This window comes from Diospyros lotus, chromosome 7 (genome assembly GCF_014633365.1).
Source record: "Diospyros lotus cultivar Yz01 chromosome 7, ASM1463336v1, whole genome shotgun sequence".
Taxonomy (NCBI): Eukaryota; Viridiplantae; Streptophyta; class Magnoliopsida; order Ericales; family Ebenaceae; genus Diospyros; species Diospyros lotus.
Window position 1 is genome coordinate 17,370,325 of NC_068344.1, and position 72,089 is coordinate 17,442,413.

Genomic DNA, 72,089 nt, shown 5'->3' on the forward strand with positions numbered 1-72,089 from the left:
GAGTTAGGGGGAAAGTCCTATGAGCAGTTGTGTATTAGTTGTGGAACTAAATTTACTTTCGGAATGTGTTAGTTGTGCAAGAAGGATGAGTGCTTGTAAGAGATGTCCGCCGACCTGTAGTCAAGGACGAGGTCGAGTTAAGTCTACACGTGAGACCCTAGAGGAGGCCAAGGGAGATTGGTGCCAAGAGACGATAGAGGTTTAAGGGACTCTTGTGGGGATGATAAGGACTATAGAGATGCTCATAGCTAATCGAGTGAGATGCTCGTAGCTAATCGAGTGAGACAGGACCAAATGCGCCAGGAGGTTGAGATGGATCCATCTATTAGCGATGAGGGAGACTTCGAGTCCCATGGTTCAGGTAAAGAGCAGTGGCTTTACAGGCAGTTGCTTAAGAACTTTATGGCACTCAAACCACTTAACACTACAAAAAAATGGATTTTTTGCGACAATTTTTCAACCTTTGAAAAATATGGTATTTTGCGTTGATTTTTCAACCGCCGCAAAATATGATTTTTAAGGCGGTTTATCCAATATTTTGTGACGATTTTGAAAAATTGTCGCAAAATTAATTAATTAAAATTATAAAATTAAATTTAACAGCAATTTTTTGAAAATCGTTGCAAAATTCAGTAATAAAAAAATAAAAAATTAAATTTAGCGACATTTTTGTCAAAATCATCTCCAAATTCATTAATAAAAAAATTCAAAAAAAATTAAATTTACTAACGGTTTTGTCAAAACCGCAGCAAAATTCAATAATAAAAAAATCAAAAATTAAATTTCGTGGTAGTTTTGTCAAAATTGCCGCCAAATTCATTAATAAAAAAATCAAAATAAAAATAAATTTAGATGCGATTTTAAACAACCTCAAAATTCCATAATAAAAAATTAAATTTCGTGGCAGTTTTGTCAAAACTGCCACCAAATTAAATAATAAAAAAATTCAAAAAAAATAAATTTAGTAGTGATTTTGTCGAAATCGTCGCAAAATTCAATAATAAAAAAATCAAAAATTAAATTTCATGGCGATATTAAAAAATTACTGCAAAATTCAGTAATAAAAAAATAAAAAATTAAATTTCAAAAAAATTAATAATTTAAAAATTAAATTAAATTAAAATTTACAAAATAATCTAATTTTTTATTTTTAATTAATTAATTTATTTATATCAATTAATTTATTTAATTTAATATGCTAACTCTTTTTTAGGTGTTTTAAGAGTTCAATTAATTAATTTAATTTAATTCAATTCAATTAAAAATAAAATTATTATTTTATTTTATTTAAATTGAGGCCAAGTGTAATTTCAAAAACTTGAGTTTGTGGGTCCAAAGTGAATTCTAAAAAATAATGGTTCAATTACTTTATAATTAATATGCGCGAGTGTGTTATAAGGTGGCTTTGCAGATCAGGTGGTTTCACGCACGTACGCTTGTACGAGAGGTCATGGGATTGAAACTTAGGGAATGAATTTACTGGAATAAATTCTAACAGGCGCGGTGGGGCGGGCGGGCGCGCGCATGGCGAGGGTTCGCGGCAGTGGCCGCACGCAGGCAGGCAGGGACGGGGCCTTGCATGCACACGCGTTTGGCCTGCGTATGGGAAACAACGGTGGTTTTAAAACCGTCGCAAAAAATTAACAAAATCGCCGTTAAATTATTTTTTAATAATTAAATTCAATTAATTTTAGTGGCAGTTTTAAAACCGTCGCTAAAAATATCACTTAGCAACGGTTATACCAGTGGTTGCTAAAAATCGTCGTTAAATGCTGCGCAGCGGCTGTATTAGCAAAATTGCCGCTAAATGCCAAAAAAACCACCGCTAAAGATCAATTTTTTTGTAGTGGAAGTTTTATGGGGGTATTGATGTTGTGGTCGCAAAGACCTGGATGTTATCTATATAGAAACATCTTCAGGCATTGGACTGTTCTGACAAGCAAATGGTGCAGTTAGCTACTTTCCTTCTAAGAGGCGATGCTGAGCGATGGTAGGAGATGGTTTAGCATTGGTTTGGGAATCGAAAACCTTTGTGGGAAGAGTTTTAGGAAGCTTTCCACGAGTACTTCTGTCCTGACTAGGCACGGGAACTGAAGACATATGACTTCATTTAGTTGGTGCAAGGTGGCGGTACAGTGGCTCAATACAAGGCCGAGTTTACTTCCTTGGCTCGATTTGCTCTTGACTTGATATCCACAGAGGCCAAAAAAACTGCTAAGTTCCAGAGAGGTCTCCGAGTAGAGATTCATCATGCCTTAGCTAGAGCGAGGATCTTAGACTTCCCTACTATTGTACAACGAGCTTATGCTATTGAGAGGGATCTGAATAAGCCTAAGAGTAGCTAGGAACAACAGAAAGGAGTAGGGTCGTCTTAAGGGCCTAGAGGGAGTAAGAAGAGGAAATGGGAGACACGATCAGCTAGAGGTATGGTGGGTCCTTCATCATGTAATATTTGTGGGAAAAGGTATGAAGGAGTTTGCTGCCCTGGGAGCTGTGTATGTTATTTGTGTGGTCAGCTAGGACACCAACACAAGGATTACCCACAGCGACAGGGGAAAATGATTGCAGCCAAAGACGCAAATGTGACTTGTTTTCGGTGTGGCCAGAGAGGACACCGAGCGGACAGTTGCCCACGACTATTCCAGTCTTGGTTTGGAGAGCAAAGATTTGGTGGGCAAGGACCTAGACCTATCCAGAGACCATCTGTGCCGAGAGGAGTAGTTCCATCAATAGCATTGCCACCAGCACAACCCCCTACAACTTTTGATAGACCTCATGTGCTGGGTCGAGTGTTTACTCTCACAGCAGTTGATGCTGAGAAGGGTAATGAGACGATGCAAGGTATCCTTTCTTTATATGACATGGATGTACGTGTGTTGTTTGATACAAGATCTACACATTCATTTATTGTTCCTCATGTTGTGTGTCATGTTCTCATTCCTAAGGCTTCCTTACAGTATATTTGGCAGTGGTTACTCCGGGGGACATGGTTATGTTGGGTAGTGAATTCCTTAGAGACTGCGACATTACGATAGGTGACAGGGTGTTCCCTGATAAGTTGACAGTGTTGGATATTAGAGATTTTGATCTCATCCTGGGTATAGATTGGTTGTTTCGGCATTATGCTAAGATTAACTGTCGATAGAAGATTATCTATTTTGAGTTGCCTCAGCAACCTACCCTTATGTGTAGAGGAATTAAGTTAGTCAATTCCATTCCTATGATTTTAGTAATGAAAGCAGAGAAATTAGTACAACATGGGTGTGGAGCATACCTAGTAGTTATGACGACGAGTGGGGGATATAAGACAAGGTTGATAGAGATATCGGTGGTACGTGATTTTCCTTATGTATTCCCTAATGATTTGCCAAGTTTACCACCCCGACGGGAGATTGACTTCTCGATAGATTTGGTACCTGAGACTCAACCTATTTCTAAAACTCCATATAGAATGGCCTCGAACGAGTTGAAGGAATTGAAGACGCAATTGCAAGAGCTCATTGATAAGGGTTTTATTCGGCCTAGTGTTTCACCATGGGGTGCGTCAGTGTCATTTGTGTGGAAGAATGATGGGTCACTAGATTATGTAACGATTATTAAGGATATCTCAGCGACAAGGATATCTTAGCGACTACCTTCCGCACTCGATATGGACATTTTGAATTTGTGGTGATGTCGTTTGGGTTGACTAATGCCCCAGCTATCTTCATGGATCTCATGCATTGGGTGTTTCGTGAGTACCTAGATTCTTTTGTGATTGTATTCATTGATGATATTCTAGTGTACTCTCTTAATTCTGAGGAACATGAGAATCATCTTAGAATGGTATTGCAAAGGTTATGGGAGAAGCAACTGTATGCGAAGCTTAGTAAATGTGACTTTTGGCGATCACAAGTTGGGTTTTGGGGACATATCATCTTCGGGGAAGGTATTGCAGTGGATCCGAAAAAGATGAGGGTTGTACTGGAGTGGCCGAGACCTACGACCATGATCGAGACTCGAAGTTTCTAAGAATTGAAGCGACGATTGACTACCACGCCTGTCTTGTCTATTCTTAGGTGTTGTTTTACTTTTGTATATCAGTTTTGATGATGAAAAACATCTATTGGTTTAATCCCTATATCATGAGTCAAGGTTATGGTTTTCAACATATATCAATTTCGATATCAAGTATTATTTTGTTCAAATGAAAACCAGGTTAATTTCATTCTTATACATATGGAGATTTGCAAAAACAAGTATTAAGATTTAAAATAATTTTCTAAAGTGTTTTTCAAAATTAGCCTTGAAATAGTTTATCAAAATAAAGCTAAAATTGTTCTAAGGAAAAAGACCAACTATAACATATTTTTGAAAATATTTTCATTTTGAAAAACTATCTCTCGGTATTTCAATAGCTAATATCCATTGGTATTAAAATGATTTTTAATGACTTTTTCAAGAAATAGAAAATATGTATTTTAAAGGTGGTAAAATCGCAAAATCTTGAGTTTGTACTAAAACCAAAATTCTACTTTCTTATTGTTATGGATTTTGATTTTTTGGACATTTTAATTGAAACCAAATAGGGGGTACTTTCTTATTTACATTTATGTATTAAAGTAAATTGAAGGTAAAATATAAATAAAAGAAAATGTGGAGATTTACTTGCTATGGATTGTACTTTCAAGCAAATTCTTCTGAAAATCTGTCATGTTTCTGTGTATGTTTCGAAATCCCTTTTGAAAAGGTTTTCAATGTTTTCTAAGTGTGTATGCTATTTCCAAACATCTATGTAATGCATTTGTTTTTAAATCAAGTTTTGAATTATGTTTTGAAACCTGTGACATTTCTGTCAGCAGAACATTAAAAAATTGAGATGCATTTATTATATATATTTATTTTTATCAAAAAGCTTCTCAATCACTTGTTTAATGTTTTCTCCATGATTTGAAAATGCAAATTCAAATTTGAAAGTGGAGACTATTGTTTAATCGTAGTGCCCATAAGATTCTTTAGAATTTGTCTCCCACTATATGTTGTCTCGAAATGCAAGTCCAGCTGAAAAGACTGAATGTTTCAAAACTTGAGGAGTATGTTTCGAAACCAATAAGCTATGTTTTGAAACCTTGTTTTAAATCTTGTCTCTAACGACTATAAACAGTCAGATTTATATTTCTTGATATAAATAGCAAGTATTTGAAGACAAGACATGACATAACAAGATAACACACATTAGAGACGCATACACAAAGCACAAGTGGTGATCAAAGAAGATCCACACACATCTTACTCTTGTGCATTGAAAGTGAGAAGGAGAAGAAAGATGAAATAAGAAGTCATATCTACTCTAGCTCTTCTCGTCTTAAGCCGGTACAAAGGTTTGTACATCCACCGATAAGGTATTTGTTGTTCAGTGGGCTGTAAAAATAAAACTCTATTTATCTTGTTGATTGTTGTAAGGTTTGAGTTGAGTCTAAAACTTATTGTGTCAAATGTTTGAGTTGAGCCTAAATCTCATTGTGCTAAAGATTTGACTTGAGCCTAAAACTTATTTGGTGTAAGGTTTGAGTTGAGCCCGTAAAAACTCATTATACAAGGTTTGAGGGTGAACCGTGGAAGCCCTTGTGATGCTTTCACTAGTAAAAGTGATTGAGATTGAAAATCATTTAAGTGGGAGGACTTGAAGGTAGTGGACTAGGCGGGGTGTCAAACCACTATATATCTTGTGTGCGGTTAATCTTTCATTTTTGCTTATCCATTATTGCTTAAGCTTTCAAAAGAATTGTTAACAAAGAGTAAAACATATTTCCCTTGAGCATAAGCTATACACATTCATATAGACATAAGTACCTAAATTGATCTCAAGCACCTTTGGTATACTCTTACTTATGTAAATTATCTTTGCCAAAAAGATTATTATTTTGAAATACAAGCTAACAGATTTCAAATCAAGCAATATAGAAAAGTATATTTTGAAACATACATTCTATATTTCGAAATAAGATATAACAGTAAGATATATTTTGAAACATATATAGTAGGTTTCAAAACCTGCTAGAACAAAAAGGTTTATTTCGAAACATATACCCTATATTTTGAAACATAGTGTTCTGCCATAAATCAGTGTTTAAATTAGTGGTAAAAATTTATACGAATCCCAATTCACCTCTCTTTTGGGATATATTTGCCATCATTAAAACCAACACTAGGAGCGGGGTAGGATTTACTATTTATAGTGAAGATCCAATTTGATCGACCCAATCATGACCATTAACGAGATCTCGGCCATGGCATCATCGGCCATGACCATGTCCAATCCGTCGACGGTGGCATCGCTGCCATGGTGAGCAACAGCCAATGCGATGCCCAAATCCGAAAGCCATGGCAAAAAACTGATGACGATGGCGGAGCACTAATGGGAAGATCAATCGTTGACCAACATGCGACATCTGTAAAAGCGACCCACGACCGGCATCCATGTAAGGCTACCAGAAAATCGAAATAGAGATACGCCCGTTGTTGATCGAAATTCAAATTTGTTTATGGTTGGAATATATTTATAATTGAAATTTATTTTTCTGATTTATCTTTTGGTCGGGATATATATTTATATAAATTAATCTTTTTTTATATGCACCTATAGATAGTTGGTAGAATTATAAATAAGTATCCAATACTTTGAAATTATTACAGTAATATTGTTATCGTAATAACAATATTATCATATTGATATTTTATTCTTTCTATTCCTAGTTTTTCTCGATTTAAATTTTTCACGTTAAACATGTTAGAACGAGAGGTGCTATGGCACACACCAAGAGGGGGGTGAATTAGTTATTTTAAAATTTTATTTGAACTTGAAAAATCTTTTGATACAAATTGAGGTTTTAAGACTTAATAACGTGAAGCATATAAAATGACAGATGTAAGTTTAGAAAGAAAAAAAATGTGAACCAAGTGAGGAAAAATGAAATGCTTGGAAAGATAAATAAATCAAGAAGCACAAGCACAAGAAACACAAGGATTTATAGTGGTTCGGCTTAACCCAAGCCTAATCCACTACCTTAACTCCTCACAAAGGATTTTGCAAACAATCCACTAAAACCCCCTACCTAAACCAAGTAGGTCCTCTAGTCCAAGACTAGGAATTACAACCTCTTGCTTATACAAGCAAGCCCTTTAGCACCTAGCTAGGAAATACAAAACCTGCCACTCAAAATGGGCCCTCTAGCTACACAAGCTAGGAAGCATAGAAAATATAGAATGTGAGAGAATCTAAAAGATGAATCTCTTAGTTACAATGTCTCTCAAGATTAAACAAGGCTTAAATGACTGTATTAACAATAATAGAACGAAGCCTTGGAGAGAAAAGTATAACAATGAAAGCACAGAACACTGTAAATACAAACGAATATAGAATGTAAGCTCAAATCAATTCATTCCCGTCCATTGGCCTGCTCTTGATCATCCACGACTTGTATTTATAAGCTTCCCACAAGATTAAAGAGAAAAGAAGCCGTTTGTGACCGTTGGAGAATGAGAAACTAGCCGTTGGAGATTGAAAAACTAGCCGTTGTAAGTTTCTGTAAAACACATAGTCGACAGATCAAATGGGTTAGCCGACTATTTCTTCAAATAAAACTAAGCATAGTCGACAGATCAAATGGGTTAGTCGATAATTTCTTCAAATAAAACTAAGCATAGTCGACAGATGAGAAAGCATAGTCGACTATTTTTCAACCAAAACTTCTCATAGTCGACAGATCCTTTTACATAGTCAACAAATCAAAAATTACAAAGAAAATTTTGAATATCATGTACAAACATAGTCGACAGAATAAATAGCATAGTCGACTATCCTTTCACAATAGTCGACATAATGAAATATAGTCGACAGAACAGTAGGCATAGTCCACTATCCTTAAGCACATAGTCGACTATTTATGGGCATAGTCGACAGATTGAATCACACAGTCGACAGATGAAGAAGATTTTCAACAGAATGAAGCTTGACAACATTACAACATATTTACATGTCCTCATTTTGTTTAATTTATATTTTACCTTCCATTTACTTTAATACATAAATGTAAATAAGAAAGTACCCCCCATTTGAATTCAATAAAAATATCAAAAAAATTAAAATCCATAAGAATAAAAAAGTAGAATTTGGATTTTAGTAGGAACTTAGGATTTTGCGATTTTACCACCTCCAAGATATACACTTTCTACTTCTTGAAAAAAAATTCGCTAAAAATCATTTTATCACTAATGAGAATGTTAACTATTGAATTACCGGGAGTTAGTTTTCTAAAACTAAAATATTTTCATATATGTCTCCTTATAAGGTGCTCTAACCTGACTTAGAAAAATATGACTTTGAATTCTCGATACTTGAAATTCATTTGGTTTTTATTCTCACAAAATAATACTTGATATTGAAATTGATTTATGTTGAAAACCATAACCTTGATTCATAACTTAGGGATTAAATAAAATATTATTTTTCATCATCAAAACTAAGTATATAAAAGTAAAACAACATTCTTCCCCTTTTTGAGGATGACAAAACTTAAAATCAATTTCAACAAATCTCTCCCCCTTTTTGTCATAAATCAAAAAGGTAAGGCTTTTGAAAAAGTAGACTCTTCCTTAAACCAAAAGATAATCTGTCTCCCCATTTTTAACTCTCCCCCAACGATAGTTTGAAAAACTTCATTTTGAAATAAAAACATTTCAAATGATTTCACAAGTCTTAAAATAAATAATCTCCCCCTTGAACCAAAATCTTTTCAATAGAAATGAATTGGAGATAAACATAACTAAGTAAATATAGTTTTTAAAAAAATAAGAGATAGCTCCCCCTTAAGATGACATCATTAATATCAACATTTGAGCACATGCCATATACATAAACCTTTCTCATGAGATGCCAAAACAAATTTCATACATCTTTCATACTCATGATCACATTAGAACCGATCTATATCATTCCATATAATCACTCACATTTAAACAGTCAAAGCGCAAGATCAATTGCATAGCCATACATCATATTATAGGCATATACATCAAATGATCACTATATGAGTGAAATATATCATTTCAAGCAAATAGAAAGACTCTCTTTTGAAAAACTCCCCCTTAAACTTATACGGGAGGTTTTTAAGATATAGAGACATTTTTCATATAAAAATAGAATAGCAATTTGTCTCAATTCAAATGATTTTCGCAAGAGTAAAATATGACAATGATCATAATTTTGAGGAATGAACCACATGCACTCATATATATATGTTCAAAGAATAAGTGGTCATCCAAAAACATAAATCTTAAACAAGTTATGGCAGATTTAATGCAAGACATGTTAAGGATAGGCTTTAAGAACATACATTTGTCTTTTGATAATCTTAGCCATACTTGTAATCACATAGGATCATTACATATAGATAACTTCCAAAAGCAAGATGATCCTTTAGCAAATAAAGCATGATTTCATATTCAAGTATACATTTGTCACACAAAGATAATCAAGCTATTTCATACAAGAAAAATAGCATTATAAATGATTCAAGACATGAATACTATATGCCATCAAGAATATATCATTCATCAATTTTTTGAGATCTAAGAAATTGACGACGAAGACCTTTGATTTTACCAATGATAGATTTGAGAGACATGAAGGATCTAAACTTCTTTAGATAAAATCACTTGAACTCAAGAATTGATAGGGATTTATCTAGAGTTTGATTTCCAATAGACATGGACATGATACCAATTGATGTTTACTTTTCGAGCAAGATTCCCTGAATTTTTGCTAGGGCTAAAGCATTTGTATTAGCACATTTGATTTGGAATATTGTGGGGATTTATGCCATAGTCTTTTGTTTCATCCATAGGATTCAAGCAACTATATAATCACTTTTAGTGAAAGAGAATGGAATGAAAATTCACTTCCTTCTAAACAAAGACACTAGGAAATTTCTTATAACTTGTCATGGATCACTAGTGATTCAAGGCATAATCATTAAAGTACCCAAAAACATGACATTCAATCATATATTTAATGCCTTTATAAGAGATCAAGCCATAGGTACCATATCCTAAACTTAGGATTATAACATAAGATCATTTTATATAGAGATCTACAATAAGCAAGATGATCCTTTAATTTTTAAAGACAAAGCATGTATTAGAATAATTTCTTACTCAAGCAATACATGAGAGTAAATACTAATTAGCCTAATAAGCATACATGCATGTCATATTATAGCCAAAATGCAAAAACAAGCTTGGCTTTTGACAATTTAGATCACAAGATTTTTGTATATTTTCAAGGGATATAAGATTTTGCATATCACACGATTTAAAGATGAATCATTAAGAAATTTGGAAGGATGGATTGAAACTCTATGAACATTTCCCAGTTAATATACTTTGGAACCAATGATTGAGATAAGAAGCATGCCATATGGAAGACATCTTTTGTTTGAAGTGAATGCTCTAATCATTTTTAAAAAAATGGAATTGTAAACAATATCTCCTTTTATAGATAGAAAACAATTAAAGGTGTTAGGGGCATTTCAATATAAAGATCTAATGGCATCTTCATAAATGATTCTATGGAGTGTAAGAAAGTATTTCCAAACAATATTTTCTAGATTAATTGTATATGGAAAATCTATAGAGTCTAAGAAAATCATATGTAAGAACTCTTCCTAATAAATGTTTTAATCACACAATATATCAAGATGCAATCATCCCTAGTTCACTTATCTTAGGATTGGATTGTAATCTAGCATATAAGTATACACTAAACATGATATTCATCCTACTAGCTATCAAATATAGCAATGGTCCAATCATATTTCTATATAGCTTATTTTCCCCCATTTGGCATATCCCATATTTGTTTAGGCTTGATATACTATTCTTTTGAGATGCAACTTTTCAAAAATATTAAATTTCTTAAGAATGTGTAATTTTTTGTTTAGACATAAAGATCCCTTCATCTTCTTTATACTATACTTATCTCAAGTTCCCTTTGCATTAGATTGGCAACTTTGATTCCATAGGGATTTATTTGAGGAAAAAAAAGTTATCTACATAGATTATTTGTAGATTCATAAAATGTCCTTGCTATGAGGCTTAGAGTAATGTTATATCTATTTGACCTCTTTTAGATTCTTCCTCTAGAATAAATTTGTTAGGACTTTCATGTCATGACTTAGGGGCTTGTTTTCAACAATATAGTGCCTTGGAGAGTTTGAGCACATAATTCTCATATTGAGGATTCTTAAGATTGGAAATTTGTTCCGCATACACTTCCTCATTTATAACCACTTAAAGACACTCTTGACATTCTCTTGATGAGCTTTAAAGGATTTGTGGCATGCTAATGCCAACAACATTCTTATGGATTCTAGACTTGTTACGGGAGCCTAGGTTAATTTCATCATGATCTTTTCCTTTTTCTTGACTATACCCTTAAGCTACTAATCTAGCTCTATTCCTCTTTTATCCATTTTGATTCTAAACAATCATTTGGTTCATATGGTTGGGTGATCTTTAGGTCTTGGAACCAATTACATACGCCACTTCTTTCAAATTTATTTAGCCCTTCTTGCATAGCCATAAACCAATTTTCATCCATTAGAGCTTCCTTAATATTTTTGGGTTCTATTTGAGAAATGACAAGCTACATATTTTCTCTCTTGAAAATGATGATTTTCTCTTTTAACGAGCTACATTTTCTTCCTTAAGCGTTTAAACATAATATCATTTGATAGATTTGATTCTTTTGATCTAATGAGAAATTTTTTAGATTTTTATCCTAATTCTTTATCATCACCTTCCTTGGGTTTTGGAACTTCAACCCTCACATAGTTAACTATAACTAGAATAGATTCTTCTACTGCAAGAGTTCTTTTGATATATACCCTATATGTTTTATTTTGAGTAGAATATTCTGAGAAAATTCTTTCCTAACTCTTAGCATCAATTTTTTTTCTTAAAGAGCTTTTACCACTGTTAAGAATAAAGCAAGTACTACCAAAAAAAATGAAAATATGGAACATTTGGTTTATAACTCATAGGAGTTTTCTTTAAGATAGGCTTTATAGAAATCATATTCAACATATAGCATGAGGTGTTAATGGCTTAGACTAAAAAGAAATTTTGTCACATAGCACAATTCTTAGCCATTTATTGTACAGATCGATTTTTTTTCTTTTCAACTACCTCATTTTGTTCTAGCACTAGAAAATTATGACCAATATCATTTTTCTTCACAATAGTGCTTGAATTGTTCATTTCAAAATATCCCCATGTTCACTTTCTAATTTTTGAAATACACATTCTTTTATCTTTTGAAAATATTTCAAATGGGCTAAATGTTTTCACTCTTAGAGGCAAGAAATATTATCAAGTGAACCTAGAGTAATCATTCATAATAACTTGCACATTTTATTTTTCACCTAAGTTTAGTGTTTCATAGGACCAAAAATATCTAAATAAAGTGAAGTTAGAGACCTAGAGATTGTGACTCTATTGTTAGGCTTAAATAATATATTTATTTATTTGCCTTTCATTCATGCACCACAATTGTGGTCTTTTCAATATTTAAGCTTAGGCAATCTTTCAACAAAATCACATTTGGATATATTATAGAAGCATATTCATATTTGCATGACTTAGTTCATTATGCCATAGATAAATAGATGGGAGATGAATGATACTAGGTATTTCTCTTATGCTAGATGAGAATAAGTCTATGCACAATTTCTATCCTATTTTCTATGATCTTCATTTCATTTGCTTTGTGACAAGATACTTCACATGAATTAGCATTAAAGTATATTTGATATCTTTTATCACACGATTAACATATGCTAATTAGGTTGAGCTTAAGACCATTTATCAAGACAATATTTTCTAGCACAAAATTTAGGGAAACAAATTTTATTCTCCCCCTTAGTCACTGCCTATATCAAAACACTATAAATATCCCTTAATTTTGAGAAACCAATATATTTGACATTATGAATAGAAATTTTCAACAAAATCATAATGGCACACTTATAATTCAAAATCATCAAAATTATTAAACATAGAGAATTTAGGGATAGAAATGTACCACCAAGATTTTAATTAATAAAATCTTTCTTACACCTGGTTGGTAAAATAAGGAGTGATCTTCTTGTTCACTTCCTCTTTCCTTCATGCTTGATTCATCCATAAAGATTTTTCTTTGTGATATATTTGGATGACAAGCAACCTGCAAAAGTAACTATCCACAAGCCTTTGGTGCCCAAACCACCTTGGGATCACCATTGTTAGCATAAAGCTCCTCCTTAGGAACCCAAATTTGTTTCAACCTATGTGCATTTTTTCTTTCAAAGCCTTTGTTTCTAAAATGATACCAATAGGTAGGATGTGAAGCAAAGGACTTTTGTTTCCTCTTTATGAAAACAGTTTTCTTTTTATCCTTATCCACATTCCGATTAACATGAGAGTTTTTTGGTATCAAAACTTGCTTGGATTCTTGAGGATTAGAACGAGAAATACTAGAATGCATAGTTTCCTTAGGAATCCATTTCATTTTAGGTCCATAATATGATTTCCTTTTTAAAGGGCAATTGTATGCAATGTGACCTAATTTAAAACAGTAAAAACATTTAATTTCGTGATAGGTGTGTAAATGTGAGCTTTTGACTTTTGCTCTTGGACTATGAAAAATTTCAACACTTTTTTTATGATCATAAGAGTTTGAAATCTCCTCTTTTAAACTAGATTTCTCATTTAATGCACTATTTGAGGATTTCAATTCAAATTCTTCCAAAGCATTTTCCTTTGAAAATTCTTTATTGGAAGCAAGAAAATATTCATTATTTGATCTCAATACTTCCAATTCATTTGACAGTAGATTTAATTTCTTTTGAACAGTTTTATTTTTCAAACATAGCTTTTCAAAATTGACATATAAATCATTTAAAGCATTCAACAACTCTTTATTTGTAAAAGAATCATGGTCATTATTTTTAGCATTCAAAGAACTAGACTCATGATCAATATCAATAACAAGAGTAGAAGTAGAGGTTACCTCCTCTTCTTCATTTACCATGAAACACATGTTTGAGCTTTCTTCACTAGAGGTACGGGAACTTCCTTTCTCCTCTATTTGTTGATGATTCAATAAATTTTCAACCTATGAATTTTCATCAACTTGCTCACAACATTTGTTAGAAAGATATAATGAATCAAGAGTGTTTAAAATGTCTTTAGCATTGGAGCATTTAGAAACTTTAACATAAATATCATCACTTAGAGCATGCTATAAAATATGCATAGCTTTAATATTTAAAGAAAGATTCATTTTATCACGATCATCCCATTCCATCTTTGGTTTTAAAACAAAACCCTTTTCAACTATATACCACATATTACAATTGATGGATGTCATGAATACACAAATTCTTTTCTCCAAAAATCATAGAATGAGCCATCAAAATAAGGTGCCACATTAATAGGATAACCTTCCTTTAAAGCCATGGATCCCTCCTTAGGTTGTTAGACCTTGAATTAAGGAGTTAGGCTCTGATACCAATTGTTAGAACGGGAGGTGCTATGGCACATACCAAGAGGGGGGTGAATTGGTTATTTTAAAAACTTAATTGAACTTGAAAAGCTTTTTAACACAAATTGAGGTTTTATGAAATAAAAACGTGAAATATATAAAAGTGACAGATGAAAGTTTACAAAAAATAAATATGTGAACCAAGAGAGGAAAAATGAAATGCTTGGAAAGATAAATAGATCAAAGAGCACAAGCACAAGAAACACAAGGATTTATAGTGGTTCGGCTTAACCCAAGCCTAATCCACTACCTTAGCTCCTCACTAAGGATTTTGCAAACAATCCACTAAAACCCCTTACTTAAACCAAGTAGGTCCTCTAGTCCAAGACTAGGAATTACAATATCTTTCTTATACAAGCAAGCCCTTTAGCACCTAGCTAGGAAATACAAAACCTCCCACTCAAAATGGGCCCTCTAGCTACACAAGCTAGGAAGCATAAGAAATATAGAATGTGAGAGAATCTAAAAGATGAATCTCTTAGTTACAATATCTCTCAAGATTAAACAAGGCTTAAATGACTGTATTAACAATAATAGAACGAAGCCTTGGAGAGAAAAGTATAACAATGAAAGCACAGAACACTGTAAATACAAACGAATATAGAATGTACGCTAAAATCAATTCGTTCCCATCCATTGGCCTGCTCTTGATCATCCATGACTTGTATTTATAAGCTTCCCACAAGATTAAAGAGAAATGAAGCCGTTTGTGACCATTGGAGAATGAGAAACTAGCCGTTGGAGATTGAAAAACTAGCCGTTGTAAGTTTCTGTGAAACACATAGTCGATAGATCAAATGGGTTAGTCGACTATTTCTTCAAATAAAACTAAGCATAGTCAACAGATGAGAAAACATAGTCGACTATTTTTCAACCAAAACTTCTCATAGTCGACAGATCCTTTTTACATAGTCGACAGATCAAAAATTACAAAGAAAATTTTGAATATCATGTACAAACATAGTCGACAGAATAAATAGTATAGTCGACTATCTTTTCACAATAGTCGACAAAATGAAATATAGTCGACAGAACAATAGGCATAGTCGACTATCCTTAAGCACATAGTCGACTATTTATGGGCATAGTCGACAGATTGAATCACACAGTCGATAGATGAAGAAGATTTTCAACAGAATGAAGCTTGACAACATTACAACATATTTACATGTCCTCATTTTGTTTAATTTATATTTTACCTTCCATTTACTTTAATACATAAATATAAATAAGAAAGTACCCTTCATTTGAATTCAATAAAAATATCAAAAAAATCAAAATCCATAAAAATAAAAAAGTTGAATTTGGATTTTATTAGAAACTTAGGATTTTGCGATTTTACCACCTCCAAGATATACACTTTCTATTTCTTGAAAAATTCGTTAAAAATAATTTTATCACTAATGAATGTTAACTATTGAATTACCGGGAGTTAGTTTTCTAAAACTAAAACATTTTCATATATGTCTCCTTATAAGGTGTTCTAACCTGACTTAGAAAAATATGACTTTGAATTCTCGATACTTGAAATTCATTTGATTTTCATTCTCATAAAATAATACTTGATATTGAAATTGATTTATGTTAAAAAATACAACCTTGATTCACAACTTAGGGATTAAATAAAATATTATTTTTTATCATCAAAACTAAGTATATAAAAATAAAACAACAAAACATTTATGTTCGATTGTGTTTTTGATAATTTGATCTCAATTTGTTTTTGATCCTAAATAGTTACATATTTTTCAATTTCTAGAAAGAGTTACTCGTTTATATATATATATATATATATATGAGATCAATCACACAAGATATATCAATTATAGATCATGTCCCCAAACAATTGGCTTCTAAATATTTCTAGATTGTAGCTAGTGATAAGCATTTGATTCGCGAAATGCTTAGATCAATCACACAAGATATATCAATTATAGATCATGTCCCCAAACAATTGGCTTCTAAATATTTCTAGATTGTAGCTAGTGATAAGCATTTGATTCGCGAAACCAAATTATTATATATATATATGTATGAGTTTTAATCTCTTAAGTAATATTATAAACTAAACAGATGTAATAAATTAAATATAATGATTAAGTGACATCCACTTATTTAATTTTTTCAATTCAACAATTTGATAGGTGGGCCCATATCATTATATTGGAATTGTTTGTTATAAACTAAACGCAGATCAAAACTATATGTATATATATATATATATTGGCTTTAATTAAGACACATGTCCCCATAAAGTACGTACATTGGCCACCACAACACATTCTTGACAAATAAGAGGGAAGGAATACAAAACTGAAAGGAAAGCTCCTTGCTGGGGCTCTCATACAAACGCTGTATATTATTGATGAAGCTGCCTAATCATCATCATGCAAACAATGGAAGCAGAAACCGAAGCATATCACACAGTACTCCTCTAGTTTCATCACATTTTAGAGCAAAGCAACAATTAATTAAGAAAACACTAACACCATTAATTTAAGACAAATATTTATATATAGCATTTGTGGAGAAGAAAATATATTGGCACTGGATAGATTGATAGATAGATAGATAGGATTAGGATTAGGATTAGGTGGTGGAGTCCAAGGCCATGATGGTGCTGAGATTCATGGGGTTCATGTACTCGCCGGAGCCGGTCAATAGCCTCTGCACTATGAATCTGTTGGCTCTTTCTGAAGGATGGAAGGGATCCCAGAAGGCGAAGATGTCTCTGTTGGGGCACAGGTTGGATGCCAGCGTGCAAAGTCCCAACCCATTGTAGGGTCCTTGCCCGCAACATGCTATCTTTGATGTCACAAACCCTACTCAACCACACAATCCAATATTAATTCATTAGTATATATTTCTGTCAAGCTCAATATTAAATATTAAACTCAATTGTTTGACATCAGTTTATTAATGGGTTTTTCTAGTGCATTGTGTAATATGATTATGGATTATGGCATGGTGTCAAAATCATGTGCAATAACTTACTGTATAAAAGGAAAGTTCTATTTATTAGTCGTCCGTTAAAATTGTGTAATTAATTGGATGAGTTGAATAATTAAGAATAGATGAAACAACTTGTACTTGGTGCTTGATCAGGCTTAACATATATAAATGTGCTCTCCATAATTAAAAAATATGATATTTATTTTTTAAAATATAAAATATCAATAATTGATATCTAAATTATTAAAATAATATTATATTTATATATTAAATCTAATCTAACATGTCTTACTAACGTGGTTTTTTTATGTAATGTAATATCTTACCTAACATAAATAATGAATCTATTTATTCTCAATTATCATAAGAATCTAGACTATTAATTTTTAATATTTAAATATCTAATTTTGATATTTTACACTTTAAGAAGCAAATATCATATATTTTAATTGTCGAGTGATCATGATATGTACTAAGCCACTTGATTATTAATGATATATAATATGTTGGTGGTGGTGTGGATTGATTTGATTGGTGACCGAGTATTGCTTCATTAATTATGAAATTAGATTATCCTTCCATTATTGGGAGGTACTTATTAATTATTCTTTCATACCCCATGGCCAAGGCCACATAAAAACCCATTAATTAATTATATAGATAGATGGTTAAAATTCAATATAATTAATTGTAGCTAACAAATAAAATGAAGTTTAGATAAAATTATTATATGAAATTAACGACAGGTAGCAATTTAAAAAACCAAAAAGAGAACATTAATTTGAAAAGCGAGGGCGATGAGCTACGTAAGAACGTACCATATGCTCGAGGATTTGAGATGAAATCCATGTGCATTCGAAAGGCATTAGCAGCTATGAAAACGTCGCTTCCTATTTGTTGGTTGAGGGCATTCAGCATCTGGGCAAGTTGTGGGTTGAACAAGTTCGCAGCTCGCTGCAATTCCACCACACATTGGCCGTCGGGGCTGCGCTGCGCCAATTCCGCCGGCACGCAACCCATCGGCCCGGTGCTCGTCACTAGAACTCGTCGAGCCCCCAGTTCATACAGCCTCTGCAATCGCCGTAGCATACATGTATGTGGGCATTTATGTACTAGAAAATATGCGTCACTACCATCTGTATATAACTCAGCTAAAACTATTGCCTACATATATATATAACCTAGAGTTCATTTGTTGAGGAGGCCATTGAAGTTTCTCTATAAAATTGCCACTGCCGTTGCCATAAACAAATGAGTGGGGGGGAGTAGAGGCAGATCGATGATAATTAATTAATCAACTTTAAGTTAGTTAGGATTACCGATAGAACTTTCCGGTACTCGGAGATGAGATAGCGCACGTAGTCCGGGAGCGAATACTGCCGAGATCGGGCGGAGAAGGGAACCAAGTAGTAGTTGTTGACAAAATCATTGCCGCCGAGGGTTATGAGAACAAATGCTTGATTAACGAGTCTCTGGGTCTGCTCAGTCCCAATCATACGACTCACCCTCGTCTGGTACTGCTCGAAGTACTCCAATTGCTTAAATATTCGGATTATGTTCAGCTGCATGTGCATCAAACCGACACCTACTTAATTAGCTTCCTAAATCAGATCCTAATCATGCATGCTTTCGCAATTAAAAGTGGCATTAATGATGATGGGCCACTGGTATTTTAGCAATTAAATGCTAAACAGAGAGAGTGGTACGTACAAACTGTATTCCGGTGTCATTGAGGATTCCAACACCAGCGGAGGCGAAGTTGGCACCCACAAGCAGCTTCTCATGCTTCAGCATTGGACTAAGGTATGGCATTGGCGATTCTGTGCCCATATGCTCACCTGATCAAATTATTACATTTATATTATTAATCACTCTTATATTTTATTGATTTATATTATCTTATGAGCAAATATCAAGTTTTTGGTGTTATGAGATTCTGTTAAAGTATTTTTTAAAATATTTTTTTTTATATATTTTACTTAAGAAAACAAAATTAACTATGTTAACCAATATATATGAACTTATATGATCTGTAAATAATATGTTATTAACTTGTAAAACAATTTTACCATCATAAAAAACCTCATTTTGTTCAAAGCTTCGTTTAAAAATTTAAAATTTAAATAGCTAGCTGTTGTCAAAAGGCTATCTAATAAACTTTTATTTAAATTCTTTTTTAATAAGTACGTACCACCCCTCTAGTATATATCTAATTATACAGTTATCCTAATAACAGAATTAAAAAGAAAAAATTGTGCCAACAATAATATGTACCCTACAAAGATGTTCTTGTTATGTTGAGTGTTATCTATAAAGTTGGAAGCAAAAAGTCATTTTTCTAATTTTATTCTTCGTGGGAAAATAAAAAATAAAAGGTCTAGAGGCAGAAAAATAAAACCGCCCAAATATTTGTAGGACAGTGCTAAGTTGATGGACCTAGTGACGTCTATTAAGTTGTTGGACTGGGTCAAATTATTGGTTTTCATCAGGAGTGATGAACTTAGTGGGTCGGTCAGTCAATGTAGTTAACACTACTAGCTAGGTTAGCTGATGTATCATTATTGTTCATGTTCATATTTAAGAGCAAAGTTGCATGCATGCATGAGCAACACAAAAACTTAACTAATAATGTCGGGGATGGTAAGGCCATTAGAAAACCGGCCGGTGGGACGATGACCAGGGAAGTCGATGCCGTAAGGAGGAGAGTCGGCCCGAGCAGTAGTGGCCAAGTAGTCGTTGTTGCCATTGTCGACGAGGGAATCACCGAAGATGAAGAAAGCCCGAGACTGGGCTTTGGGAGCAGCAGCAGCAGCTACTGCCAATACAAGACACAAAACCAACCAAGGGTTGAAAGAAAAGGACGTATCCATGACTTGGAATGTGGAGTAACTTAATTTTACCCTAAAAGAGGGGGTTTGAGTTGGAGCAAACAAGTGGGAGTGGAGGCAGTAGCTAGTGAGAGGATATATTGACGTGCATGGCCTTTTTATAAGGGTTTGGGTTGTCAGTAAGTAGGGACCAGTTTAGAAAATTATGTAAGGGAGGCTAAATTTTTTTTAAGATGTAAAATTGTATATTATAGATTTTGGGGTGGGTTTTAGTTTTTTTTTAGACTAATTTATTATTAAAAATTATTTTTTAATATTAAAAAATTAATTTTAATTGCGAGCTGCTGGGCTCACGTGTAGATCCGCCGCTGTGAGTTAGACACAATATTTAATTGACTGTCCTACCGCCATTGTAGGGTAGGGTTGTTGGAAGGACTTAAATTCTGAACTATCTTCTACACCTGCAATCATGGAGGAATTCTTTCTTGTCCCTGTAACTGTGAAGAGTGAGCTGATCGAGCTCAGAAGCATCGATCCAGCTTGCTTTCAAGTCTCATCTAGCCAATCAAGTCCAATCTGTGGCCATCCAAGCTAGCTAGCTACAACTGTTTGTCTGGCTTATATCTTTTGATGCTTTTAATTCGATCTAGGGAGTATTTGAATATATAGAAGAATGATGTCCAATCCGTGGCCCTTTAAAATTAGTATGATTTGTCTAAAAAGGCTCTTAGCATATGAGCATTATTTATTTATTTATTTATTTTTCTCTTTCAGCCATAATATTAGAGGTTGCTCTCTAGCTATTGAAAAGTAAATTAAGTATTAGGTTTGTTAAAATACCGAATACCCTGGTCCCTGGAAGTGGTAGTCATATATATGGGTCAGAAAACATTAATATATAGAATTATATAATAGTAATTTTTTTTTAATAAATTGGAGGGAGGCATGGTAATGTGACGCTGTTTTTCTTATTTGCCGTAAAGAAAGGGAAAAAAAAAAAAAACATATGATAGGGTTTCAGTTCATATATATATATATATATAATAAAATTATTTTCATCTTAAACTGCACTTAATTTTTGTAAATGCTCATTAATAGTGTATAATAACAAAGAGTTATCAGGGGTATTTTAAACATTTTATGGCTTGAACTACAAAAAATAAGTGCACTTCAAAATAGTGTTATTAATAGATTACCTAATGCGATGATTTAATAGAAACTCGACATGAAATTAGCGTGTCTGGATTAATAATAGGTCAACCCAAAACCAACATGATAACAAGATAGGTTTAAATGGGTCGATACAAAACCTAAAATCAAAATTTACTCATTATGACCCTTTAATTAAAATATCTATTAATTTCTAAAATACCCTTAACAACTTTTTCAATTTCATTCTTTCACTTTCTACCTCATCACAGACTAGACGAAGTGACCAACGAACAGAGAAACATCTCCATTGTCTTGTAGTCTCAACAACTCAACCTTAACTCTCAAACTTTAAATCACTTAATCAAACTCAAATTAGACCAGGTAACCAACAAGTAGTAGAATAGTGATCATATATCTCCATCAACTCGTAGTCTCAACAACTCAATTTCAACTCTTAAACACTAAATCACTAAAACTTGATTCAATGATTCGTCGCTTCCTAAAGGGCCAAAGGCGCCACACACCTCAATTTGAAGATCGAGTACATGTTTAAGGTGGTGTTGATTGGCGACTCCACTATTAAGAGGCCGCAACTTTCTTAGTTCACTTGGATTTGGAACGAATTCAACCTCTACTCCAAGCCTCGAAATTATAGATTCTTGTGAGTTATTGTATTTTATTTTTAGTTTTAATATTTAAATTTAAATAGGTACTTAAACCTGTTAATGAATTAACCTGATCTATATATGTTAATCGCAATAAATATTTAATAGATTAACTTGTTTACCTATTTCATTAACATGTCTAGGTTAGGTCGAGGGGTTCTTGACTCGATAAGTTGACATATTAGTTTCGGATTATTGAATCTTAACAACTCTTGATCCATTTGTTAATAACCTTACCTAAACCTGGCATATTTACTTGTTTTGACACCCTTAGTTTAAATTGAAAATAGTCAATCTCATATATATATATATATACCCATACACACACACTAGAGATTTAATTTAAACAAAAAAAAAAATCACAATAATATAACATTACAATCTCATTTTGAGATATATAGATTATTTGAATAGCCGTTTGTTTCAAATTAAGTAATAAATTCAAAAGCTATATATTTCCAGCTCCCATGCATGCATGCATGCAGGAGGGACCTCTATATATCCTTAATTTCTTGCTTGTTTTTCCAACCCAACAGAGAAGAGAATAATTGTCATAGCTAGCTATCTAGGTTAATTATGAGTGAGTGCATGCATGTATATATTGGCATGGGTGAATAATATATAATAATAATAATAATTTATGAACCCCGGCCGGCCATGCCATAAAAACAAAAACAAAAATCCCAAACATTCATGATATATATATATATAAGTGAGTGTGTGAGTGAAGCGGGGGGGCATGTTTAAGGTTGTGTGTCAGATTAATAATTGAATAATAATAATAACAATATATGCAACCTCAATCTCACTCAACCTCGGAGACTCAGAGGAGAGAGGGGGGGGGGGGGGGGGGTTTGATATATGGTTGTTAATGGAACCATTTGGGGGGAGTGGGGACAGCTTCATTTGTGAGAGAGAGAGAGAGAGAGAACAAGTCTCCGTTTGCCTGCTAGCTAGCTGCATTAATTAATAATTAATATATTTATTGAGAGACTCATGACTATACTAGACTAGACTTATGCATGTGCTGTCTGTCTGTCTTGTCTTTGTAATTAGCAAGTCAATCTGCTGATGCCCGCCCGCCCAATCTCCTTCATCAGCGCCTCGTACGTGCATATGCTAATTAATTAAGTTCCATTGGCAGGCAATTAACATAACCAAACCACCTTACCTTATAAATTTCCTCAATATCCTTCTTCATTCATCGTCCCACCGGCCTGCAGCTTCTTCGAGTTCAAGCCCCAATATCCCAATTTAATAATATATTGTATTTGTTGTTCATAACATATCAGGATTTTAATTAATTGATGTGCCATATATATATATATGTCTTAATTTCATCACCTCCTCATTCATTTGTTTGTTATGTCTTACAACAACACTTGACAATTCAAATTCAAATTATCAATATTTAGCACCACCAGCCCGCCCACTTCATCAAAACATATGTATATATGTTCCCTAACCCCACAACAGTACAGTACTCTTCTGCAGTAGTGGAAAACATTTTTCTCAGTTAATCAACCTACCTACCTACCTATTTAATGTTTAAACAATTAATAAAAAAGTTTTTTTTTTAAGTAAAAGTTATTTCTTGAGCCCATCGATATATAATTACTCTTTAAGTGAAACTTGACTCGATTCATATATGTGTATATATATATATATCTGTTGGTTGATATGTAAGAATATTTTTTAGAAAATAATCGAACAAATTAAGGCTAATTAAAATCTCTATATATGTGCCCCCCCCCCCCCCCAAAAAAAAAAGGAACATTTTTTGAAATCCATCTCATTCAATTTGTTGTGTGCCTAAACACTTTTTATTAGTTGACTTTATGTTGATAGATCGATGCATTTATTATTAACAGTAATAAAGCAATAATAATAATAATAATAATATTGTTGGAGAGAAGGAAAGAGTAGTACGTACCTACCATTGAGAATTTGGTTTGAGGGGAGGAACAGATCGATGGGATAGAACAGGAACAAATAGGGATAGAGGCATGTGAACAAAATAAATGGAATGGGGTTGGATTTCAGCTACCCCCCCTCCAATCTGACCCCATTCCCAATTAACTCCAACACTATTTTTATTTTATTATTACAACAATATTATTATTATTATTATCTTTTTAACCAATTTATGATCCAACTACTTTAATGGCTTTAAAAGTTTTCATGATTTCTGATATATATATAAATTTATATATCATTTATCTGAAAATTATATCTTCCTTCTTGCTCATACATATTACTCCTAATTATTAATTCTATCACCCAAATGATCCATGTAAGTAACCAATCCATTATCCATTTTCTAATCACAAAATTAATTAAAATTAATTTCATATGATCCAATCACACAATTCATTATTAATTGCTGTCCTACTGTACTGGCTGATATATATTTATATATATTTGATTTATTAATTACATGGAGGTGGAAAGAGTACTACTACTGGGGAATAGTTATCTCATAAAAGGGCCGCCAACTACCATTGCAGCTGTAATGGATGGCAAATTAAAATAACCTCCTTGAACCCAATTTTTCAAGCTCATTAATTAATTCATAAATTCTAGAAAACCAAAATGGCAAAAATTACATTTTTGACCTCCTTCTGTGGCCTATTTTGGTAAGTTTGTATTCATTACAACTGGTCAATTGTTAATTAATTCATTAATCAGCGCCTTTCCCTGCCACATCCATTATTTTTAAAAAAATATTATTGGTACACCTTTTGTGTACACTTTAGACTACACAAAGGTGTATCAATGACAAAAAAGTCCTTTATGAGGTGCATAGAGGCGCGTGAGACACATGGAGACGAGAAATATTTTGATCATAATATCCTTTTGTATAGCTCAAGATGTACAAAAATAATATACATCTAGCATGATTCTTATTTCTATCATCTCCAACTGTTGTATTCTTTGCCTTAAGTGTAATTTCTAGTGTTCTTTTTAAATATGCTACTTATTAAGAAGACAATTAATTGACTCATCAAAGTATATATTATTAAATTGCAATAAATTAATACCAATAAAAAAAGATTGTAGTTTATAGGACCTAGCTACGTTATTTTGAACTTCAAAATTATATATACTGTTATAACACGTACAGTCCGCTGATGCCAACCTATTTTTTTGAGAAGTTAGTTTTAAAATATAATAATAGAGGAGAATTTGCTCAATAATAATGTGTAATACAATCGATGATAGTAGCTTAAGTAAGAAGAATTTAATGACACGTTTAAGTTTGAAAAATATTTTGCGTTTTTAACTCTAATTCTTATTTTTTTGTGTTCAAAAGTAGAAAACATTTTTTTGATATTTTTAATTCATAATATAAAATTAAGGAATATATTATGAGGTCAAAAAGAATTTAAGAAAATGGGGAAATAAAGTCTAAGATTGGGCCAAAGGTAACTTTAGTTAAGAATAGGCCTAAATATTATTTGGTTTAAGTGAATATACGAAGAATGGGCCAATTGGGGGGTTTTAGAATAGTAGGAGATTACATGCCCAATCCAATCCAATCCAATTTAAAATTAAAATGTAAGTACAAATGGAGGTAAGTGGGCTTTGTGGGCTAGGGCCTTGATGTAAAGCACCCAATAAACAAAACATAGTGACCATAGATTCCAATGGGGTTGGGGTTGGGGTTGGGGTTGGGTTTGGGTTTGGGGTTGACCTTCCCTTCCCTTCCCTTCCCTTCCATCCGAGGGACTGACTATGTGTGTATTATCATTGCATGTAGATGTAGTGGAGGGGGTCCTAGTTTCCGGCATGCTTTGCTTACTTTTTTAACTATAACCATCATTCATTCATCCATCCATCCACCCTTCTTCACCTTTTTGACTTGCTTTTTTTAACTCTCTCATTGCATGCCCTACAGCTCCGCCAATCACGCTCGCCAAAACCCCACATTAAAATGTAATTATAATATATGACATGAATTATTATCTTTTTCTTTCATACATTACAAAGTAAGCAACCCATCTTAACTACTAATGAATTAAATTAAAAGCAGCAGTGGCCATTAGTAAAAGAGGACAGTGCTTGCATGGTCCATCGTCTCACCGCAATCCATGCCTTTAATTATACTATAGTCCTTCAATCTAGCAAAAAGCCTAGCTAAAAACCAAAAATCATGCATATATGTACATATATAGAAGTTGGCCCCCTTCTTCCTGATTAATTGTAAAGTATATGTCACAGATCTTAAGCTTCCCCATCCCAATCCCATTGTTCTCATGGCTAAGCCTAGCTGCTGCTGCTGCTTCTTCTTCTTCTTCTTCTTCTTCTTCCTCCTCGTCGTCGCTGCAAACTCCATGCAGTTTATGGACCGGGACAATTATAATACAGTAGTAATGCCATGGCTGGAAGAAGATGATGAAGTTAACATGGTCCAAAGCCGTCGGCATGGGTCGATCAATACCTGTGATTTATCTTCTGGGAAATGGGTTTTGGACGAATCGTACCCGCTCTATGATGTCAATTGCCCCTATCTTAGCACTGCAGTCACTTGCCAGAAGAATGGGAGGCCAGATTCTGAATACGAGAAGTGGAAGTGGCAGCCTCACTCTTGTTCCATTCCAAGGTACCTAACGTAACGTATCTCCTCAATTAACACGCTTCATTTGGGTTATGATTGCATTTTCTGATTCTAAACCCTAATTGATAACTTCAACAGAGAGAGGGAGCCCATCTGCTAAACTAGTTTCAGAAATTGTTTTCGAAAAAATTAATTGATCTCGATCGATGCACAAACATTACATTAGGAGACCCAACAAGAAGAATCTTTCTTTTTCCACGAAAATTAAAAAAAAAAAAAAAAAGTAATTTCTTCAGAAAGAGTAAAGACAAAGAATGCAATTAATGCATATATATGTAATGGTGAAACTGAAATGAATAGGTTTGATGCGTTGGAGTTTCTGGGGAAGATGAGAAGAAAAAGAATAATGCTGGTTGGGGATTCCATAATGAGGAATCAATGGGAGTCCCTGGTTTGCCTTGTCCAGTCAGTCGTTCCCACCGCCCGGAAGACGGTGACCTATCACGGCCCTACCATGGCCTTCCATGCCTTGGTACGTATGTGCCTCTGTGTGTGTGTATTCTCTGGAATTCAGTCCAAACGCCTGATTGTCTAAATTGATATAGTCCCTAAGCTAACATATATATATATATATATATATAACCAACTAAGCATGCAAATGCGAATTAATTATATGACATGCAGGATTATGAGACAACAATTGAGTTTTGTTGGGCTCCATTCCTGGTGGAGTTGAAGAAAGCTCCTGGAAACAGAAGAGTTCTACATCTGGATTCGATTGAAGAGAATGCCAAGTACTGGAAAGGATCTGATGTTCTTGTGTTCGACTCGGCTCATTGGTGGACTCACTCTGACAAATGGAGCTCGTAAGTAAAATTTCTAGTTGATCTTTTCATCTATTTATCCTGTAATAGTAATTACATGCCTAAACGGAGTCGACTGTATGAATTTTAACTCGTCAGTCAATCACGTTAGTTTGTCATCATCAGTGCATTAATTAATAGGTTTGTATATTAATTTCATCAGGTGGGACTACCTTATGGAGGGAAACAAGATCTATACAAATATGAACCCCATGGTTGCCTATGAAAAAGGACTCGTAACTTGGGCCAAATGGGTGGATTTGAATGTAGACCCTCGAACAACTCGGGTCATTTTCCGGAGTATGTCACCTCAGCATAACAGGTATATATATATACATACATATTCATATGTATAATGGAACACATCTTTTAATTACTACCCGTCTCATGATATGAAGAATAAAACTTTTGTCTTTTCATTTCCTCGAATCATGCCACCATGATAATGACGATGATAATGTGGGGGTGCTTGATGCAGGGAAAATGGGTGGAAATGCTACAACCAGAGGGAACCAGTAGGGTTTGAGAAGCGTCCTCATCATGAGGTTCCTCCGCAAATGCTAGTGTTGCAGGGGGTGTTGAGAAGGATGAGATTTCCAGTTTACTTGCAGGATATTACATCAATGTCTGCTCTTAGGAAAGATGGCCATCCTTCAGTGTATAGTAAAGCCATGGCCCAACAAGAGAAGCAACACCTCAGAAACTATGCCACCTCTGACTGCAGCCACTGGTGCCTCCCTGGGGTGCCTGATATTTGGAATGAAATGCTCAGTGCTTGGCTCTGATTAATTAATATGCATAATATTGTTTCTAACTAGTTCATATCATCAAGGAATTATTGTACATTCTATGTGTATTACGAACTGTGTTTTTTGCTTGCTTGCTTTGTTATATGCATTTTAAGAGTTTTCATCCTTTAGTTATTAGGTTCTTTAAGTATCAGACTGTGTGGTATTGAGTTTATCGTATTTATGGACTTAATTCATGCCTTGGAAATGCTATTAATATTGAAGTGTTTTAGATGTAGTTATGACAGATGATGGTATGTATTGAGAGGGTATATATATATATATATATATATATACTAGGTAGTTGTATTAATGGGGGGTAGGGAGTAAAGAGAAAAGCAAGCTCTAAATGTTAAAAGAGTTCACTTCACTTCCATTTCCAATATTAATTTGTAAGCCATTCAAGGGCAGCTTTTAAGGGGATTCTAATCTCTGTTTATTTGCTCTGTTTAATGAATGTTACTTAAAAAGAGAAAAGAAAAGAAAATGCATTGAATGCTTGAAGGATCAATCCAACAAATGATGCATGGTGTGTGTTTGTGACAAAATATATACTTTTCGAATGAAAATGTTTTGGATGGATTATCCTTTTCGAATTAAACCAAAAAAAAAATGGATTAGTTGAGGTGGTTGAAGTGTTTGGTTTTACTTTTCTCTTCTTTGTCTTCAACTTTTAGGTAGCTGTTGGTCAATCCTTGAGCTGCTTCCATTGGCAATGGCTTTGATTAATTTCACAAAAGGCAATCAAACTACATCCTTCAAAGTTAAAAACTAGGTGTCTTAACTGATTGATGTAAAAGAGTTAAACCACCTACTCCTCCACTCTGAGTGTAGTATTAGTACAGTAGTTCTTTTGTTTGGATCTTGAAAACAATCTACAAAAATGAAATGGAATCAGCTGTAAATCAATATTTCAAGAATTATTGTCATTTTCGAAAGCTTGATCTGACATCTCTCTCTCTCTCTCTCTCTCAAGGTTAAGATGGCTTGGTGGTATGGTAAGGCACTACAGAGTCTAAAGTGGTCTCCACCTTTGTCATTCATCAAAGTTGAGACCCCTCATCTTAGTACATGCCCTATATATGTAATGAATATTCATTCCTCTCCTCAGTCCACTCTCTCATGAAGCCCCAGTGGAGGCAATGATCTTCCTCCTCATATTTCTGATCTCCTTGGAACTCAATCCAAAAGCCTTCTCCAAAAGCCCTTGTTCGATCTCATCCGCAGCTCCAAACACAGCGTTGGGGATTTTAAGCAGACCTGGATTTTGGCTGTTGAAGCTTCCCAGAATAGTAGCAGGTTCATCTCCAACATTCATCTGGAAATGGACTAACCCTCTTGGGAACACCATCACCTCACCTTCTTCAATCACCTTGGCGAACACCCGGTTGCCGGAATCCACAAAGCCCGAATAAATCTTGCCCCGCAACACGAACGCCACCTCGGTTGCTCTTGGATGAAAATGCGGCACATTCACGGCTCCAACCCCGAAATCAGCGCGCACGAATGACATGCCCAGCGTGTTCAGTCCTGGGAAAACAGTGGAGCTCACAGGGATGGATGCGAACTCAGATTTCCCCACTTTTGGGCTCCTTTTGATCCCCGAAAACACAAAATCTTCTACTGTCGCAAGCGATGAGTTCTTGCAAGGGTGGTGGATGATGGGGAACGATGATGATGATGATAAGGCTGTTATGTTGTTGGGGATGCAGAAGTCTTGCACTGGATCAGGATCAGACCCAAACACCACAACTACGTGCTTGTGCAGGAGGAAGATAACGAACAAAACTGTCATTCTTCGGATCATGGTTTGATGGATGGATGGATGGATCAAATAGGGTTTTTGGTGAAGAAAAAAAGAAATTTAGGGTCAAGCGTTGCGGTGTATTATTGCAGGCTTGGATTCATATGCCTCTTTTCCAACTTCAGCAACAGCTTGGGCATGGCTAAGCTTTTATTGGCACCAAAAGAAGATGATAAAAATTTGCTTGTCGAGCAAGATAGAAGAGGGGATTAGTTATTGAAAGTAGAAGCATCCATCATAGCTTAGCTTAGCTTGTTTGTGATCTCTGTCTGTCTTGTAGCCCTGCTGTGCAGAATATATGGGGGTAAAGAAAGCGGGCATGTGCATGTGCATGTTCATGTGAAGGGCAATTCATTATTGCTTCACTTCTTGCACCTCTATACTTTATACTGCTGGCTGAATCATATCACTCATTTAATAATCTGTTCGAAGTACTTTATAGTCATAAAAGATAAATGTTGTTTTCAAATTCTTTTTTTTTTTTCAATAAAAACAAACATTATGTCCAAGTTATATTTTTACATTTATTAGATATTTTGGTGGGTGGGTGTTTCTATCTTTACCCAAAATCCTACTTTAAATCACCTAATTCTGCACGAAAAAAAATTGCATAAAATTTGTATTACTGTATAAAACGGATAGATATATTAGCATAATATTTTGTTAATTATCAGAATATCATTTTAGCTTAAGAAATATGCTTAACCATAAACCCATCCAAATTGAAAATAGAATTGAGAGACAGACAATCATTCATTCAACTACTACATACATACTGACATGCAAGATTTGTTAAGGGAATACATAATTAACAAATTAGATGGGCTGGTCTGGTCTGGTCCGGTCCGGTCCGGAGAGGACAACCAATCCATCCAAAAGGTGGATGGGTTAGTTGAGATTTCAGCTTTAATCATATGGATTCAAGTTCATTTCCCAGCAAATATATAAACAATCATATTCCTCTATCAAGCTGCCTCTTATTCTAGTGCTAGGCTTCAATCTAATTAAGTGCTAAATAGATATACCCATTCATTCCAATACAATCCATCAAACCATCTCTTACTGTGAAGCAAAGTAAAGTACCCCACCAACTACCAACTACCAACTTCCAACTTGGCTATCATATTTCTCACCGACCGCCCGCTTTTAAAGTCTAAAGACACTTTTGAAGGACTAAAACTTTATTATTATTATTATTATTATTGCATACACACACAAAATTGTATGTAGCTTAGCGCGATATTAAGTCCTATCATACATACCCTTTTGATGCCAAAAGTAACTTCTTCTTTTTTTATATATAATTTCAAAAACTTCAATAATTTGACAAAGAATTCCCTTTATTTACCAAAAGATGTCACAAAAATGTTAATTAAAATTCAATATCTAGTTAGTGGTAAATAAATGACTCAAGGTATAGTCAGTCGGTTAAGAAAATATCCATGTTAGAACGCAGTATCGCTGTCATAATGACGCAGAAACTGAAATCCAACAACAAAAGGAATTAAATAAGTAATAATTCTCAAAGCATGCAAAACAATGGAAGCTGCATTTGAAACCTACTTTTTCACTTAAATTATTGAGAAATTGTGTGAAAGCTGATGTCTTATGTTATGTTATACCATACATACATCTAAGTGCTGCAGCAAGATCCATGAGGTAATGTCATTAACCTGATTTATCAATTATAGGGATTTTGATTTTGAGGGCATATTAGAAGAAGAAAATGGAACAAGTGAGATACACACCATGCTGCATGCATCAAACTGCTTCCTTTAATTAGTAACTATCTTCATCTGTCTCCGGCCTCCGCAGGTAGTAGCGCAGGCAATTTATCAACACCTGTGAGGTGTATGAGAGATCAAACAATTAATTATTTCCGTAAGATATATATATATATATATTTGTAGAATACCCCACTCTACCTGCAGATGATTTGATGACCTTTCTTACTATCCATTACTTCATAGACACAGTACCTACTACTTTCTCGTCTTAACATAAATGGAAAATTACACTTGGCGCCCTGAAATTACAACAGGTACCCCATGTTCTGGTAATTACACTCACCAAATTTTATTAAGGAATCCGTGTAATTTTGTAAAACTTCAAGGATACCCCATGTTACATAAATCTAATCCGAGAGATAACTTGATATAACATTTGAACAGTAAGGGTAGTTAGTGTAAACTTACAAAAAAATAAAAGGTATTCCTAGTATTTTTACCAAATTTCAGGGGCACAAAGTGTAATTTACTTTTACATAAAAGACAGGATGGGGGATTCTTTTTTATTCTTTATCAATAACCTAGAATTGCAAATGCCTCACAAGGATAAGGCTGGGTACAAAGATGATTCTCCCTGAACCCTAGCAAAACCAATAACCTTTAGCCCATGCAACCTTCTTTAGTTCAATTTAAAAGACAGAAAAGATTAAGGTTGCGTTCTCTTTACTTTTCAATTTTTAGTTTTGAATTTTGAATTCATTTTCAGTTTTCTGTTTTGGTAGTCTGTTTTTAGAAAATTGAAAATGCGTTTTTTTTGTCATTTTGAAAAATTATTTTTCAAAACAGAAAATTAGAAAAAGCGTTCTTTTTAAAATTTTGAAAATATTTTTTTAATGATATTTTATTTAATAAATTTGATTATTAAGTAAATTATAAATATTTGGTGTTAATATATTATTAAAAATATATATACATTTTAAAGTTAATGAATTTTATAATATTTTTTCCTATTGCAATAATAAAATATGAATAAATAAATAAATAAATATTTGAGTTTGTTTTGTTGTTTTAAGTTTTCTTTACAATTTTTTTTTTGTTTTTAAAAATGCATTTTTAAAAACAGCAAAGAGAACGCGTTTTCATTACTTTAGAAAATTAAAAACTAAAAATGACTTGAAAACAGTAAAGAGAACGCAATCTAAATTTTTAGTTAAACAAATTTTGGTATTTTGTATGGTAGTAGCATTGAGGGTAAATTACATACACGGTCCTTGTGATTTGACATCCTTTCAACGAGAGTCCTTGTACTTCAAATGGGCTTGTAAGCCCTTGTGTTCCAATTTTTTTGCAAACACCCCCTCCATTAGTTTTAACAACAGCCAGCAAATTTTGACTCAAAATAACGTAATTTTAGTTTTAATATATTCAATTAAAGGATAAATTTCACAAACCATCCTTAAAGTTTGTCTAAATTGCACCAATTACCCTCGTGTTTTTTAAAATAACATCAACCTCCTTTGCCTGTAACATACCCTAATAATTGACTGTTCTATCCTCAAATATAAATACTCTTTCTCCCTCTTTCCCTATCCCTTAATCTATTTCTCTTGTATTTCCCGCACAAAAAATGCAAATAGCCTAACAATAACTGCCAGCTGTTGTTGGACCAACCTTTCTACTGTTTGTTTCTCTCTCATCTTTTTCCTTCTCTCTCTGTCGTTATTTTGTTCTATAAACTTAGCATTTATACATTCAATGAGCATGATTTCTACTTGATTTGGTTTTATATATGGTTATGTAGATGTGGAGCATGTGTTGAAGACAATTGGAGCAAAAAGTGATGATGATGTCGCATTTTTGGAGCTAAAATGGCATTAAAGACAAGGTCAAAGGTCCATTCGAGGTCGAGGTTGATGATGTTGCAAAGCACCGGAAGAATGACGTCATTGGTGAAGTGTTGGAAATCAAAGAGAAACGGCTCACGGTGCTGTCATGCAAAGCATTGCGTAATAGGGTCGTGGTAAGAATTGTTTTCTGTGGTAAAGCCGCGATAAGGCTCTAAGTTTCACAAAAAGACAGTTTTGAGCCCGTTTCCTTTCAAATCAAGTGGAGATGGGCTCTCTCAAGGGGCACGATTTTGGAGACCTAAAAAGCACTATATAAGGAAGGATTCTTGATAGATTTAGGAGCTTTTTGGAAGAAAAGAAGACGGCAAGTCGAGGAAGAAGAGGGGGATTTTCTTGAAGATCTTCAGTTTTGGTTTTATTTTTCTGTTCTTTCTTCTTTCCAACATCATGAACTTTGTTTTTATTATTCTTTCATTGGTTGAAACTATGTTAGGCTAAGTACTTTGTGGCTAGGGTGATTGATGAAATCTAGTTCAATTATGATTTAATTAAAAGTATTTGGGTTTTATTATATTCTTGTCTTTCGGGTTGATCGTTTGTTATGCACTAATTCCGTTTTGATGCTTGGCCGCCATTAGAACGTGTTTGTGATTTATATTGCTTTCCAGAGATTTAATATAGATTAGCACTTGGTAATAAACGACATAAGGTTCAATAACAGGTAAAGATACCGTTATGCCTTATGAAATCTTATTTTGATAATCATTGTTGATAAATGTATGTTTGTATATTTGCAAATTAATTAGAGATAATTAATCTCATATGTAAGCATAGATTCGATTGACCATCGAGAGAGGCTTTTGATTAACTTAGGATCATCGATTTTCAACTCAAAATAAGAATTATAAAACCCGATTACTGAAAGATTAAACCAATTAAAGAACTATGGTGGATTCATAAACCCTAGTGCATTAGATTTCTACATTCAAAACCTAAAGAATTATTTTGTGTTTTCCATTTAGTGAGTTGGTTTTAGTTAATATAAAACTTCCATTGAGTATTCTTTTAATTGTGTGTGACTTATTAAAGTTAATAGTGGTTAAGATCAAAAGTTAATCCTCGTGGGAACGATACTTTATTCATCATTATATTACTTGTTACGATTCCATTCACTTGCTGGAAAGAATACGTGAGCAGTGGGTTTGCCAGAAATGGTGAAGGCATTGTGTTAGATAAGTGGCGATGGTCGAAGAGGATGAAAATGCACCAATAAGTCACTTTCTTACCCCCCCCCCCCCAACAACCCAAATCGATCTAGGTCTGAAGATCTTCAAACCCAGATTTTTGGGTTCAATTTCATTGAACTTAGATTTCTAGATTTAAACCTCCAAACCTAAATCATCTGGATTTAAAGATTTAAGGCTGCTCTCTCTCTCTCTCTCTCTCTTTCTCACACACACACACACACACAAAGCATCTCGGTTTTGATTAGAACCCAATCAGCATCTGGGTTTCAATTGAAACCCTTACCACCTAGGTTCTGACCAAACAACAATTTTTTCGGCTATTTTTTGACATTCTGGCAATTTTCCAGCTTAATCAACAACTGATATGCCCTACAAACTTGGAGAATCGCAAGACCTAAAAGAGTCGCGAGACATGGACATGAAGCCCAAAGGCCCGACGAGTTGTAGGAGATCAAGGAAACAAGCCGAAGGAGCAAGAGGTCGAGCCGAGACCAAGTGGGGAGGACCCACTCGGTTATGCTGAGTGGGTACGACACTGCTTTGGTTTTTCAGGCATAACTCTCTCATACAAGCTCTGATTGAGCTGATTCAAAGTCCTATGGAAATATAAGAGAATTATCTACAACTTTCATGTTTTGAGTTTTGAGAGATTCATACTTCATCAAGGCTGAAATTAGGCTCTAAGTTGATGCACCTGCACTATTAAGGCTCAGAGTCAAGTATTGAAGGAAGATGGATCCGAACCAAGACAAAAGGGAAAAATAAGGCATGAACGAGTGGCCCCCCACTCGGTCATGACAGAGTGGCCCCTCACTTGGTCATGGGGAGACCAATTTCCCCTCATTTTTCATGACCCACTCGGTTATGCCAAGTGGGTACGACACTACTTAGGTTTTTCGGCCATAACTTTCTCATACGAGCTCCGATTGAGCTGATTCAAAGTCTTATGGAAATATAAGAGAATTATCTACAACTTTCGTGTTTTGAATTTTGAGAGATTCAAGCTGAATCAAGGTGTAAATCGAGCATGAAGTTGAGGTACGGGAACCACTCAAAATGGAACCAAGGAAAAGGGCAAAAGAAGACATGACCAAGTGGCCCCCCACTCGGTCATGGTCGAGTGGGCCGCGAAATCATCGAAACGGGCCGCGAGATTCTCCCCCCGATTGTCGCACGTCTCCTCTCTCTCCTCCGCTATAAATAAGAGACAATGCCTTCATCACAAAGTACACACTCTTGAGTTATTCAAGTACAATTTCGCATTTTCTCTCGAGATCTGACTTAAGCATCGGAGAGTTTGCGTGGGGACCGCCACCCGCGTCCTAACGGTGCTCTCATTTTGTAGGCCACTCGGTCGCCTCAGGTCACTCGGTTATCCAAGGCCACTCGATCGCCTTAGGTCACTCGATTATCCAAGGCCACTCGGTCGCCTCAGGTCACTCGGTTATCTTAGGCCACTAGATCATCAGACCCTCAGCTCACCTTGGTCACAAGACCTCAGCTCGCCTTGGTCACGATCGCCTTGGTCACGAGACCCTCAGCTCGCCTTGCTTACGAGACCTCAGCTCGCCTTGGTCACGATCGCCTTGGTCACGAGACCCTCAGCTCGCCTTGCTCACGAGACCTCAACTCGCCTTGGTCACGAGACCTTAGCTCCCCTTGGTCACGAGACCCTCAGCGCACGTGCACGTTGGAGAAAAGATTCTACTCTCATCGCACCTTGGCAACAAAACTCTCAGGACACTTGACTCTCAGAACCCTTAAGACTCAGAAGTCTCTAGAAACTCACGTGGTCAACCACGCACCTTACATTCTCTCACGTAAAAAAAAAAAAAATAGACTGTTGTATTTTGGCAACAACAACAACGATCCATTGGAACAAATGTCCCAAACGGTTTCCCTGTGGTGCTAGTCAACGTAGCCGGTGGCCATTGCCAGCCACCACCGATATTTTTTTATTTTCTTAGTTATAGAGGTATTCTTGGATTTTTAATAAAATTAACTGTCATTATTTAACGGCAAAAAGCTATGTGATGCACAATAACTAGGAAGTTGGTGTCGTTTTCGAAAACACAAGAGAGATCGATGCAATTTATGCAAACTTCAAGGATGGTCTGTGAAAATTTATCCATAATTAAATTATAAAAAATTAAAGTTAACTGAAAATAAAATTAAAAGATTAAAAAAATCAAAAGAAGAAGAAGCAAAGTCACAAAGTCGCTGCCAGAAACCATTTCCCTCCACCTCAAATAGCATCGTCAACTAACGTGTCTTCTTCTTCTTCTTCCTCTTCTTCTCTCACCAGAATATAATCCACCGTTAATGAACCCAAACTGAACCCGTACCCACAGCTGGTGGATTTGATCTAGGCAATCAAACCCACTGGTGGTGGATTCTGTTATAGTGAGAGAAGAAAACGAAGGGGTTGGTCAGTGACTCATTCCAGCCGATGAAGAAGAAGAAGAAGAAGAGAATCAGCCGACAACTATTCATCTTCTTCTTTTGATTTTTTAATTTTTTGATTTTATTTTTAGTTAATTCTAATTTTATATAATTTAATTAAGGATATTAAAACCAAAACTACGTCATTTTGAATAAAAAATAAAAGTATTAGGCGTTAAAACTAACGAAGGAGGGGGTGGGCGAGACAAATTGAAACCACAGAAACTTGCAGGCCAATTTTGAAATACAGGAGCTATCCTTGAAATCTCGTCAAACCACAGTGTGTGTGTGTGTGTGTGTGTGTGTGTGTGTAATTTATCTTAGCAGAAAGTACGGCCCTCAGACCAGTTAAAAGAGCCAATTCTAAACTACTAAAGGTAATGATTAGGTTACACAATATATTTTAACTTGGAAGAACATTGATACCAAGAAAATGTGACATCTTGCACTGTTCTATTAATTGGAAATTAAGGATTGCGTCATTAGGTAATTTTAGATGATTTTAGGACAGTAACAAAAGTTGCAGCAACAGCAGCAATGGGCGAACCTCTTTTGAGCTAGGAAAGTTGAATATTGAAAATTCCAAAGTTCAAGTTTCTTGGTAGAAAAAAAAATTACCTGAGACAGGGAACTGTTCAATGCCGCCCCTCTGTAGCTGACATGGAACTTATCCTTTGCTACCAAGCCCTACACAGTGACACAAACATAAACAGGTGGCAGTAAGTTGAAAGAGAAAGAGGGGGGAGGGATCATGACATACTTCTGTATCAATCTCTGCAGATTCCACGTTGACATTGATATCAGCCATGATTTTGACAATTTCTAATATTAATCCAGGTCGATCAGCTGTCTCGATATAGAGCAGGCTGAAATCACATCAAGAAAAGAAAGGATGGTCATGCAGACATACATGTATCAATTGGACATACTCTCAATTTTCACGTTCAGCTCAGTAATTCTCTTAAGGGGTTCACCTTTCATACTGATGGTAATAAACTTATTAGTAAAAAATAGTAAAAACTATATGTTCTGCAATAATAATTTTTTAAAGTTGGAAACCTCCTCTTAGGTCCATCATCCTTGACGTGTATATGAGTTGCAATATCTACGTCAAGCTGCCATAGAAAAACAGAAAACATGTAAACAAACAAACTAATGTGGAAAAGGTTAACATATATTCATAGAATCTTAAAAGAAAGTTAAAGCAAGGTAAACTAACAGCAGGTTTCACGGTTATTATCAGTTCACTGCTAGAAATCTACCAAATCCACTGCCAGAAATCAGCAATTTTTTTACCAGAGACTCCAAATTTCATCACTTTGAGGTTTATACATGCATTTTACTGGTTGCTACAACTCTGAGAACCAGATATTTATATCTTCCCTGCCGTTAGTTTCGGTTGACAAGCTAGAAAAATTGATCCACAGAAGTTTGAATAGGAATAACACTGACTTGTCAACTTGGGACAATCAAGATTTTTTACAACTGAAATGGATCAGAACTCCAGTGGAACTAAAACGTGAAGGCATTACAATTAATGATTGTAACATCTTTTCAGATAATCATATGAAACTAGGAAATCCTCTGGCATTTTAACAAATTAAAATGACTGAACCGCCTTCCACCATGTACACATCCAAATGGATCAGCCTGGTATATCAAGCCACTATTACAAGAAAACAGCATCCATCTCAAAGTAAACTACTTTCTGGTTTCAATAAACTAAAAACTGTATCAGGTCAGAGAGCACTAAGACTTTTAAGCATGAGATGCCCCAGGAACTCTTTAACCATTCTAATCAACAATCTTACACAGCCTCAAAACCGGCAGTTCAAGAACTAATGAGGCAACAGTGTTTTTTATCCTAAACAACTTATCAGGGTCATTACCTAATTTCAGTACGCATGCATTTCTGCATAGCATCAAGCCATTCAAAATGTGAGGGAAGGCACTGCCAGAAGAGGCAGCTGTTAACGAAAAATACTAACTTTCAAAACATGCAAGAAGCAGCCTACATTTATGAAACATGCATAAAACAAGACAGCTTTCAACTTAGGGATCTACCACCATATATCCTCAATGATGGATGACAAGATTTTCAGTCCTAAGCACACTGGAAATCAATATTCAAAAAGAAAGAAGAATGGTACAGCAATCCATAAAAAGAAATAGCAATATCCATTAAATTACAGATCAATCCAAGACAAACTGAGTCGAATCAAGAACATAAAGAGGATTTCAGGTCATATGTTTCTTTAATGATATCACCTTCTTTTCCGGAGCTTTTATTCCAAAAGCCTCTCCCATTGCAAGCTGTTCACTAGACTCCTAGTGAGAACAAACCATCAAAATCAGAAAATTTCCAGATCACCATAAACAATAGTCAAGACATCAATGTTAAAAAGCTAAACTAAAAAACGAAATGACTAAATAAATACTCCTAGAGTCTATGCATCATACAGCAAACATACTGGATGATACTTCAGAAGATTGTTGATAATGGTTAATCGAATTCTCTCCAAAAGATCAGGATCTTCAACTTTGCGCCCAGTTGATCTGGTAAGAAATTAAGACCAATCCATATGAAGACACAGTATCAGATGACATTTTGATGCAGGACAGTAGAAAGATTGCAGAAAAATTGAAGACAGAAGAAATAGTGAGAAGACAAAAGAAGAAGTTTAAGGAGGAGAAGGAACTGAGAGAGGAGATCATCATATGAAATCAATATCAATCAAAAACGTTATATTTAATTATATCATAAGGATATTTATAGACTGAAATACTAACTAAAAGATAATTAATCTAAGTGCAATAATCTCAACAAAATAAATAAAAGGTAAAATCCTCAATGTAAAATGTAAAACCCAAAATGCAAATAAAAATTAAATATCCTAATGTCAAGTGTTAAAATCTATAACCATAACTCATAACACGCTGCTGTCATTTTAGACTTTTAGTAACTCCTCTTCATTATATTGCTAACATATAATTTTATTTACATTAAGCTTAAAAAGTACTCTTTCAGAGATGCAGACCTCAGTCAATCTTCATTTTGTATGGGAAAGACGCCACAGTAAACTAAGATGGTAGACAAGCATGGGATGAGAATGAGCTTTGCCAGTCAAAAAGCTAACTCATTTGACAATCATCTCTGTGGCTACTAAACAAGAATAGGTCCACAGTAGAAAATAGTTAATCTTTTTTATCTCTTTGTTACCATTTCTGTAAGTATCCGCATGCATAATCTAGCAGATATTCATTATAATAAGAAGAAAAAAGAAAGCATGAAGGCCAATCATGCACAAACCAATAACAGATCCACTTCTGAATAAATTATTAACTGCAACTACAGTTTCAAATAAAATGCATCAAAGAAATTCTAAAATTTCCCTTTTGAGTTACTGAGCTTCTCACATGTTTTTAATGAAAGGGCACATATCTATGAGCATGTCCACAGACATGCTATGGATATGTACTAGCTCTGGTGCATTAAAACCAAAAAGCGAAGAAACTGCTAGTTTTGTTTTATGGAGGACAATAAAATCAACAAGATAGTGACCATCAACCAGTATACACTTCTAATAAACTCAAACAAGCGCATTTATTTTTAACAGTAGGGTAAATCATATCCAAGCACTGTAGATATGTATAAAACCAGAATAATTACTCACAATCTTGTAATAAAGAATTTTGTTTGCTTTGCCGACCCCTCAGTGGTAACAGTTCCCTTTGCCACATCCAAGCCTAAATCCTTTAGAGCTTTCATCTGTTCAAGACATTTAAGATTACTTCACAAAAATATTAACTAAAGATTAAATAAGTATAGAAATATAGATAAGAAAAGATCATATAAAGCACCAAAACTGCAAAAATAACATCTTCTCAAGTAGTTGAGAAATGATGCGATATGCAATGGAGAGAAAATAGAGCTCGTACAGTGTCCAGATAATTTACTAGCATTGACCCAAAATAAATTTCTTAAATATTTTTGGTCACAACTACTTCACCGTGTCAATTAAAGCTCCAAGGCGATCTCCGAAGCTAACTTGCACAATAGTTGCTTCAGGATCTGAATCCTGATCAATCATAACGATAGGCATTGGAACGTAATCTCCATCCTGCACAGACTTCTGAAATCAAAGTATAATATCAATGTTTGAAACTTGGCAATAGGGAAAAATAAGTAGAATTCAGTCATACTCCTCAGAGATAATGTAGCTACACAACAAGTAACGAATACTTCAAAAAGTATTGCAGATGCTTTATCAATATGAACATCTATAGACATCAAAACATATAATTGCAACAGCATTTTGAGCAAGATGGTAAATGCAACTTATTTCATATGCTAGATATTATTCACCTTCTCCAGATTGGCAGTCATGCTGAAATTTGTGTTGCTTCATTGCAGTTCAAAATATTTTATTAAGCACACATTGATACAAGTGAAACTAATAATTATATGATCACTAGTATTCAAAATTCATAGTTGAGAATCAAAGTTATAAGGAAAGTGGAAAACGAGCAAGTATTTTACTGACCAATGATGTTGCACCCCTTGAATCCACGTCATCTATGGCAGCACACACCATGTTCCTGTATGAAAGTGTCAGCCGGATCAGGCATGGTCTCAGACATTCAATCATCAGAATATCAAGAAATTCAATTAAGCACTATGAACACTAAAATGATGAATTAACCAAATGCTTTAGAAATTGAAATTTCAGCAACAAATGTCTCGTAGGAAATAAGTAAATATTTGGAAGTAAAACATGTTATATCAGCAGCAACATCAACGATCATAGGCATATAAACATTTCGCAACAGTATAATAGAAAACCAAAGAAAAAAGAAATCTCAAAAACAAGCTACTCCCGTAGCTCCTGATGCCTAAGAGCGATCACAGTCATAGTAATACTCTCCAAACTTTCTTTTACAAATTCTCTGAGTGAAGAGCCAAACAGAGAGAATCAGTTTTGCTTACTGTTTACGGGCGAAGGCGATAGGGCATCGAGTGACGCCGTCGCGAATCGAGGAAAAATCAGTTCCAATTTGGGCGGGGCGGAAGAGGAAGATTTTGGGAGCGGAATCAGGGAATCTAGATCGTCCGACGACAAAGGTGGAGGAGAAGGAGGAGGAGGAAGCGGAGAACAAGAAAGCACCGGCGATGGCCATGGAGATGGGGAAATTAGACTTCGCCGGAGCCTTGATATCAGTAGGTCGGAGAGTTGGTATTTGTTTGTGTGATGGAAAGAAATAAAAATGGGGGCTCCAACTCCATGGTCGATATTGACATGTTGGCAATTAGCGGAGCGTAGATGAAATCATCTCTCTTCTCTTAGAAATGGATTTTTACCACTTTCTTGCTCCCAGACCAAGACTTGTTTGGACGTTCTTCTAGTTAAATTTGTGGATCTGGGCCGTTTTGCCTCCATTGATGCTCGAAAATTATATATTTTTTTTATTTAAATATTCAAATTTTTTTATTTTAAGAATATTCTTAAATTATATAATTTTAAATCAATTATAATCTAATTTTTTTTGTTATTTTAATTAATATATATTGAGAGGAGGGACGAAAGTGCTAAATAACATCATTGCCTTAACCCCAACTAAAATTTAATTAGATTTGTTTAGAATTTGTCTCAATCTCGATTAAATAATTTTGGTAAAATATATATTTTAATATTTATAATATATTTTTTATTTAAATACTCGAACTTTTTATTATTTTAAAAATATTTATAAACTTGTAATTTTGAGTCAATTGCACCTTTGAACTTTTTTGTTATTTCAATTAGACTCTTAAATTATATAATCTTCAGATAATTGCACATTTTAACAAATTTGTCAAAAACAATGAATTCAATGGTGTTATTTATTTTATTAAATATAGAAAGTAGATAAATTTATTGTCTACTCTATATTTTTCTATATATATATATATATATGAATATATAGATTTAGGGGTTTGAAACATTTCATTCCCGTCAAATCTTATAGAGAAATGGGTTTTGCGTGTCTCGACACTATTCTATGTCCCACTAGGACGAGAAATGAGGTGAAAACCTTTATTCCATTAACATATAAGATAAGGTATTAGATTTCGAACGAGGAACGAGGTAGACCTACTTTACCCTGTTACCAACCTATTTCTAGTGTTAACAAGTATATTTTGATGTTTAAATGAAAGACTAATAAGTGATAAGATTTTTTATTATGTAACTTCATAGATTTCTTAATAAAATAATTTTATATAGAATCAAATTTTTTAAACAAAGTCAACCATGGGTTGATGATTGAATAGAAAACATATGAAGATCCTTAAAAGAATGAAGATGACTTGCTTAAGTGTGCTGAGCAAGTCTTTATATTTTAGAGTCATATAATTGTCTGTTACCATACTTTTGAATATATTTTTTTCAATATACTTTATCAAATTATCATTCATTCATTCAATATTAACTTTTAAAATATTTTATTTCTAAATATATTAATTATTTTCATGAAATTTTATAAAATAAGTTATGATTATGTGACCCGGATAAGTGGGATGGTGGGATAGCAGATGGTAGCAGTTACGTTAATGGGAGGAATCGTCTGCAATCGATACGTGAAGCGGTTATTGACCCTTTCTCTTTTTATAAATTGACAGAAAACTCAAACAAAATCCATCCTAACAATTTCTGCAACTAAGTGTAAGAGAGGAAAACTGATAATTTGAAAAGAAGTGAACAAACACAACATAAGGAACCCACACAACAAAACCCTCAACATAAGACAAAACAACAAAGACCACCCTAACCATATAAATGGCTAAAGCAACACTTCAAATAGAAACGTTAAAAAAATTCTGCAATTAAGAAAGATAGAGACTGCACAACTGCAAAGCCTACAAAAATGAGGAAAGAAAACTCGGCCCCAAAGATGCAAGGCCTTAAGGAAAACAAAAGAAGAACCAACACCAGGTAAAGACACAAACCAAGGCCTTAAAGATGGGCATGCAACCAAGCACTCATAATGTAATTAAAAACTACAGCAATATGTGATGGAACAAAACACTGTAAAAGAATGCAGCAATCTGCAGTATATATGATGGGACAAAACATTACAAAAAAAAATGTAGCCATCTGCAGCAATGTATGATGGACAAAGCACTGCAACAACTGCATCCACTCTTGTGTTGAGGAGATCCACACCACATTTGGGGAGTAGTTAAGCTGTCAGAGACAAGGAACCTTAAAAGATAACTAACCAAGGTCAATTTGGATAAGGGCAGTCAATCTACCCTACAAAATTTTGCTATCAAATCCAAAATTTAATAAATAAGTGAGCAGGGACATTATGGGAGAACCGAATTATCTTTTCCCAACTCACTGATTAACCCAACCCACACTGATAAAGCATTTCAAAGCTGAAGCCACTCAAATTTGCCATTGGAATTGTTCGACCACACTGTTAGGGGACTGGGTAAATAATTAGGAAGATTATTTCTTGATATGCCCTGACAGTTTTGATATGAAGCAAACCCAACTGGCAGATCTAAATCAAAATCTACGAATCAGCATCCGGGTCAAATGCATGTCTAGATGCCGAAATTCACAAACCAAGAAAAAAACCAAATTAATTAGAAAAGCTACAAGGAAAAATTGGAGATAAAGGCATAACAACCACTCGACCAACAAATAATTGGAATATGAAGCAAGTGTGGCAGTAGGAGGTGGACATGCATATCATTGTTGCCAAACTATAACAATTAAATTTATTTGTTTGGTATCAATCAAAGCAGAGTCATTTACCACAGCAGAGCATCTGAGATGTCACGAGTAAGTCTAAATGGATCTAGATTGGGTCAGAATTGGAGCTCGAGGAGGCTGGAGCCTAGATGGGGTCCTCAGGGCCTTGGAGACAGCTTACCGAAATGGGCCTTCGGGGGACAAGGCTTTACCTTAGCCTGCGAACACAAATGACGTCAAAAAGGCACGCAGGAGACTCCCTCACGTGGGCCCTCCAATGCCTAAGTCAAACCATAGTCCAAGGAGTATGTCCAAGAATATGCTAATGGATGTTTAATGTAAGTAGCATGTAGGAGTTCTGGGGTCTCAAAGAGTATGGTAGTTTCTAGATGGGTTCTAGAGAGAGTAAAGTCTATATGGTCTAATGAGATCAAAGAGTTCCAAAAAGGTCTATTTGCCTTGGAGGCAACTGATATTTATAGGCAAATGTGTGGGTCCCACGGTTGGGTCAAAAGACTCCTTTGAGGAGTGCATGCATAGAAAGGCTGGAGGGCCCAAAGACTTCTTCGGGGAAAAGCCTTGATGGCTGTCTCCGGATGGTCCCAAATAGGGCTTTGGGCCACCATGTGGCTTTGGTCCGAGAGAGCCCAAAAGGTGTCTCTAGACAATACAAAATAAATGAGGCCTAACCAATCCCGGGGGACCTGGGAGGCTATCGTCCTAAAGACTCTCCAGGGAAGGATTCATCGAGAGATCACTTGAGACTTAGAAAAATTTTAGGGAATCTCACAACAATAGCTCCCCACTCTTGCCTTGGGCTGAAAAGCGAAGGGAAAAGTATAAAAAAAAGATGGGTGCCAAATGCCTGAAAGGGAGCCAACTCGAGATAGGTTAGTGGACAGGGTTACTCTCATTCTCGATGTAAAGAGGGATGAGTATACCAGCCTTTTGAGATTGTATCAGGCTTATGAATATTATCAGGATTGGCCGATTGTCATCGTTATGCCTCAGTTTATTCTACGCTGAGGAGCTTAAGAATTTGTTCATCTAGTGAGTGCCCTTGCGGATTATGGGAGGGAGGACACCAGTATCCATAAAATTTTCTTAAGAGAGGCCCAATCCTAAGTGGGTGTGGTAGTAATTATCAAGCCCCCTAGCACAAGGAAATGGAGTTCCATCGTTGTTGGCAATTATTCAAAGGATTGCAACTATTTTTGGTGAGGATAATTATGCATGTGGGAATGAATCATGTGCATGATAAAATATCCTAATTTCAAGGTTATCGGGGAAATGGATCATACCCTGCTTCTTGGGTCATCTCAAACTTGCAATCATCATTGGGGTTTGTCAGTTGTTGATGTTGTTCCTCGGCTCGTTCTTCGCGGAGGAGCCTGGGAATTTGTTCATCCAATACTCACTCTTGAGAAATGTAAGAGGAAGGACACAGAACCCCATAGAATTTCTTTAAGATGAGGTGAACCTCGAGGAAAAGTAATGTCCATTATAAGCCCCTTAGGGTATGCAGAAATGAGCTACACTTACTATTTGTGATGTGCATGACGATAAACAAGAGTAGGTGCAATGTCGTACCTAGTTACTTATAGTTATACTTGTGGGGGGATCTTGAATCCTTTGCTTCTTGCTCTCTTTGATTTGTGCCTTCTTTACTTGATGAAATATTTTTTCAAATGAGTGGAGTTTCAAGTTTTGCCAAGCGTTTCCCCTTGAAAAGTTTGAAGAACATAGATGTTTGGGCCTAACATTTCCTGGATCCTATAGGGACCTTCCCAATTTGCTCGAAGTTTACATTCCTCCTGAAGTGTGCCTGTGATAACATATTTTCAAAGCACCAAGTCTCCTGGTTGTAGTGGCTTATCTTTGACACCAGCATTGTAGTAATTGGCTATTCTTCGGTGGTAGGCCACCAATCAAATGCAGGCTTGGTCCCTTAGTTCGTCTACTAGATCCAAATTATTAGAAAACTGCTCTTAATTTCTTTGCTCATCGAAGGTAAGGACTCGTGGGGACTAAATGGCTACCTCAATAGGGATGAGGCCCTCAATTCCATAAACGAGATTAAATGGAGTTTCTCCAGTTGATGCTTAGCTGGTGGTACGATAAGCCCATAGGACAGTCGGGAGCTCTTCCACCCAAGCTTTTTTTACTTTATCCAACTTGGTTTAAGGTCTTAGAGAATGATTTTGTTGGCAGCTTTAGCCTGGCCATTTGCTTTACGGAGTCTGATTCACTATATGTCGCAGAAGGCATGAAAAGAGTTAGAGTCAAACTGGGTGTCGTGATCAATGTTGAGGATCCGGGGGATCCTGAAATGACATATAATATCCTTCTATACCACATTCTCCACTTTCTTTTCTGTGATTGTTGCTAAGGGCTCGACTTCCTCCCACTTAGTGAAGTAATCAATAGTTATGAGCAAGAACTTTCGTTATCCAATAGCAATTGGGAATGGACCAAGTATGTCTAAAACCCATTGCGCAAAAGGAATAAGCTGAAAGATCTGCTAGATATCTATCACGGGTGATGAAGACAACAGTGCATGCCTCTAATATTTATCACAGGATCGGACTTTTGTTAAGGCGTCCTTATGTAACGTTGGCCAGAAAAAACCTCCCTTCATGATTTTTGCGATCTACCTCCAATATGCTCACTACAATCACCCTGATGTACTTCATCCAAGGGCTTGTTACACCTTTTGCAAACCAAGACACCTTACTAGCGACATGGAAAATGTGCGCTTATACAGAATATCATCTATAATCACAAAGCATGCTACTCAAACTTTCAACGTTCTGGCCTCTGCAGGGTTAGTAGGAAGCTCTCTAGCAAGCAAGTATTACAGAATGGATGATCTCCAATTGTCATCTGTTTTGATAATCTGTATCATTTTTCCTTCCTTATTTTCCTCTATGCTTGGATTTTGCAAAATTTCCATGTTGATCGGGTGCCCTAGGGTGTCTCTTATTGCTTCTAGCTTAGATAATGCATCTGCATGGTGGTTAAGGGTACGATTGATCTAGACTAGTTGAAAATCAACGAAAGAATGTGCTAATTCTCGCAAATTTCGTAGGTACCAAGTAAGCTTGGGATCCCTAACTTCGTAGGTACCCTAAAACTATTACACCCTAAGCTAAGAGTAGCAGTGGGCTACTACCCTTTTCACCTCGAGCTTTCGAGCAATAGTTAGGCCAGCACTGAGGGCCTCATATTTTGCAACATTATTTGAACTGGGGAAGGTGAATCACAAAGTACTCCAAAATGGCATTCTTAGGAGAAATTGACACAATACTAACTCCACTGCCTTGTACATTAGAGGCCCCATCCATAAACAACTTCCACTCAGGAGAGGACTCATTCTCGAGCTCGGGCGAATGTGTGCATTCCACTATAAAATTGGCCAATGCTTGGCCCTTGATAGCTCTTCATGGCTCATATTGAATGTCATACTCGCTGAGCTCAATGGCCCATTTGGTGAGCGTTCCTGAGTGTTTCGGCCATTAGAGGATCTGTTGCAAGGGTTGGTCAGTGAGGATCGTGATAGTACATGCTTGAAAGTAAGGCCTAAGCTTCTTGGATGCCATAATCAAGGCGAATGCCACTTTTTTGACATACAAATAACAAGTTTCGGCCCCACGAAGTACTCGACTGACATAATATACCGGCTAATCCACCTGGTCAATCTTTCTTAACAACACCGCACTGGTCGCTGCTTGGCTAACTCCAAGGTAGAGATACAACACATCCCTTACCTCTGGTCTGGTAAGAAGAGGTATTCCACAAAGGTAATCCTTTAACGCCTGAAACGCCTGCTCACACTTTTCATCCCATTGGAAATTATTTCCTCTCTTTGATATATAGAAAAAGGGCAGGCTCTTTTCAAGAAACTTTGAGAGGAAACAATTAAGGTTGCAAGACGTTCGGTCAATTGCTGGACTCCTTTTATATCAAAGGGAAACTGCATATCTAGAATGGCCTGGATTTTTTCTGGGTTGGCTATTATTCCGCATAGCTTAATAAGATACCCTAGAAACTTGCCCAACCTGACTCCAAAGGCGCACTTGTTGAGGTTGAGCCACATATTATATTGACGACACACTGCAAAAACTTGCGCTAACTTCTCCATGTGTGACTCCTCAATATGGCTCTTGACTACCAAGTCATCGACTTAAGCTTCCATGGTGGCCCCAAGTAATTCCTTGAATACTTTATTGACCATCTGCTAATAGGTTGCTCTCAAGTTCTTAAGTCCGAAGGGCATTACTTGATAATAGTAAGTCCCAGTCTCCGTGATGAAGAAGGTTTTCTTGACATCTAGCAGAAACATGCTGATTTGGTGGTACCCTGAAAAGGTGTCAAGGAAACTCAATATGTGGTTCCCCAAAGTGCTATCCACCAAGCAATTAATTCGCGATAATGGGTAGGAATCTTTGTGACACGCCTTGTTCAAGTCAGTGAAATCCACACAGACTCACCATTTTCATCTAAACTTCTTCACCATAACCACATCAACGAGCGAGTTGGGGTAGTGTACTTCATGGATGAATCCAACTTTCAAGAGTTTACCAACCTTCTCTTCGAGGGCCAATAGTTTGTTAGGCGCGATTTTTCTCGTCTTCTACTTTACAGGTTTGGCCTCTGGCCTTACATTTAATTGATGAGAAATTACCTAGGATTAATTCCTAACATGTCAACGGGTACCTAGACAAATATGTCTGCGTTATCCCTTAGGCACTGTACGATCTCCTACCTTTAACCGAGCAACAACTAACTTCCCACATAAATTACTTTGTCTTCTTCACTCTCCTAGGGTCTAACGAGTTCTAGGGCCTCTACAGGTTGAGGTTTTAATGAGACTTGCTCGAAAATATACATAATCTCTTCAAGGGAATGGAAAACCCCTTTCGCCTTTGCTGCCTTGGTAGACAATATGTAGCAAACTCAAGCCTTCATCTAATCGCCTTGAACCTAACCTGCGTTGCTAGGAGTTGGGAACTTCATTATGTTAGTGTTAGTGCCCTAAATGTTAGATTTACACTACATGTGATGTATGTGATTGGCACTAATGATGTTATCATGTACAATATATATATATATGTTTCGTATATATAAGGTCATATCTTCATTCATACTCTATGTTTTCATTTATGAACAAATCCCTTGATTTCCTGGTAGATATTTGGTTCTTAAGTGTTAAGAATCATATGACACATATTTCTAGTTCAAGATTTCTTAAAGGAATTCTTGGTCCTTAGATTTATCAGATGAGGAATATGATATATCCATTACGGATCAGCACGTATGCTACTACCATTATTTAGCATGAGATGCTAATGAGTATGAGTTGTGTGTCATATGCCATCTTGCATGGGATGCAGAAAATAGACATGTGGGTGAATGTTAGTTGAACATCTATTGAATCTGACGCCCGAGACAGATCACATAACTTTAGGATTAATGACATGTTGCTAGTTCTCGATTGTGTATCTAGTCCTTTACCCGGAGGCAATAGAGTTATCTTATGTACTGGTGTTGGAGATTTACTATTGAGTGAAACCATTTGGAGTAAGAGATGGGAATGCTCTATGTGTGGTCTTCGAGCAGTGGTGTATGGAGACAGATGTTCGTTGATGGGATCCATTAGCCACCATCAAATAGGGGTGAACATCCTATGTGGTCTCAATTGGTTGTGATTGGTATACTCTTGGCCAGGATGAGTATGATCAGGAAGGTGTTCCCAATGTCAAAAGTTGTTTCGAAATGCTACCTTGATCACACTACACTAGATATGTCATAGTAACTGAGTCTTGTGAGTTTGATCATTCAATGACTCTCACTCAGTCAGGATGTTAGTTAGCAGGAGGATTATAGTGCACGGTAATCGAAGAACCTTAATAGGTTCATCTAAAGTTCAGACTTCATTATTGTTAGGATCGTTTTGAGTCCTGGCTAGGGAATACTCAGGATCTTTTGAGATGCTCTGAGAATTTGGAGAGATCCTCTTAGTTGGTTGAAGTGTTCGACCAACGTCAAGGAGTTAACGTGTCCTGATTGCTACATGGCTATGGACCTAGAAAGTCACACGCACACTGAGTGTTGTGTTGATTAGTGATTCATTGTTGTAAGTTTGTTCCTCTTCATTAAAGAGTTAATGATGCTAGTTGTGATTAATTGTTAACCAAAGCGATCTAATGATATGGGAGACCACTAAATGTTAGTGGGGCACTTTATTAAGAGTTAACTAGGCCTTGGTTTCACTAAGAGTTAGTGAAAAGTCTATTAATTGTTAATAACATGGCAAAGTGCATTATTACATGGTGGCAATTATGGTCGGTCGATCGGTAGCCCTCTGGCTGTCAACCATTGCCTATGAGGCAGTCAACAGTTTCTTGGGACACTATAAGCTGTTCCTTATAAGCTATCAATAATTTCACGCCGGACCCAACTTCCCAAGTCATGTATAAATATCATGGGAAGGTGGTAGAAGATTATAGAGGTGGCCTTACATGAAAAGAAGCTGAGAGAAATTTCCTTGAGCACTCTCTCGTGGGTTCTTCTTCTTCTTCATCCTTCTTGTGTCTTCTTTTTCTTCCTCCATGGTTGCAAGCTAGGTTGTTGGTTCTTGTTCCGAACTCCTTATTGCTTATTCTCTCCTACTTGGATCTTCTTTCTATTTGATAGCAAAGGCAGCCCTTTAGGAACCTCTCCAACCTTGTGTCACCTTCTTCAAGAGAGTGCTAGCCATGCTCTAAGGAAGGGTTCGGTGATAGCTCAAGTGTGAAGGGACTAGGACTTCTTCATTTGAGGATGATGGTTGGTCAGCCCACTTACAAGTTCATGGGAGCAGCTTAGAGCTTCTTTTGTGAACAACCAGTGGTGGAAAATCTTCCTAGAGGTATTTTTGAAATCCTCTTATGGTTGGTTTTATGTTTTAAGCATATGGATGGATTATACCGAGTCTCGCAAGGGCAGTTTTTTCTTCCGCTATTTGTTAGGTTTTTGAAAAGTTTTATAAATTGGTGTCCCTTGTGTTAATCCACTAAGCGTTAGTTTTTCAGGCCTCGCCATTTCACATTAAGAGATAACCATGGGTGTATGATGGCCCTTATGTTGTTGATGAACGATCTTCCCATAATGATGTTGTAGGCTACTGATGTAGTACTTACCACCATGAAGTTCACCTGTCGGGTAACACTATGAGGGTGAGATCCCAAAGTAATTGGTAGTTGCACTGACCTTGCTATTGGTACTGCTTCCCCGATAAAATGTATAATGGGGAGAAAATGGGTCAGAGTTGATTGTGAGGAATGTGCATTGGCTCGAAGTAGTTGTAATAAATCAAATTGATGGAGTTGCCACTATCCACAAGGATGCGGTTAACAAGATGCTTGGAAATTATTGCAGAGATGACCAAAGGGTCATTGTGAGGCATGAGAATATTCCCTTGATCGGTTGGAGTGAAAGAGATGGGCTCTTCATTGGGTGCTACGTGGGCTATGAGTCCACGTGCAATGCTTGGCGCGCATATGACTTACAGGCCCAGAAGAATCACTAGCAAAGGTCTCTCATCTTGAGATAGCGTGGATGTGCTCCTCAGTAGGCTCATTGTCTATTAGGGGTGTAGATGGTTCTCCCTCTAAGGGTCCCTTCTGTTGTTCTGGCAGGGCTCTCTACTATTGATTGCCACTTCCTCAAGGTCGCCCCCTTGGCAGACCACCATTTGCCTTGAGGAATATGTCCTGCTAAGGCAGATAATGAGGTGCCCTCTGAGGGGTTTAGGCTATCGTAGATTGAAACTAATCAACTTTACCTTTCCTAGCCAATCTTCCCACCTACTCGTAGAAAGCATGATAATTCTCTATCAAATGACCTAGGTATAGATGGAACTGGCAGAAAGGTTGAGGATCCTTCCCTTTTGGCTCCTCAAAAAGGGAAGGAAAATAAGTTCAATAGGTGGGATGGTTAGTGCCAGAGGCGGCACATACATCTATTGACGGTGCCATAGATAGTTATCGGGCCTAGGGGCTTTCCCATCCAACCGCTTACTTTCATCACCTGCAAGCCATCTTCTTTTTCTAGTTCCCTCTTCGGGGTACTCAGTCAATTCATTGGTCCACAAGATATCTAATTACACCACATACCTATTGGCATGGACAAATAGGTTAGCTAAAGTAGTCAATTGCTTAAGAGCGAGGGATTCTTTGAGAGGTATGAGGGTGGTTCCTTGTAGAAAATATGAAACGGCCACTCTGACAGGTAGGTCTTGTACTTCTAGCATGGCAATTCGAAAGCGATCAATGTACTGCCTCAAGGTTGTTGAGCCAACTTGCTTTATTTAGTTTTTAATTAAGTTTTGATGATTAACAAAAATAATATTTTTACTAAATATACAAATTGTAGTACCTAATTATTTTTGATTAATTTATAAAATATTTTGTCATAGTACATGTATTATCAAAAATGATATTTTTCATTAAAATTATTTTTCAAATAAGTAAAAATTTATATAAAAATATTTTTTTAATATCTGGACCAAAAATCGACTCTTGGTATGCCAAAAGTAGACTCTTGATGCCCTAATGATCATTTTTTTTACCATTACAAAAATTACCAAACAAGTGCCAGTGAACATTGACTTTTGCTATCGAAAGTCGACTCTTGATAAAACAAGAGTTGACTCTCAATTTTTGGAAAGTCGACTCTCGGTATAACGGTCAGAATTCTAATCGTTGGAATAGTGTCCAACAACGCTTATAAATTCATGGGACTTGTTTTAAAGATCATCTATTGCACAAATTGCACATTCAAAGCTCCCACAAGCTCACAAACGCTCTCAAGCAAAAATTCAAGTAATCCAAGACTCTTAAAGCAACATTGCAGATTCACCGAAAAGTTAAAAGGCAAGAGGGGAAAAACATTTCAAGCCTACTCCAAATTTCTCCATTAAAGGTCACAAATTTATTTATCTAAATTTTGTTGCCTTGTATATTTGTTATTAATTGCTTATTCATTTGTGTCCAAAAGTGGATGAATATTTGTAACTATTTAAAAATTTGTTATGGATTGTATTGGTTTCCTAGAACCATTAAAATCTAGATGAATCTAGCTTCCAAGATAAGCTAGGGAGAAAATCTTGGTATAGTGGTTACCTAGAACCCATTGTAATCTATGAGTGTATCTAGTTTTCAATGTGAGATAGTGTGAAAACTTTGGTGAAATTAACTTAGTGGAACCCCAATGGTGGTTAGACCTTGGGAGAGTAAACTAAGTGTGTATGGAGACAACGAACCACTTAAAATTGTCTATTGTCTCGTCTCATTTATTTTTGTTATATCTTGTGATTTGCATTTTCTATTAATCTCAAACCTAAGTTATTATATATACTCTCCAATAAAATCATTAATCAAGAATATTTATTAAAATTACAAAAAATTTAATCACTCAATTCACCCCCTATCTAGAGTGGCCATGCCCTAAGGGACCTACAATTGGTATCAAAGCATGCTTTTAAAAGAGATGACCCCTTAGACTTCACCTCAACTTATTAGAGATCTAGATGGCCTTATTCACCAACCAAGACGAAAGACCATAACCCTCTAGGCCACCATTCTTTGATGGCACAAATTTTGCCTATTGGAAGATGAGAATTGAGTCTTGTTTGATTTCAATAGAATTTTACATGTGGAAAATTGTTAGAGATGGCTTTGATATGTCTAAAGTAGAAAAGAAATATTGGAATGAAAAAGATATAAAAAAAATACCAAATGGATCATAAAGCTAAATACATATTTTTTTATTCAATTCTTCCAAGTAAATATGGAAAAGCTCTCTGCTTGTTCTACATCTCATGAGATATGGTGAAAACTAGAAGTAGTTTATAAAGGAATCTATCAATTAAAAGACACAAAAATAAATCTACTAATGTCACAATATGAAGAGTTCAAATTGCTTCAAAATGAAAACATTAGTGAAATGAATAGTTTGTTCCAAAAGATCATAAACAATCTAAAAATGTTAGGAAAAACTATTATGGAAGAAGATCAAGTTAAGAAAATTCTTAGATTCCTATCCTTAGTTTAGCAACCTCTAGTAACCGCAAAAACCCAAGCTAAGAATTTAAAAGAATTAAAAATGAAAGAATTAATAAGAACGTTGCTAATTCATGAGCTAATATTGAATAAGAAAATGAAGACCTAAGGGTAAGAAAACCCTAGCCTTAAAAGTAGATAAAAAATCTGAGTCCAGTGTAGAGGATGATGATGATGGAATAGCCCTACCAACCAAAACATTTGCTAGAATAATGAGAAATAGAGGAAAGGAGCGCAAGATAATGACTCATACCTAGTTTAAATGTAAAAATAGTGGGTATATGCAATTTGATTACCTGGAGGAAAAGAAAGACAAGAAAGAAAAGAAAGTAGAAAGGAAAAGATTTAAAAAAAGAAATATGCCTTCTCAGCATGGGATACAGATGTTGTAAACAAATCATCCCAATCAAAAAATAAACAAACACATATGTGTTTTATGGCCGTAGAAGAAGAAAAATAAGATATGGAGTTTGAAGAATTCCAAGAAGCATACAAACAACTATTTGAAAAATATCAAATTATTAAGAAAGAATTGGAAAACACTAAGAAATATCATAAAAAAGAAAAACAAAAAATTAAAGAATGAAATAAAGAATTTAGAAGAAAAATCACAAGAGTCAAAGATAGAAACTGAAAATAAAATAGATGATCAATAAATTAAACTTCAAGAAGAAAACAAATCTTTAAAAACTCAAAATAATAAGTTAATAATAGAAAAGAGTGCAATAGAGAAAACTCTAACCACAATAATTTCAAAGAAAAATTTAAAATCTAGACCATGACACAAGGCATCTAAAAAAGAATGGAAACAACTTAGGTGGAACCCCCAACCTAGGAAAAGTAGTGAAGTGCAAATATGGATACCCAAAGGGGTAGTCCAAACAATAAAGACCTTAGATCACAAGATTTTAAATGTTACATCTCATTTAAATAGATCAAGCGTATTTAAATCATTTGATCCCAATGAAGCAAGATTCAAGGGACACGTTTATAGATGGGTTCCCAAATCTAAATCATGATTCTTTAAATGTGCAGATGTGCATGAGGACCACAATGGGCAATAAGTGGTATATGGATAGTGACTGCTCACAACGTATGATCGATGAGAGAGATCTATTCTTAGATCTCATTTCCAAATATGGAGGATCTGTCACGTTTGGAGACAATGCCAAAGGTAAAATGGTTGGTATAGGTACGGTTGGTTAGCCACATTCCATTACTATTAGAAATGTTCTCTTAGTAGATGGTTTAAAACATAATCTTCTTAACATTAGTCAATTTTGTGATGATAGCTACAAAGTAATTTTTAGACAAAGGCATTATCTCTTTGTTGATAGCAACAACTCTGTTATTATTTGTGCTAATAGACAAGGCAATATTTACATTGTTGATATTGAATAAATTAACACAAAATTCTTAACGATAAGAAATAAAGATATTCTTTTATGGCATAGAAGATTAGGTCATGTTAATCTGGACCTAATTAGAAAAATAGCTAATAAAAATTTAGTTATAGGACTTCCTAAGATAAAATTCAATGAAGAAATTTCTTGTGATGTTTGTTGCCAAGGAAAACAAAGTAGAGCTTCCTTTAAATCTAATAATGAAATATCAACCAATAAGCCTCTACAACTCTTGCAAATGAACTTATTTGGACCCACTCAAACTCGAAATATGGGTGAAAAATTTTATGCATATGTTATAGTAGATGATTTTTCTAGATTTACTTGGGTTATGTTCTTATCCTCAAAAGATGAAACATTTCGAAACTTCATCAAATTACCTAAGAAAATTGAAAGAGAACAAGAAGATAGAATTATATCTATTAGAAGTGATCATGGTGGGGAAGTTGAGAATAGATATTTTATGGAATTTTGTGAAACGAATGGTATTCTTCACCAATTCTTCACACCTAGGACCCCACAACAAAATGATGTTATTGAAAGAAGAAATTGGACTCTTCAAGAGATGGCTAGGACCATACTTTTGGAAAATAATTTGCCAACTTATTTTTGGGCTGAAGCAATCAATATCGCTTGTTATATCCTAAATTGGTTTAATCTAATATAAGACATCAAGAAAACACTATTTGAATTATATTATGAGAAAAAGCCTAATATTTCATATTTTAGAGCCTTTTGATGTAAATGCTTTATCCTGAATACAAGTAATGATGTAAGAAAATTTAAAGCTAAAAGTGACCAAGGCATATTCCTTGGATACTCAAACACTAGTAAGGCTTATAGAGTGTATAATATTATAACAAACACATTAGAAGAATCAATTCATGTGAAATTCAATGAATCTCTTAAGACAAAAAGAAAAGATGAAGATAAAGAGCTAATAGATCCATCCAAGGAAATTGAAAAATTACATATACAAGAAAAGTTAAGGAAGATCAATCTAGAATCTAAGAGAAACCATTAGATGAAGATGATTTAGGTAAACTTCTCGAGAATTATAAATTTATAGATGATCATCCAATAGATCAAATAATTAGAGAACTAAGTCAAGGTGTGAGGACTAAGGCATCCTTACATCAATATTGCAACAATGTAGCCTTCATATCTAAAGTAGAGCCAACTTGCATAGATTAAGCTTTAGAAGATGAATTTTGTATCAAGGCTATACAACAAAAACTAGATCAATTTAAGAGGAATGAAGTTTGGGAATTAGTTCCAAGACTTGTAGACAAATCCATAATTGGAACAAAATGGGTTTTCAAGAATAAATTACACAAAAATGGAAGCATAGTAAGAAATAAAGCAAGACTGGTAGCCAAAGACTATTGCCAAGAGGAAGGCATTGATTTTGAAGAATCATATGCTCTCATGACTAGGTTAGAAGCAATTAGGATCCTTTTAGTCTTTGCCTCTTACATGAATTTCATGCTATATCAAATGGAAGTGAAGAGTGCATTTCTAAATGGCTACATAAATGAAGAAGTATATGTGGAACAACCTCCTGGATTTGAGGATCCTCATTTAGAGGATTATGTATATAAGCTAAGAAAAGCCTTATATGGTCTCTAATAAGCTCCTAGAGCTTGGTATGAAAGAATAAGCAAATTTCTTATTGAGAAAGGTTTTTCAAGAGGAAAAGTAAACACAACATTATTCATAAAACATGAAGGTGCAAATATTTTAATAATTCAAGTGTGCGTAGATGATATAGTGTTTGGAGGAACAAGTGAAAAGCTATGCAAAGATTTTGCTAATCTAATGAAATGTGAGTTTGAGATGAGTCACATGGGAGAACTCACATATTTTCTAGGCCTCCAAGTAAAACAAACCAAAGAAGGAATTTTCAAATATCAAGCAAAATATATTTAAAAGAAATGCTAAAGAAATTTGGGACGGAAAATGCTAAAGCAATAGATACACTTATGAGTACATCCACAAAATTAGATGAAGATGATCAAGGGATAAGCGTGGATAAAAAACCCTATAAGAGTATGATAGGGTCCTTACTTTACCTAACGGTAAGTAAGCTCGACATCATGTTTAGTGTATGCTTATGTGTAAGATTTCAATCAAATCTCAAGTATTGTCAGTTAAAACAATTTTTAAATATTTAATTGGAACTCAAGATGTGGGTTTGTGGAATCCAAATGGAGATAATTTCGAATTAGTAGGATATTTTGATGCAAATTTTGTCAGTTGCAATGTAAATTGAAAAAGTATTTTTGGAACTTGTCAACTATTAGGAAACAAATAATTTCGTGATTTTCTAAGAAACAAAATTCGGTAGCATTATCAACTACTAAAGCCAAATATATAGCTACTGGTAGTTGTTATGCACAAGTTTTTTGGATTCGCCAAAAACTAACCGACTTCAAAATTACATTTAAACAAACCCCCATCAAATGTAGAAGTTAGACATCATTTTCTAAGAATCCAATTCTGCACTCTAAGAATCTCTCTAAGAATCTAGTTCTGCACTCTAGAACAAAACATATAGAAGTTAGACATTATTTTCTTAGGGGCCATGTACAAAATCAGGAAATATCACTTGAATTTGTCCCATACGATTTACAATTAGTAGATATTTTTACAAAACCCCTTCCGGATGAACGATTTAATTATATTTGAAGGGAATTAGGAATAATAAATCCTCTTGGATAAATCAAAATACTTATTTTTGGCTTAGGTCCATGATTTTATTAAATTTGTCAATGGAGTGCATAGAAAGTTGACTCTTATCTCTCAAGGAGTCGACTTCCACCACTTAAAGAGCCAACTCTTTGAAAGTCAACTTTCGATTTCATGAAAGTCGACTCCTGGTGTTTGCAATCGTCGGCCTCCAATAGCTTAAAATCCCCAAACCCTTTCCTTTCTTTTTCTCACGCGATTTCTTCCTCTTATTTCTCGAATCCATCTCTCTCTCACATTCGTTTTTCCTCTCCCAAAGGCCACCACTCATCATTGTCTCCCTGGCTAGAAATCATCCCCGCTGCCTTCTCATCCTCTCTGACCACATGGTAATCCCTCTATTTTTGTGCTTATTTTTGTTCGACTTTTGGATAAAGGGATAGGTTTTTGAAATGCCCATGTACTAATTTTGCGATTATATGTGTGATTAGTATGTTTTTGTGGTTTGTTTTGCATCCCTGATCTTTTGTCAATTTTAAACTCGAAGAGTTGACTCTCATTTTTCCAAAAGTCAACTCTTGCTAACCCTAAAAGTCAACTTTCTATCTTTAAAAAGTCAACCCTCAGAACCTTTTCACCAATTTTTATCCACAAAATCTTGTATATATTTTTTCAAATGTTGTCCTGAAAATGATCTCATCCCTCTTCTTCCCAACCCCTAGTCCTACATCTCCACCACCATCATCTCAACCCTTTTATTTCCCAAATTCCAACCTTAAAGAATATTATAGAAAATCTTTTCAAAAAATGTGTTGTATTACACGAGAATAACATAGACCTTGATTTTTTTGATAACCACAGCCTTACATTTTGTAATTGATTTTTCAAAGGTCGTTCTTGGGAATCTTTACTTACTTTGGACTGTCTTGTGTATTTGGTTCTTGTTCGTACCTTTTACAGTAACCTCGATGACCTAGCCCACACCTTTGTCAAGGGAGTTGACATTACTGTCACACCTGAGTCTCTTTCCACCATTCTTGGCATTCCTATTGTAATTGACGAGACAAACCCCTCGTACATCAAGGTTCCTTGGAAGGATGTTCTATCTGACCTCACAGGTAATAAGAACCTTTTCCTTGAATCTACTTACTCAGTCACTAATCTTAAATCCCTAGAGCTTCGTCTCACTCATAACATCATTTCACATGTTCTTTTTCCACGTCAAGGGAACCTTACAGAGTTCAACCCATTTAAGGCTCATATGCTTTGGGCATTCATAAATGGTCATCCTATCAATCTCCCTACTCTCATCTTCGACCATATGGTTAGCCCATCATCTACTCCATCTTCATCTACTTCATCCTATCCAAAGCACTTAGACCAACTCGCAGCTGATCATGTCGCTCTCCATGATGAGATTCAGGAACTTCAAAGCTCAGTGACCAACATGCTACGAGACATTTTTCAAGTCATCAATCGTTGTCTAGGCCAACTAGACAACACTCCATCTTGGGTTTCATCATCGCCATCTAGGGATGCCTAGGTTCTTTTTTGTATCAGGGACAATATTACTACTTTTTTTGTATGCTCTGATGATTATGTTATCTTTTTAACTGTTTCATGCTTCATGATAATGTTCATTTTTATCATTATTGTATTCATCATGATCTTGTTATTTTTCTCATTATTCTACTTGGATAATTTCTCTCATTATTTATATGATTACATCCTTATGCTCTCTACTAACAATTTTTTTATTATGACAAAAAAGAGGAGAAGAATGAGATTTTATGAGATAAGAGATTATATGTATTTTAATTTGTAGGGGAGAAGAATGTATGAAATTTTTTTTATGAGAGATTTCATATGTGAGGAGATTATATGTATGAGATCTAGGTAATCAAGGCAAACAGATTTAGTGTTTTACTTTTTCCTCTAGATAAAATATTTTATCTATTAATCTATTAAGTTATATCCAAAACACTCAAGCTATATTCAAAATACTTTTACTTATGCTATTAGTATTTTTGAAAGGTGGAGCTAAAAGTATAAAATTAAGGGGGAGTTTAAAAATATTTTATCAAATTAATCATCTTAAAAATCATGTTTTTGTCATCATCAAAAAAGGGGAGAATGTTGAGCCAACTTACTCTATTTATTTTTTAATTAAATTTTGATGATTAACAAAAATGATATTTTTACTAAATATACAAACTGTAGTACTTAATTATTTTTGATTAATTTATAAAATATTTTTTCATAGTACATGTATTATAAAAAAATGATATTTTTCATTAAAATTATTTTTCAAGTAAGTAAAAATTTATATAAAAATATTTTTTTCAATATCTGGACCAAAAGTCAAGTCTTAGTATTCAAAAAGTCAACTCTTAATGCCCCAACGATCATATTTTTACCATTACTAAAATTGCCAAATGAGTGCCAGCGAAAGTTGACTTTCGCTGTCGATTATATGCTATCAAAATTCGACTCTTAATCAAATAAGAGTCGACTCTTGGTTTCTAGAAAATCGACTCTCAATATAATAGTCAGAATTCTTACCGTTGGAATAGTGTCCAACAACACCTAATTTATGGGACTCGTTTTGAAGATCATCTATTGCACAAATTGCACATTCAAAGCTCCCACAAGCTCACAAATGCTCTTAAGCAAAAATTCAAGTAATTTGAGACTTTCAAAGCGACATTGCACATTCACTGAAAAGCATAAAGCAAGAGAAGAAAATCATTTCAAGCCTACTCCAAATTTCTCCATCAAATATCACAACTTTATTTATCTAAATTTTGTTTCCCTTTATATTTGTTATTAATTGCTCATTCATTTGTGTCCAAAAGTGGATGAATATTTGTAACTATTTAAACATTTGTTGTGGATTGTATTGGTTTCCTAGAATCGTTAAAATCTAGATGAATCTAGTTTCCAAGGTAAACTAGGGAGAAAATCTTGATGTAATGGTTACCTAGAACCCGTTGTAATCTAGGAGTGTATCTAGTTTTCAAGGTAAGATAGCGTGAAAACCTTGGTAAAATTGGCTTAGTGGAACTCTAAGGGCAGTTAGACTTTGAGAGAGTGGACTAGGTGTGTATGGAGACACCGAACCACTTAAAATTGTCTATTATCTCATCTTATTTATTTTTTCTATATCTTGTGGTTTGCATTTACTATTAATCTCAAACATAAGTTATTATATGTATTTTTCAATAAAATCATTAATCAAAATATTTATTAAAATTACAAAAATTTTAATCACTTAATTCACCACCCTCTTGAGTGGCCATATCCTAAAGGACCTACAATTTCCCTAGGGCCCTGTCAAACACTAAGAAGGTAAGTAGGATCTTTTTTCCTTGAAGCGTTGGTTGTAAAGGCCACAATGAACTTCGCTCGCAATTCCTTGTACGAGGTAATGTAGCCGGAAGGCAACTTACTGAACCAAACATCAGCATATTCCATCAATTATTATGGGAAGACCAAACACATAATAGTGTCCCCCCACTTGTAAAGGTATGTCAAAGTCTTAAATAGTTGTGCGTGGAAGATGAGATCCTCTTTTCCACTATACTCGGGTAAATGTGGGAGTTTGAACTTGGGAGGAAACACATGGCTAAGTAGGTCCTCGGAAAAGGGCACACGCTGTGGTCACGCATTATCAGAAATTTTTCCTGCGACTCTTCTTTCAAAAACCTCTTCAATCAATTTCTTAATTTTTGCCCCTAAGAAGTTGGGAGGGATCCCGATCGACTATTCACCTTAGGCTTGTGTGTCTTCTTAGCGGAGGCCATACTTACCACAATTTTATCCCGCATGAAACCTTTCCCAATGTCTTTGCATCGCTCGATGTATTGGGCTTCTGCAGCAGACTTTAGCTATTGTGACTTGGAATGGGTTGACAGGGATTACTGGGGAGGTGCCGAAACACTAATGCGAACGTCGCCCGAAGGAGCTAGGGGTTCTGGGGCAAGTAGAAGCATGTGTAATATTTAGACTTCTCCTCGTCACTCTTCCTCAATTCTTCGTATCTTTGCTCTAGTTTATGGAATTCCTAATTGGAAATGATAGAGGATTTCTTAGTTCTAGAGGGACTAGGTATGTCAGCCTGCACTCAGCCACACTCAGTGGTTCTCAGACAGGTAGGCTTTAGGGCTGACTGCATGATGGCCATGTGTGAGGAGGGTGCCGGAGACATTTGTTCCACAGACCAGTCTTGTACTATGGGGTGTTGATCATCGGCCACCCGACTCTCTTATCCTCCTCGGGGTATCGCTGGCTCTAGAGGAGGGTTTAAATAGATGCTCCCCTGGGGTTACTTGACATTAAGAACCTCTAATTCGGATGGATCTCGTTCCTCTTTCCATGGATCAATGACTTTTTGCTCAATTCCCATAGACGACACCAAATTGTTATTGCTAAACTATAAAAATTAAATTTATTTTTCTGAGATCAGCCAAAGCAAAGTCCTTCACCATAGCTGAGGGTTCAAGATGTCACGGGTAAGGCTAAACGGATCTGGATCAGGTCGAAACTAGAGCTCGAGGAGGCTAGAGCCTGGATGGGGTCCTGGGGGCCTTTGAGACAGCTTGCCCAATCTCGGGGGACCCTTTGGTGGACGCAAGAGGTTATCGTCCCGGAGACTCTCCAAGGAATGATTAATCAAGAAATCACTTAAGACTTAGGAATATTTTAGGGCACCCCACAACACACATATTATAATAAATATTATTATGAAATGAGAGGGAATTAGAGGAAAATTGATGCAACAAAGGAAGCAAAACGCAAGCAACATCTCACAAGCCGCAAGTATCTTCATCTCCCATTACCAACCAAGTGGCCACTCGGCCAGCATTAATTCACATGCAATGCATAAACAATTCAAGCTTTGGAAATCAATATGAAGCTTGGCAATTGAAGTGGAAAACAATTAAATAATGTGTGGAGCTTGAAGGAGCAATTAAAGATTGAATTGAAATTTAAGGAAGCAAGAGGCGCACAAGTAAAAGAATCAAGAGGTGGTCAAGAGGCCACCAATCAGTTGCAAATTGAGAGGCCGCTTGGTCCTAAGTGGCCTTAAGGCCATAAATGTTCTTCAATCTCGGGAGCCTCCCTCGAAGCTAACGAATCCTCCTGGGGCATTTCTTGATCTGAATATTCCAAAAAAAATAGTCGATTGTCCGTAAAGAATTCTAATTTTAAAAGGACTTTGGAATAATTGAGATAAACTCCCTCCATGAGAAATTTCATGATAAGCGTCATCCATAAAAGACAGATGCCATCCATAACAATCCTAGTCTCAACTAGACTAGGAATTACTCCATACTCCTTTATAAATAAGAGGCTCGCCTCTTCATTCAGGTACGTTTACTATGATACTAAAACCCCATTTTTACTCTCAGACACTTAAAAACTAACTTAAGCATCAAACGATTTGCACGAGAATAGCCTCCCTCGCCTTTCACCATTTGTTCGTTTTGGCAGGCCTCTCAGTTATTTTAGGCCTTCTGTTCATCAGCAAGCAACCGCTCATCAACATTAACAAGTCACCATCTCTTAAGGCCTTTTGATTATTTTAGGCCTCTTGATCATTTTCCTCAAGATCCCCATATCATCTGTGGACAAGAATATCAAAAATCACATTTCCCACGTTATAAATTCATTATTGTATTTTGGCAACAACATTTCTAATTAATCTCATATAATTTCAAAATCTTATTTGGGGGAAAAGGCCACCCTTTTTGAGAAATGATATTGTCTACAGGAATACTTGCGTCCCTAGTTATGAATTTATGGTATATGTCTTGTAGCATACCTAGAGAATGCTAATTATCAAGCTAAAGCCATATAGATTTGTTCTTACCAATTGTTCGCCTATTCTATCTCGCAAGTGGAATGATCGTGACAAGTAATATAGTGATGAGTAGGGGTGTCGTACCCATGAGGACTAACTTTTGACATCTACTCTAACTAATTTAACCTTAACCAAACACACACATTGGTATAGCTATTAACAATGACTTCAATTGTAATGAAAAGTGATTAACTAATAAAAGGTGCAACTAAAACAGTTTCTTTGATTCAAAACTCACAAAGCTAAGGCACTAGGGTTTGTGAATCCACTATCGGCTTTCTATGATTCAATTGTTCATTACTTGGATCTAGCTATTCCTTATCTTAGGTTGAAAATTGATGATCCAATTATAACCAAAAGCCTCTCTCGATGGTCATTCAATTCTATGTATATATATGAGATTAACTATCTCTAGTCAAGCTTTGAACATATAAACATGCATTCAATCACAGTGATCATCACAAAATGATTTCACAAGGCATAACGGTATCTCTACTTATTATAGGACCCTAAGTTGTTTGTTACCATGTCTAATCCATATTGAATCTCTCGAAAGCAATACAAATCACAAATATGTTTCAATGATGATCAAGCATCAAAATGGCATTATGAACATAACAAACAATCAACCCGAATGAATAAGAAAATAGCAAACTAAGTAACTTTAAATCAAACCATTAGAAGTCAAGGTTTCGTCATTCACCCTAGCAATAAACACTTAGCAATGCATTCTTACAATAAAAAAAAAGAAAAGAAAAGAGTAGAAATCCATAGAAGAGATTGAGAAAGAAAAATAAAAATACAACCCAAGAGTATAGTCTTCAAGTTGCCTTTTTTCACCCCTTCAATCTTTTGTCGGCTCCTCTTCCAAAAAACTCCCCAAAACTCCAAGATGGAGCCTTTATATAGCCATCCCTAGGGTTTTCGACTCATGCTCCATGAAAACTCTCGTTCCCCATTGAATTGGACGGAGAAGGGATGAAATCGAGCTTTGAATTGAGGTTCAAAACCCTACCATGGTTCTACCATGATATGCTTGTTGCGGTAGACCCGTGAGCTCCAGAAAGCAATTCCTAAAGCGGTCTTATAGCGATATGCATACTACTGTAAGACTGCGAGCTCCAAAAACTAACTCTTATAATGGTCCTACAGCTCTCTCTTCTTTGCCTTCCACTTTTCGCTTTTGTCCCACTTTCACTTTCTCCACTTCATTTCAAGTTGATAGCTGACCATGCCTTCAAGTTTTATTTCCACTTCTATCATGCACCAAAATCGTCCCTTTTTGTTCCATGTCTGCTTTGCATGTGATGTGTATCTATATTGACAATATTGAGCCCAAAATGAGTAGCAATCATGTTCAATGAATACTTCCAAGTTACTTTAGCTTTATTAGATATATTATCAGTTCCAAACCATAAGAAGTTTCTCACTAAAGCTTCAAGCTTCTTTAAGAGTGATGAGGGAAGGAGGAAAACATCAAACCAATAGGTATGCAAGATTGATAAAACAAATTCTATCAATTGCAATTGCCTAGAAAATGTAAGAAATTGAATCTTCCAAGAGCTAATTTTTCCTTTAACCACAGCCAAATTAAAGTAACAATCAGACAGAGTGAGCTTTGTTGTTCTAAGAGGGACCCCCAAATACTTGACAAAAAAGAGCAAAGCCTAGAATTAACAAGCCTATGCAAGTCCTCCACTAGACTTTGACTTCTAGAGTTGATGAAAAGATCACCCTTATACTAATTTACCTTAAGTCCCGAGGCTTGAGTAAACTAATCTAAGAAACTAAGTAGAATACTAATAGATTGACTATTAGCATGTGAGAAAAGCAATAGATCTTCTGCAAAAGTTAACATAAAAACCTTTTTAGCATCACACTTCCAGTGGAATTTAAAGAAGTTTGACTGAGTGGCTTTAGCTATCATACCCAAAAGCACATGTATTATGATAACAAATAAGTAGGGGGCTAAGGGGTCACCTTGCCTAATCCCTCTTTTGCCTTGAAAGAAACTAACCATCTCTCCATTTAGAGATAATAAATATGATGGAGAGAATGAAAGGCAACACACTGAGTAATCTATTTAATCATCTTATTTGAAAAATTCATAACTTTCAATTTAGCTAGAAGAAAGAACCAATTTAATTACTGAATCATACGCTTTAGCTAATTCACTTTTAAAGCACATATATCAACCCTTAAAGGTCTTTGATATTGATGAAATAGTTCTTGAGTAAGTAGGATATTATCTTTAATACTTTTACCAGGATAAAACTTGTTTGTGAAGAGTCGATAATCTTAAGGAGGACCATTTTAATACGGTTGGCTATAATCTTAGAAATAGCTTTGTAAATAACATTACAGCAAGATATGGGTTGAAACTGAGTTGGTTTATCCACCTTAGGGATTAGGGGAATTATAGTAGCATTAACACCTTTGAGCGTCTGACCCAACTAAAAGAAGTCCTAAGTAACCACAATGATATCCTGCTTCACAATAGGCTAAGCAGCTTTAAAAAAATTTGTAGATACGCCATCAAGGCTTGGGGCCTTTAGTGTTAGTGCCCTAATGTTATATTTAAATGACATCTGGCATATGTAAATTGGGACTAATGATGTATATCTTGCAAATTGAATAAAATATATTTTCATATTTTTATGGTCATATCTTCATTCATACATCTCCAATTAATATATATAAATGAGTCCCTAGATTTTCTAATAAAAGTCTTATTCCTAATTGTTAAGGATATGTGTAATACCCTGAAAGAAATGTTTTGTAAGCCTTCTGTATATAAAGGAATGAAATGTTTTAAGGAAATACGGAGTTTAACTTGAAAAATAATTTTCAAAGGTAGGAGGTGAAAGTGCAATATCCTGGAATTATTAGGGTGTAAGTGTAATTATGGGGAACTTAGGGAATAATGATAGAAACACTTTCTTTGGGGGAGCTTGGAGGAATTAAAGGAAGGTTAGGAGGTCTCAAGAAAGGGTCAAAAAGTAATTAGAATGAAACTTCGAGCCAAAGGCATAATTTTTAGAAACTCGCAATTAGACCATTGGAATAACTAAACTGGATGAACAACTCATTAGAGGTAATCATGAGGCACACTTCCCAAGGCATACAAGTGGAAAGAGGTGGCAAAAGTCATCATGAAGACACAAATCCCAAGAGAAAGGTGGCGAACATCCAACAGCCAAAAAAATCCATAAATAAGATGAGAGATTCATCCAAATTTCACAATTAAATTGGAGAATGTGAGGTAGATTATCACTCTCCAGAAAGTGGGGAAGATTCTGGTGGAAAAAAGAAAGAAAATAGTGAGAAACAAGGGAAATCCAAGACCCATCGAAAAATTCAACGAGTCACCAAAAAACTTATACAAGCTGCCAGAAAATGTCAAGGTAAGTTCAATATTTTTGGATAATCACGTAGAGGATGGAAAGATGAATCTGTGGGTTCAAACGGGACCCAAAACGTAGCTAAAATGACCAAGATATGAAGTTTTTAAGCTTTGGTAGTGAAAATCTGTCAAACCGGACGTAGGGAAGAAGGTGGCGCGTGCATTGCACCCGCCAGCATGCTGTTGCGCCTGGCCACGTGTGTCCACCCTTCTAGTGGCACATGGTCACGCATGAGAGGGCCTTTCCCTCTAAAATTTTCCAGACTTTACTATTTAATTATTATTTATCATCTTATGTAAAAATATTTTGGATTTGGTAACACGAACTTTGTGAAATTGCAGCAAAACCGAATCGAAAACCCTGTGAATAGTACTTTGATGAGGCTAATGACCAAGGTGAATGGTTTCTTGCATATTCCTTGTTACATGTTGATCATTTATTGAGTCATTTGTGCTTGGATGTAAACCTACTCACTTGATTTCCTTATATAGCATGTTTGTTTTACTTTTTGTTCACTATATGGCATGAGGTGTTGTGGTAAGCTAGTAGCCATCATGGGTGGCTCTGTGGGGTCACACACCTGTGTTTGATGTGAGCGTGACGGGCACGAGGGTGATTGCAACACCTTGGCATGGCTTCCACAAAAAGGGGATTTCACTTTGCATATGTGCATAACATACATGTTCTAGTTCATTTATGAAACCATTTCACTTGGATATTTATTATTTAACTTGGGTTGATGCCCCTAAAACATTCCACGTTCCAAGTATGTTTAACGTGTCAAGAATTGAGGAGACAAGCAAGGCAAGTGACAAGGAAGTTATGGACGCTTAATGTTATTTGTAGATCTTGTAGCTTAATATGTAGTCTTTGTTCGAGATGTATTCAAAGCATTCTCTAAGCTTAATGGATGTACTATTTAATGTTAAACTTAGGTACTACCTGAAAGAAAAAACTTGTATGTGCTTATATTAGCCTAAGAAACCCTTTCAATTCTCTTCGCAAGGTCGATCTATAGCTTTCATTTCGGGGTTTCCTAACACCTCTTAGGTAATTTATGTGTATATGCCTTCATGTAATATTTGAATAGAGGGGGTGTTACAATATGTGACAAAGGCCCTTGAATTTAGTATTTCTTAAAGTAATTTCCAATCTTTAGATTTCTCAGAAGGGGAATATGATTAATCGATTACGGGTTGGCGCATGGGCTACTACATTTGATTAGTATGAGATAGTAATGATAAAGCATGGTGAGTCATGCCATAATCCATGAGATGAACATAGTAAACATGTGGGTGGATGTTAATTAAACATTTGTTGAATGTGACGCAAGTGACATATCACATGGCTGAGAGAATTAATGATTTGTCACTAGTTTTGATTGTGTTACTAGTCCTTAGACTAGAGACAGTACAACCCGTGGCTCTCACTCGATCTGGATGTTGGTCAGTTGAGAGATTATAGTACACTGGAATTGAAAGCTCGAATATGCTCACTTGAAGTATGACTTCATTACTAATAGGATTGTCCTGACATAATGCTAGTTGTCACTTAGGACCTCTCAGGGTACATCAAGGAGATGGAGAGATCCTCCTTGTAGATCAAAATGTTTGATTGGTGTCAAGGTGCTTGACTTGTCCCTATTTCTACTCAATGGTGAACCTAGAAGGTTACACTTATATTTGAGTGTAGTGATCGATTAGTGACGTAATGCTTTAATTAATTATTGATCATCATTAAGAGTTAATGATGGCATTGTTAAGAGTTAACAGAACGGGTTTAATTAATGGGAGCAAATGGTAATAGTTAATAGGCATGCCATTAAGAGTTAACAAGGGCCTTAGTTTCATGATGAGATAATGAAAGGGTCATTAAGAGTTAATGGCGGGTCTAGATGCAATTTATAAGAAAATTCAAACAAGGGAAAATAGGCCATCGACAGGCCTTAGTATGTCACCCCGAACCAATCGACCAGCTCAGAATTGATCAACCAGTCCTTGTTGATTTGGTGTAAACTGATTGACTCTTTCCTCAAAATTGGTCGACCATTTCTTATAGTGAGGGTCGGATTTGGGAAGGTTCTCTTGTCATTTTTTGTAACAAAATGGAGCAATCATGTGCTGGAGAAGGACAAGATGAAGGATGACATGCATGTGGCATACCTCTCCCTCTCATTATTTTCCCTTTTCTCTCTTAATTGGTTTGTCCAATTTGGTGTGTGGGTGAGGGCTAAGGTTTGGATATTTAATAGGTAGTGAAAAAGAATGTAAGAAGTTTTTACTACCCTTGTTTATTATTACTCCCTCTCTTTCGACAATTTACATTTTTCACCTTCCAGATTCCAAAACTCCTCATCGCCTTTTGCTCCCCATTGCTCCTTGTTTTTAATTGCTATTGTAGCAATTCCAATCCAAAAACTATTTGGATTTGGATTCCTTTTGTTCTAAACCCAATTACAACCACATCATCTACAAGAAACTTAGCTAGCATAAAAGTTTCTTGCAGGCTTCTTCCATTGTTTGGAGCGTGGACAGACTAAAGCCCTTGTGTAAGCAAAGGTCGGATTGGTCATCTGATTGTTTCAGTTGGAGAAGTAGGTCACTATTTGAGAGTTGTTTTTAGGAACCATTTGGTGGGAACGATGTTAGGGTTGTGTGCTATAATGTTAGATTTATATAACGTCTAGCGGGCTTCTAATTAATACATTCATTATATCTTTATATATATTAATGAAAGACAAGTTTATCATTATTCATGAACTCTCCAGTTTGCTATATGAATGAGTTCTAAGATTTCATGTTTGAGAATTTTATTCTCAAGATGTTGAGACTGTGTGACAGGATTCTCTACTAACAAGACTTCTTAAATGATTCTTATTTCTTAGATTCTTCGGATAGAGACTCTAATTAGTCGAGTATGGACTAGCACATGATTTGCTATCTTGTTCAATATGAGATATTAATGGGAGGATGGTGTGTCACAAACCATATGACATTGAGATGTCTCTAGTAAACCTGTGGGTGGTTGTTAGAGAACAACACATTGAATGTGACGTCGATGACAGATCACATAGCATAGTAGATAATGGTCATATCGTCAAGTTCCAATAATGTAGCTGATCCTTAGACTTGAACCAGTACAGTTGTTTTATATATTGGTGTCTGGGATTTACTAATGTGATGAACCATTCAATTGGGAGGTGGAGAGTTTCATCTATGTGGTTCGGTATCTCTGGTATGTGGAGACAAGTGTTGGGGATAGAATCTATCACCCTCGTTATAACTAATAGGGTGAACGTCCTATGTGATCTATTATTAATGTGACGACACAGTTCTTGGGCAAGGCAAATTAATTATCAGGAAAGGTGTTTCTTGAAGTATCATTTAGTCACATTAA

General features: G+C 35.3%; 4 protein-coding genes across 5 annotated transcripts; 1 reads left to right on the forward strand and 3 right to left on the reverse strand.

Moving 5' to 3' along the window:
• Positions 1-16,827: 16,827 nt before the first annotated feature.
• On the reverse strand, positions 16,828-20,526 carry LOC127806995 (GDSL esterase/lipase At5g33370-like). The gene is made up of 5 exons (XM_052344651.1): positions 20,196-20,526; positions 19,283-19,410; positions 18,892-19,134; positions 18,391-18,643; positions 16,828-17,442 (listed from the first exon to the last, which is right to left on the reverse strand). Exons 1-5 carry the CDS (start codon positions 20,440-20,442, stop codon positions 17,210-17,212), a joined length of 1,104 nt encoding a protein of 367 aa, XP_052200611.1. The 5' UTR covers positions 20,443-20,526; the 3' UTR covers positions 16,828-17,209.
• A 5,808-nt stretch (positions 20,527-26,334) lies between these two features.
• LOC127806302 (protein trichome birefringence-like 36) lies at positions 26,335-30,267 on the forward strand. The gene is made up of 5 exons (XM_052343507.1): positions 26,335-26,820; positions 27,136-27,307; positions 27,460-27,641; positions 27,802-27,960; positions 28,117-30,267. The coding sequence occupies exons 1-5, from the start codon at positions 26,474-26,476 to the stop codon at positions 28,421-28,423; spliced, it is 1,167 nt and encodes a 388-aa protein (XP_052199467.1). The 5' UTR covers positions 26,335-26,473; the 3' UTR covers positions 28,424-30,267.
• LOC127806305 (germin-like protein subfamily 3 member 2) lies at positions 29,328-30,233 on the reverse strand. The gene has a single exon (XM_052343510.1). It carries the CDS (start codon positions 30,231-30,233, stop codon positions 29,547-29,549), a length of 687 nt encoding a protein of 228 aa, XP_052199470.1. The 3' UTR covers positions 29,328-29,546.
• Positions 30,268-31,777: 1,510 nt separating the features above from the next.
• LOC127806304 (ACT domain-containing protein ACR12) lies at positions 31,778-42,879 on the reverse strand. 2 transcript variants are annotated; one of them, XM_052343509.1, is made up of 10 exons: positions 42,481-42,879; positions 42,038-42,092; positions 41,504-41,623; positions 41,168-41,262; positions 39,965-40,049; positions 39,762-39,821; positions 38,553-38,608; positions 38,254-38,359; positions 38,112-38,180; positions 31,778-32,072 (listed from the first exon to the last, which is right to left on the reverse strand). In XM_052343509.1, the coding sequence occupies exons 1-10, from the start codon at positions 42,669-42,671 to the stop codon at positions 32,010-32,012; spliced, it is 900 nt and encodes a 299-aa protein (XP_052199469.1). In that variant the 5' UTR covers positions 42,672-42,879; the 3' UTR covers positions 31,778-32,009. The 2 variants fall into 2 exon arrangements, with proteins under 2 accessions (XP_052199469.1, XP_052199468.1); XM_052343508.1 differs by having other exon boundaries at positions 41,504-41,626; positions 42,481-42,877.
• Between the last annotated feature and the right edge of the window lie 29,210 nt (positions 42,880-72,089).

What these genes read in the sequence shown, in the direction of transcription:
- LOC127806305 (XM_052343510.1), bottom strand. Translation starts at nt 30,233, where the DNA reads ATGATCCGAAGAATGACAGTTTTGTTCGTTATCTTCCTCCTGCACAAG.
- LOC127806302 (XM_052343507.1), top strand. Translation starts at nt 26,474, where the DNA reads ATGGCTAAGCCTAGCTGCTGCTGCTGCTTCTTCTTCTTCTTCTTCTTC. An exon ending in CACTCTTGTTCCATTCCAAG is followed by an intron (nt 26,821 to 27,135) that starts GTACCTAACGTA and finishes TGAAATGAATAG; the next exon opens with GTTTGATGCGTTGGAGTTTC. An exon ending in CACTCTGACAAATGGAGCTC is followed by an intron (nt 27,642 to 27,801) that starts GTAAGTAAAATT and finishes TAATTTCATCAG; the next exon opens with GTGGGACTACCTTATGGAGG.
- LOC127806995 (XM_052344651.1), bottom strand. Translation starts at nt 20,442, where the DNA reads ATGGATACGTCCTTTTCTTTCAACCCTTGGTTGGTTTTGTGTCTTGTA. An exon ending in TACCATCCCCGACATTATTA is followed by an intron (nt 19,411 to 20,195) that starts GTTAAGTTTTTG and finishes TAATTTGATCAG; the next exon opens with GTGAGCATATGGGCACAGAA. An exon ending in ATGACACCGGAATACAGTTT is followed by an intron (nt 19,135 to 19,282) that starts GTACGTACCACT and finishes ATGCACATGCAG; the next exon opens with CTGAACATAATCCGAATATT.
- LOC127806304 (XM_052343508.1), bottom strand. Translation starts at nt 42,671, where the DNA reads ATGGCCATCGCCGGTGCTTTCTTGTTCTCCGCTTCCTCCTCCTCCTTC. An exon ending in ATCGCCTTCGCCCGTAAACA is followed by an intron (nt 42,093 to 42,480) that starts GTAAGCAAAACT and finishes ACTTTCATACAG; the next exon opens with GAACATGGTGTGTGCTGCCA. An exon ending in CAAGGGGTGCAACATCATTG is followed by an intron (nt 41,627 to 42,037) that starts GTCAGTAAAATA and finishes CTTTGATTTCAG; the next exon opens with AAGTCTGTGCAGGATGGAGA.